This window comes from Ochotona princeps, chromosome 11 (genome assembly GCF_030435755.1).
Source record: "Ochotona princeps isolate mOchPri1 chromosome 11, mOchPri1.hap1, whole genome shotgun sequence".
In the NCBI taxonomy this organism is placed as follows: Eukaryota; Metazoa; Chordata; class Mammalia; order Lagomorpha; family Ochotonidae; genus Ochotona; species Ochotona princeps.
The window spans coordinates 51,691,512-51,763,600 of NC_080842.1; the positions used below are offsets into that span (position 1 = coordinate 51,691,512).

Sequence of the window (72,089 nt, forward strand, 5' to 3'; positions counted from 1 at the left end):
GTCATGGTGAGTGTCCTACACCAATCAGCACCTTGCACTCCCTGCTGCTGGAGGCGCATCCAGTAGGATCCAAATGATGGGAAAGGAAGGTTCTTGAACTTCGGCTTTAGTGAAGAATGCTCTTCAAAGATGAGTGCACATTAAAGCAGTAATTTTGCTGTAATCACGGCAAAGGCAGCCCGTGAGCTGCTCACAGTTCTGCTTGCCTGTCAATGCCTGGGCCTCGAGTGGGGCAGTGCAGCCCGCCCCTTGCAAACTGCTTAAAAGCCCCGGCTGAGGAGGGACTTGTTCTATTGGTCTCTTACACTTTGCTCTGCATTCTTGCTTACCTTGGGTGGACTATGCAGATGCAAGGACAGAATGCAGTGATCTCTCTTACTCTTTTCCTTTCTGACACAGTCCCCCTGAATATGGCCTTTACGTATCTACATTGCCCCCCTTCTGAGTAAACTTTACCACTTTGTTTAAAAAAATATGAATGTTTGAGAGAATCAGTGTGAGTTAACACTAGCTTTATGACAATGTGGTAAGTTTCACCCTACCTGTGCATTGTCAGCTATGATTCTGTTATCTGAGTTAGTTTGAGTAAAATTTTGTCCTACTTCAGACTTCTACCAGCCTAAGAACTTTGTTAATTACTTCTTTAATAAACTCCAACAATGCATCACGCACTATTCTCAGTGCTTCAATAAACCAGGGTTACTACAAAATGTTCTGGGGAATGAAGTTAAAAGTTAAGTTTGAGCCCTGCACAGTAGCCTAGCGGCTAAAGTCCTTGCCTTGCACAAGCCAGGATCCCATAGGGATCGCATGGCAGCCCCACTTCCCATCCAGTTCCACAGCCTGGGAAAGCAGTGGAGGACGGCCCATACCCTTGGGACCCTGCACCCCCGTGGTAGACCCACAAGAGGCTCCTGATTCCTGGCTCCTGACTTCAGATTGGCACAGCTCCAGCAGTTGCAGTCATTTGGGGAGTGAAATCAGCAGATGGAAGATCTTCCTCCTCCTTTCTGTATATCTAACTTTTCAATAAAAATAAATCAATGTTTTTAAAAAGTGTATTTCAGTGAAATCCATGCAGATGCAATATCTTCAACATGTCCATGAAAACTGCAGCTTGCACAAAACACTGCATAGATATCAAAAATAATTTTCACAAAATAATCTTAACCTTCCCCAGAGTTAAGTAAGAGACTATTAGCAACGTACCTCGAGTTCCTCTAATTCCAGGAGATGTTTACAATGGGAGTGTGCAGTTTGACAAGCTTCAATTTCCAAAACAAGATTGCCTGCTAAATGTGTAAAGATAGAACCTGATGCTTACCCATAATCATACATTAGACTTAGAAAATTTTGCCCAAAAAAATCAGTTAAAGTGAGTGAAGCCTGTATTGGAGACTGCTATTTTTCTAATGTCTGGCATTTCCTTCAGATTCCCCTCATATTTCACTCTAGTTTTCCTCTGGAGTCATAAATATTTGCTGCCCAATGCCTACTAGGATCTTTTCTTTAACCAACATTTGCAACCTGAAACCAAGAAGTACAGTCAAGTTCATAATTCCACATTGCCCAACACTGGGGGATGGAGGTGTTTCCTTTTATAATCCCTGTATTACCCAGTAGTTTTTTTTTTAAAATAAAAAGATGTATTTATTTGAAACACAATGTAATACACAGACACACAGAGAGCGCAAGGGTGAGAGATGTGTGAATATTCCAGCTGCTGGTTCACTCCCCAAATAGCCAGGGATGGACTAGGTCAAAGCCAGGAGCCCAAAGCTGCATGTTAGATCTCCCACATGGATAGCAGAGGCAGAGAACTTGGCCATTTGGTGTTGCCTTCCTAGGAGCTACATGGGTGTAATGCATTCTGGGGTTCTACTGTACAATAGGGTAACTATTGATAGCACAATGTGTATTTACATGGAAAACACTAGAAAGTAGAATTTCTAGATTTTTTTTCCTATAAAGACATGTTAAATTCTTGAAAGCATAATTTACCCTGATTGTGCCTTATGCAATGTATGATTTTCATGCAGCTTATAGACTTGATGTACATACTGGTTTTTTTTTTTCAACACTAAAGTCTGATAGCTTTGATGCTCAATATAATATTTTCTTCCTTATGATTGGTAAATCACTTGTGTCTATCAGGATCAACATGGTACAACAGATGTACACATATCACACCTTTGTGGTAAATCTCCATGCTCCAACATCCACGTTGACAAAAATACCCCTTACTGCAACACCGAGTCCCAAAACAGAGAGGAAAGCAACATGGCGCACTCACCCAGCGTTCCTAAAGCTCCTGCTGAAAGTGACACCTGGATTCCATTAAGCTGGCTGAATTACATGAGCTCCCTAGCGCCACCAGAGCAGGTGTACATCATCTTTCCAGAAAGAAGAAAGGAAGGCAAATATTGCAAAATTGGTCATCGTATTGTAGTAGCTGTGGTAGAACATGTTTTATTCCTATAATAAAACCTCTGAAGCAAACTCCTTGGCAAAGGAAAGAATTTACTGAGTTCAAAATTCTGAAGGCCTGAGGTCCAGCAGGCTCATCCAGAAATGGCCTTCTTTTGGCAGAGTCCCGAGGAGGCCCGAACATGAGTGCAAGATAGATAAGAACCAGCCCCCTCCCGTGTGTAAGTGTGTATGTCTGCACATATGTGTATATATGTGTATGTGTGTATGTATGTGTATGTGTGTGCATGTATGTGTGTGTGGGTGCACACATGCCTCTGCAGTTTTTCTCCCTTTCCTTACACAGCGTGGGAGTCCCACCCTAATGAACTAATGACCCAACCCAACCCTAATCAAGTTCCCAAGATCCCCCCTCAGAATACCTTAGTTGGACTCGTTTTCAGCTCTCTTCACTCTACACTCTGGAAAACAAATTGCAACACACTAGACGCTATGCAAGCCACAGCGGTGCTATCCTTCTGTTTCTACTACTCCAGTTGGGTCAGTCATTCTAACTTTTTGTTCAGTCTGTTTTAGTGTTACCATAGTATTGCTGGGATATGTGCTTTGAGATGTGTTGTGAAAGGAGTGACAATGGCCAGCTGTGTTTAGAATCCATCTCACAGAATTTATTGTTGTAAGATCACAATTAAGATAATATTATGAAAAATATTATCTAATCATTTTCAAAATAATAATCCTAACTCACAAGTCTGTTGTGATATAGGTTAGCCACTGATTAACAAAGCACCAAGAACACTTCTGATCAGTACTACAAACATCAGAGCATGAGTCTTTGGAATTCATGCCGGTCAATAGCATTTATTGTAACATGAAGTGAGTAAAAACTACACTTGTTTCATAATATTACCAATAGTTCATACTTCACTTTTGTTTCTAGCAAGTTCATAGAAATTCCAAAAGCCAGTTCCCAGACTAGATACACTGTGTCACTGGTTAAGTTACTTTGGCTAATGAAAGAGAAAACGCAAGGCCCGTCATGTTCTTTAAAAGGCAGTGGTCTGTCTGTGGTGCTTCACTAGCTCCTTCCTATAAAATGAAATTAGACTTTTCAGACTGTTAGAGCATTAGTGAATTGCCAGATAATAAACTTTTATATTGATCGTATAGTGACTGTAGATCAAATTATTCCCTCTTTTTAAAAATAGTTTAACATTTTTTAAGTAGACAAAACGAGTTTTTCACTACATAAAAATTTGTTTGAATGTTTCTTTAATGTTTTCTGAGACACTGCTGCCCCCTGGTGGTGGCATCTTGGTAGTTGCTGTGACTCACGAAAGAAGACTTCTAGGGTTCCTGACAGTGGGAGCAAGGGTCTGGGTCACGTCCATTTTGGGGATTTTCAACCTTTGTAACAATGAGCAAAACTAAGTCTAAGTGCAGTTAAATATTCTAATATGCACTAAATAATTTTAACACATGCAATCATCATGGAATATAGTTACACTTTTTAGAATAAGAGAAAAGTGAAACCATAATTCTTGATGTGAAAGATGTGTGAACCATGTGCTTACAACACATGACTTAACCCTGTACAATAAGCAGCTTCTTGGGCGGCCAGGCCTTTCTGATGGTGACAAGTCCTTTTACTACAACTGGAAAATGAATCTCCAATGCTACCAGGAGGACTAGCTGAGCCACTTCTTCCGAGCTACCCTAAGTTTCCACCTCGAATCCTCAGCCCCACTCTACTTTGTCTTGTGAAGTGATGAGCTGTTCAAAAGATGACTCTACAGTAAGAGAAAAGCAGTGATCTCAGTCTAGCTCATGGCTGGCTCTGCTTCTTTTTACTTCTCTCTTATGCTACACTTCGCTTAATATTAACTGAAAAAAAAAAACAATGTAGAAGAAAAGAGTGCTTTGGACAGGAAGTGGCAAACAATAGACAATGGTTTTGTACTTCCATGAGTGTAAACATAATCTAAGGTATATGTGAGCATACGGCTTCTTCAGTTCTACTCCCAGGGAGTTCGCCTTATGGGATTGAATTTGGGTCTTGGCAACCTGAATTATAAAAATCCTTTCAGTTTTTTTCTGGCTCCCTTTGGGTATAAAAATTATCCTTAATCCTAGGTGCAAGTTAGCACCATCTGTGCAACTGTGTGATTCCCAGGACACGTTCCAGATTAAAAATGCAATTGAAATTTCTCAGAATAGTTGGAGGTGCCTTCTGCTGAGTGCACCACACAGCCAGCTTTGAGGATCCCTGGACAGAGGACGGGGGAACCATACCAGTGTCCTGTCATGTGGAGACCACAGGAAAGTCATCTGCAATTCCACACATGGGGGTTAACTGACTCAGTTCCATGAGAGCAGAGGGACTATGGGGGTCTCACTGAACCACTAGGGTCACTCCAGCACATGGAGAGGAAGGGGGAGCCCTAGATTTGGGAAGAGTACCAGAAATTCACAGATGCGTATAACTTAAACTTCTGTTGTCATATTTAAAAGCTTGCTGGAGGAAAAGAGGTAAGTAATAATAATAATAAATAATAAGCATTTACCAAAGCTTGTGAGACTGCTATAACTAAACTTGAGAATAAGGTACCATGGACAATTAGTCTAGTCTGCACATCCAGGAATCTGAAAAAAATATCACCCGAGATTGCACATGAGGAAGGTTTGGTGGGGGTGTGGGGGCAGGTGAGGAACTTTGACAATAGAATCATTTGCTGTACCCTGACTCAGTGCTGCTGAATTGTCAACGTGCAGTTTTCTGATTTGTAAAGTAAGGACAACAAAATAAAAATGCATACTGGGTGCCAGTCCGCGTTCCAGGAAGTAGAAACACAAGTCAGTGAACAAGAGACAAGACTCTTGGGAAACATGCATGATGCTGCGTACTTATTTGCAGAAATCAAATAAGCAAATTAAATAAGGAACTCACCAAGCATGTTTAATAATAATAAATCCAGACTGGCAGTGAGGAGTGGGAATTTCCAGGGAAAGAGACGTGGGAGACGAAATGAAGGGGGGATTCGGTGCCGTGGCTCCTGTCAGGACCCGGGGACAGCACAGGACGCTGTGCAGGGCAGCATCACAGAAGTGACACTTGCTTAGCAACATGGAAACCCCCCAGCTGCATTGGCCAGGAGTTTGACCTCATGCAACATTTCTTCCCTCTTCTAACTTCCAGGAGCTTGAGACAAGCTTTTCATTTGCTACCACAGCTCTGGACTCCTCGCTGAGACTTCTGGGAAAGGTCCTGCCAACACTCCTAGCGTGGGAAAGAGTGAAGGAGAACCTTCTTGGTTTGGCATGCCATTTTCTTTAGTGTCTTTCGCTCACTTTCTTTCCATCCAACTTTATACAACACTTAATACAGTGATTCAAAACATCTTCCCTGTTACCCCTCACCCTCAAATACAAAGTAGAAGGAATTTTGCATGTTATACTTGCTAGGGTGGAAGCTTTGTATCGTGCATTTACTTCTCGGAGATCATAAATCCTGAGTGTTCTAATGCATGAACCAATCCAGGTTAACAAAAAAATTCATTATTCTACTCAAAATGCCAATAATATCCTCTTGAGAAAAACTGAATCAAAGACATAGAGTGAGTGTTCGACGTAGTGGTTATGACAGTGTCCCACATTGGAGTTCTGAGTTCAACTTCTGGCTCTGGTTCCTGAATCCAGCTTCCTGCTGATGCAGACTGGATGGTGGTGATGATGCTGGACTAGTGGGATACCCCTCATCCATGTGGGAGACCTGGATTAAGTGCCCAGCTCCCAGCTTTGGCCCTGGCCAGGAAAAACTGTGAAGAATTTGGAGGGAGGGAAGAATGAGTGGGTGCTCACTTTCTCTGTCTTTCTCAATGTAATTAATTTTAGATTTGTATTTAGTTTTGTTTTAGAAGGTAGAGCAATAAATAGGGAGATGCAGAGGAAGAGATGGTGTGTGGGTTCTCTCCCTAAATGTCTGCGGCTGGGGCTGGGCAAAGCTGGGAGCCCACCAGCTAATCTTGGTCTCCTAAATGGGTGACAGAGACTCCAGTACTCTGGCCTTTGCCTGCCACTGCCCAGGTTTCACACTCAGCAAGAAGATGGAGCTGAAAGTGAAACCAAGTCATGAACTCAAGCACTCTGCTTCTTAATCACTGTGCCAAGCAGTCGGACAAATGCTTCGAGAAAGAAATGTTCATCAGAATTTAACCATTTTGGAAGCTGGATTTTGATGTTCTCTTAACCTAGCTAGCTCACTTGTTTCCATTGTATGCTAAAACACTAGAGTGTGGAACCTGACATTACTTGCGAGTTCATTTAATCGACATTTTAGTAATAAGCAGTTGCTGTAATCAAGAATGGAAGCTTCAGATACAGTATTGAATCATGATGACTGACTGAAGAGCATGTTTTGCTGACAAATAAAACAAGCTTAAGGTTTTGTTTATAAAATGATTACTAATCAGCACAATGATGATGGTAATGAGTCCTCATTAGTGAAATTGATGTCATTTGATACTACTGAAAATGGTAGCATATTCTTGTCCCTATGTATAAAATGGGCACCTCAATAATGATTATGCCAAAGGTTTAATTGTAGTTTCCCAAAATAGGGTACAGATACTACACAAGAGGGAATTTCAAAGCATTCATGGAAAATTCATACTATTAAACATCTGTGCGTGAATTTCAAACTTTGTATATCAAAATAAACTTGTGTTTTTTTTTTGTGGGTTAACTATTTTTCAAGACCTCTCTTAAGTACTCCCGTACAATCACATACTGGAATAATTCCCTCAGTTTCCTAGATGAGTAAAGATGAACTTTTTTCATTATATACTATTACATTTGTTTTACTCTGGCAATATTATGTGCATTGTTTAATTCTGGGGGGAAATGTGCCGCTGGATGTGAAGAGGGTTGTGTGTGTCTGTGAAAGGGTAGATGGGAATGTGTGTCCCAGGGACTGAGGTTAGAGTGGGGGAGAAGAGGAGTACTTGTGAGAGGTCACAGGTCACACGCAGGGGAGACTCAGAGTGGGAGCGCAAGATGGTCCTGGTCGCAGAACACACATCATGCAAGCCGGAAGGAGCGCTCACACCCAGGAATACCTTTTATTAGTTTCCATTTTCCATTGCCTCAATTGATTTCTCAATAGTACATCTACCAAACAGGCCTACATCAAACAATGTTACTTGGAAACTGCTCAGAGAATGTTGACAGAAGCAGTCTTAAAACCACCCATGGGCCTTTTCCTAGGGCAAATGGAATAGAAACAGCAGTTTTCATTCGGCCACCATATCAAACCACTGCTGTGGCTCAGTGAACACTTTATTTTCCCACTTGAATTTGAGCTGTTCTGCCAGATCACTCCTGCCCATCTTGCGAAGATGGCGGGCCAGCAGGCGAAGTTTGTCAGTGGATGTAGGCAGCGATTTTTTCCAAAAGCAAAGAAGCTCATGGATCTGTTCTGTGAGATCGCCAGGGTGCTTGAGCCTGATGAGCTGCACGGTGCTATGGCGCACAGGGAGGCAGGTGGGAAGAGCCTCAGCATTTTCTTCCGAAAGCTCCTCTGCCAGCCAGTGCAGCAAGTTATCCCAAAGCACTTCTGTGGGGCACATGCAGAACACGTGGTGTTAGGATGCTTCTTTGCGGAATGTGCTGCTCTAACCCACCACATCAGTTTACAGGACATCTACCTGCTCCAGATGGACAATTGAGACCTCTGGATCTCTGCCAGTGCTAAACTCATGTCCACCAAGGGGAACACCTCTTGCTCATATTTTCCCTTGCATATTCCAATCCTATTCTAACAGTTTCCCCAGTCTAACATGAACAAAGATTTCATATCTGTTTGTTACTCAACTACTCCTTCCATTACCTTTTCCCATAAATTGCATTCATAGTTCACAACACAAGCTACTTTGCTGTGAAATTTACTTTGGAAAAAGAGCCAAGGCATCTGTGGTCTTAATTGTTACTTTCAAACCAATACTCTCTTACCATTGTGCAATACATTCACTGGATAATTAGGCTACTGAGTGGTAAGTTGGACTCTGAGTTATCTCCTGCCATCAGCAGGCAACTATATCAGCACATGGTGCATTAATCCAATGACCTGTATCATGACTCCAAACTAACAACTGACTTTAATGGCCAACCCTGGTGTTTTAAAACCTGCCAGAATTACTCTGCTTCCTTGATTGCAACTTCTCAGTATTATTACTGAGTTTCAGTCCCTACACTTTCATGGCCACACTCCCTTTGATTCTGCTTAGGAAGCTATTTGTTTCCAAAAACAATGCAATTCCTTTGGAGACCCTACTTTGAATCACTCCCTGCACGGTTTCATACACCTCTGAACTAGGAATGCCCTTATAAATATCAATCATGTTCTTTCATCACCTTTATATATGTTGCTCCCTTTGCTTTCACTTTCAGTTTATCGCCCTGAATCCTGCTTCAATCACACTTCATTGAACCTGAATTTCCCAAACAGAAAAAAGTGCGTTGAGTGTGATCAACAAGCACTATGCAGCTTTACACAATTTCAGTACTTAGTAGTTTATGGATCCACCAAACATGTCCTTTACTAAAATTTTCCCATAATAACCCAAAACTTTTCTCCCATCCAACTGCCCCAATCTCACTCTCATTCTGTGTCATGCAACTGATTTCCATTTCTCCAAATTTACCCAAAACCATTTGACACAGGTTTCTATAATTTTAATTTCCAGATCATTTTCTTAACAATCTGACGCCTCCACATTGACTGGATTGCATGTCTTTTTCATCAAATACTTTCCCTTCCACCGGTCCTTTAACTTCTTCTGCCAGACAGAGTGCCCCATCTCATGCGTGCACACTCCTCTCTCCTTCCTTCTGCCACCACACCAAGCTCCCGAGGTCCTTCTTCTCTTTCTCGTATCGTACAAGCCTTTCATGTGTAGCATAAATGGGTGGCTTCAAATTCTTCATCCTCAACATACCACTTTTTGTTTTAGAGGTTCTATACACACTCTTAAAACTATGGTAAAGTTGTTGCTTCCAGTCTTCCGAGGGCCCTCATGATTACCAGTTACAAAAACTCGTCCTCAGCATCTCTCTAGCTTCCATGAAGCATTCCACTCCTGCATTTGGATTCCATACCCTCTCTTCTCTCTCTTGCCCGTTTGCTGAATTTCTTTCCCCGAATACTAACCAATCACTGCTTTTTCATTGACACATCTTGGTTTCTCTCCTGTGAATGTATTCAGCAACTTTCATTGATGTACTACTAATGGGCAAAATATCCCTGATCTACAATGTCTTCTTCTTGGACATCTTCCCCTATTTGAAGTGCTCACTCAGGTGAGCAATCTAAAACATAAGATATTATTCAAATTTCTTATGGACCATTATTTCTTATCCCTTGCTTTAAATTCTAACAGTTAACTACAAATACTCAGACATGTCCCCTACTGTAAGACTCAATGACTCTATTTTCTAGAGTATTATAGTAACCAGGATTCTAACTTGTATTCATGTCACAGGGTTTGACTATTTAGTCTTCCACACAACTTACATAACAAGGTTTTGCAAGTCTATTCTGATTATATAAGATCCCTGTCAATGAAAATCTCTTATAGGTTTCTCCTATTTTTCTAAACTTTTGATTTGGGCATTTAAAGCTTTTAATAGATTTACCCTATTCAAAACCTAAATTCTTCTATCATCAGTCTTCCTACAACAATTATGATGACATTAACTCTGTAGAAGGATTTCTATAAGTACCAATATGTCCCACTTGTGTGACAATCTAGGACAATCTAGCAAACATACGGAGGACCCTTAATATTATCGGATGATATACACTCAATATCTCATTCAAAATGTTTGGGAATAGATTTGTTTTGAATTTTGAAACTTTTTGGATTTTTGGAATATTTGTACAAAGTAATGAGCTATTGTGAGGACTGGGACCAAGGCTAACATGGCATTTGCATTTCATGTATAAAATAACCTGCAGATAGGTATATGCAGCATGCTTAGGAAGCCTGAATTTTGACTGTGACTGGATTTGAAATCAGGCATGGAGCTTTCCATGTGTGGAACTATGTTAGTCCTCAAAATATTTCAGATTTTGAATTTTGAGGCCAAAGATGCTCAGCCAGTGTGTGTACTCTCTGGTGATTAACAATGGCAGTGACCATGCCTTTCTTTTAACTTAAAACTTTAATATTATTCAACTTGATAACTTCCATATGTTTTTATTTTTCCAATGCCTAACTGTCATTTTCATAAATGTGTATGATATCTGAGAGTATGTATCATACTTGAATTTATTCTCAAGCTATTCCTTATATAGCTTAGTGAGTCTTATTTATTTCTGCCTAAATTCTCAGGGGTAAAGTGGTTGTAATTCTGCTCCATCAATTGTGGGCCTAATCCAGAAACCAAAACATACTCAATGATATTCTCTGAAGACCAACAATGATATCCTCTACTAATATCACAAAATGAGTTTGCTTAAAAGTTAAAGCAGAACAAGGGTGTGCAACAGCCACCTTCCATGAGATCTGCATTTTTATGCAAATAACTTCTGTATGACCACAAACTATTACAAGTTTCCTTTATAGTTCCAAATAAATTGACCTCAACTGCTGGGCTGAACTGAACATACTTAAGATACCTTGTCAGTCAACATTCCCTACAACTGCAGTTTTGTATTTACTAAGAATTTACATATTAACTGAGTAAAACAACACTTAATAAAATTCATGCTTCTTGAAGATTTCTTCAAGCTGACTTTAATTATTTTCATATTTGAGAATGATATTTTGGTTTACATGTTTATGACTTACCAGAGGAAAATATACAGGGTAAGCTGATAAACAATAACCAAGTTGAAAAATTACTTTTTCCATTCTTTTTAAAGAAAAGAGTCATACATACATAAAATATAAGAGGGAAAATCATTATGATAATGACAGTGCAAATATTCCTTACCTAGAGGATCTGTAGAAATTCGTTTGGTACTCTGTGGACGGTTGATAAACTTTTCATGCTAAGGGAAAAAGGGTCACAGGGTTAACAGAAGAAAGCATTCTCTGGCCAACAAGCTCCACAAAAAAAATCCATCTGTGCCTGTCTTTTACTTCAGAGGAGTACTGAATAAAGTTCCTTACAAAATTAGGATCTGGTAGTTGAGCATACATTCTCAACAACTGTTTCCCTAAAACAAGAAAAAGTACATTGATCCAAATAGTTCAACAAATCTAAGAATGCACATTTAAATATAATTATTACACTCACCTGAATGCAGAAACACACACGCTCAAATTAAAATGTAAAACTTTTGGAAGCAATAAATATAGATCAGGTTATCTCCATGACACAAATATGGTGAATTTGTAAAATATCTCATGGCCAGGCATAAACACAATGTTTCAACTCTCAGCAGTGGGCTCAACACCTAAAAGCTGCTGCTCCAACAATAGCTTTGTAAGTAATTAGTGGGCAACACTGTACAGTGTTGTAAACAGCAATCATTGAGCAGAGCACTCTAAAGTGAACATTTTATCAGGAATTACAAGCCTAATCATTGCTTTTCTTTTTTTAAAAAAAAAGATTTATTCATTTTATTACAGCCAGATATACACAGAGGAGGAGAGACAGAGAGAAAGATCTTCCGTCCGATGATTCACTCCCCAAGTGAGCCGCAATGGGCCGGTGTGCGCCGATCTGAAGCCGGGAACTGGGACCCTCTTCCAGGTCTCCCACGCGCGTGCAGGGTCCCAATGCATTGGGCCGTCCTCAACTGCTTTCCCAGGCCACAAGCAGGGAGCTGGATGGGAAGTGGAGCTGCCGGGATTAGAACCGGCGCCCATATGGGATCCCGGGGTGTTCAAGGCGAGGACTTTAGCTGCTAGGCCAAGCCGCTGGGCCCATAATCATTGCTTTTCTAAGCTGTTTGTAGAATAGTTTGTTCTCCATTAATATAGGGTGGTGGTAGAAACAATACACACATAATAAAACAGCTAGGTTTTGAGGAGACTGAGTTGTATATTAGTGTTTCTTGAGAGAATGAACTTGAGCGATACAATGATGATTAAAGTGCTGTATATTGCTGTGTAGCACACTGGTTCCCACTTAATACTCAAAGTTAGTTGAATCTGAATCACTCTAAAATGTGTTTGTTAAAACCTACATCACAAAATTTATACGCAAATATTTACAGCAACATTATTTATAATAGCCCAGCACTAGAAACAATGAAACTGTTTTTCAAGGAGTGAGTGATTAAACAAAATTTAGTACATGCAAACTATGGCATGTTACTCAACAATAAAGAAGGCATATGCAGCAACTTGCAAGGCCTTGGAGTACTGCCTCCAATAAAAATTAAGCCTCTTAAGTTACGGAACCTATGTCTTTTTAAACACAGTGTTGAAGTTGTGAAATTATAAAAATATAGAACAGATCAGCAGCAATTGCTAGCACGTAGGGATGGTAGGGATGTGACTGTAAAAGAAGCCCCAGGAAACAGAACTTTGTGGTAAAAGAATACTTCTGCATCTTGGTTACACAAATCCACGCACATGAAAAAAGAACAGAGCTATAAACACACATCATATCAGTGTAGACCTTGTGGTTTTCACATTGCTCTATAGTTATGCAAGAGATAATCACTGAGAAAAAAACTGTGTAAAGACTGCAGGAAACCTCTTCGTGCTATTTTTGCAACTTCCTGTGAATCTATAATTATTTCCATCTTTCAAAAAAAATCTCACTTGAGCGATACAGTGATGATTAAAGTGCTGTATATTGCTGTGTAGCACACTGGTTCCCACTTAATACTCAATGTTAGTTGAATCTGAATACCATAATTTGCAGGCATTCTTATCTTTAATAAATGTATAAATGCATACAAACCTTACATTAAGAACCTTAAGTGGGAAGAAATGCTAAGGTTAAATATGTGATATGATAGCACTATAAAGGACATGTACATGATATTTCTTGCATAACTATGTGTTAGAACCCTTAAAAGGACTGCTGAGAAGTCCCAGTTTAAATAGTGTGCAGATTCTGCCACTCTGGTTAAAAAGCCCACCTCTTGCATGGAGCCTGGGACAGGTGGTATGCACTGGATTATTTTTGTCCTTTCTTTATATGAGCAGGCTTTACCTCTCAGTCCTTCTTGGTTCCCAGATGTCCCAGGGTATCATGATTCGGTGAGAGTGATTCAGGTGTTCAGATATGTGCATTTTGTCACACGTAGGAAAATTCAGGCTACACAACACACAAGTGATAAGTGGTGGTAGCGTGGGAGCCTTGCAAATTTCCAGCCACGTGGTCTCCTACTGATCTGCAATGTTTCAATTCTATTTGTCCTTATTCCTTTTCCTTCCTGGTTTATTTGCACAATTTTATGAATTTTTCTTTGCAGTTTTTCCTGTATACTACCTTTTGAATGTCATAAGCGACCAGAGACATTCCCCAAGTACCCAAGTAAAATAGGGCATTCTAGCCTTGCCCTGGGCAGCCTCCTTTCCCACGGTTCCCAGTACTTCTGCAACAAGGTCAGCTCTAACTTTTGCCTGATCTTTTCTCTCCCCCTTTTTATTTTTTTAGCGTGCTATTCCATTTTGTCTGTTGTTTGCTAAAGGAGGCTGGTTATTTGTTGTTTGTCTTTAGATTAATAATGTATATCTTAATTTGCTAAGTACAATTTCTTAAATGCCATTTTCAACACTGTACAACTCAGAGACCATTGTGTAAATATAAATGTGACTTTCCAGCTCGCCTCACTTCCCTTCACACATCCCTGTCTTGAGGCTAAAGCAGGGCTTGTGGGGCACTTTTCCTTCAATTTGCCATTCAAGGACATCAGTGAAAAGGAGTAAATAATCCAGATAGACACAGATGTATCATATTTATCTTGCTAAGCACAGAATAGACCCAAGCTAGTTGCAAGTGGTTAACAGCATCAAAACCGAAGCCTCACTTAACTTCTTACTTTTTTTAATAATACATAGAAAATGCACATTATGAGAAATGATGCATCAATATAAAACATTTCTTCAAAAGCAACTTGTGCTTCAGATTTCATTTTCCCATAAGCCTCTTCAAGTCCTTTTGTAGGTACTTCCAGGCATTTGGGATTTCCTATTATCAGAGATGCTTAGCAACATTTCTGTGTACCCCTGTAGAATTCTTCCACCATTCCCTAAGGCAGATATTTCAAGTCTTGCCCAAACTTTGCAACACAACCCTGCCTGCCTGTCTCCCAGCAAGAGGTTTCATCATCTAGTCCTTTAGAAACTAAAGCAGGCCCAGCGCGGTAGCCTAGCAGGCTAAATCCTCACCTTGCATCTGCCGGGATCTCTTGTGGGCACCAGTTTTAGTTCCAGCCACTCCACTTCCCATCCAGTTCCCTGCTTGTGGCCTGAGAAAGCAGTAGAGGACAGCCCTAAAGCCTTGGGATCCTGCATCTGTGTGGGAAACCTGGAAGAGGCTCCTGGCTTCAGATGGGCTCAGCTCTGGCTATTGGGGCCACTTGGGGAGTGAACCAGCAGACAGAATATCATTCTCTCTGTCTTTCCTCTCTGTAAATTTGACTTTCCAATAAAAATAAATAAATCTTTTTAAAGAAGATTTTCGTTTATAAAAAGAAAACATGAATCTCAAAGCCCAGTGTTCATGAGAGTGAATTCTGAGAAAAAGGGGAAAACAAAGCTTACAAATGGACTTAATTGGTCTCTGATGAGGTCAAAGTTGTAGATGTGAGCTTGATGCTTCCAATGCTGAGACGTGACTACACAGAACCACTGTTATGTAGCACCTGCATGGCTTACCAACAACTAGCACACCTAAAAATACACCCTGGGAAATGTAAGGGAGAAATAGCCTTATTTAAAATGTGGTGATTTCCAGAACCCTGTCAGACAAATATCATTCTAATTGCTTCTTACATGAGGAGTAATGGTAGTATTAATGTTTCTATTGGATAATGCCATAAATTGCAGCACAGGCATCATGCAGTTGTCCCTGCTCTAGTGTCTATCTCCCCAGGCAGAAGCTCCAGCTTCTGGCAAAGTCCTGTCCAGGTATTTCTAGCAGCCCTGCATCTGTCACCATGCAGGCCTTCACCACAGGCTGCATTTTCACTCCCAAGATACCCCAGAGGCGCAGTTGTGTGACATCTGTGCTTACCACAGGATTCAGTAGAAACCTGCTTTCTAGTCACTGTTTGCTGGGTCCTGCCATGGTTACCAAAGTGCCCTGCTCGTTAATGGAGCACCCAGTTGCTCCTGATTCTCTCCCCAGGCAGTGCAACTCCTCTGTGGACACTCCTAAGTTCTGCTGGTATAGGAACCATGCGGTAAAATGTCACATGATGTTAGAACAACACTGACTGTGTTACAGAGCTCAGTGAAACAGATCTTCCACTTTTTAATTACACCTTTTCCCTAAGGCCCTAGGCAGGCATCAAAGAGGTTCAACTGGGAAACAATCACCAGCAGTTACAGTGCTCCCCTGTAGACACCTGCTAGCCTCCGATGGATGGAATTATAAATATGCAAAGTGCACTTCTATACTTCATATATCACATTTAATACTGCAATATATGTATACTAACATGTATATCTTACCATGCTTCTATATTTAGTAATATTTTAGTAAACTAATAAATATTTTTAGTAAACTAATAAATACAATGCAATAAACCCTAACAACACCATTAGAAAAGGAGGCAGTCAAGAACATTTGGTAAATCCTTCCCACAATTTCACAGATATTTTAAAGTGATAAATGAGAAAAATGAAATAAACTTTAACTTTCAATCATGAAGCAAAATTCTCTTTTAACTGAGAAGTTGGGTGGTTATCAAGTTCAAGGACACTCGCAATAATGCTACGTCATTTGGCAAATGCAGAAATAATGTATGTTGGAATTTATCCTCTCTAATTTCTACTGTCTGCCAGTTCTGGGGTATCCATAGTAGAACACGTTCTTGGGTAAAATAGCAATCAAAAGAATGTAGCATTTTTAATACCATTGAGTACAGACGCCACATGACATTGGTTAGCAACAGATCTGTAAAAACATTCAAAAAACATGTCACCGTTGTTATTCTTATGATTCAACCTCGGGGAATTGTGCATAGGAGATTTTACAGGTGATCATTATACTGTTTTGCGGCAATAATCTTCCTTCAAAGTATAACCTTACACTCTTTCCACCCCTGCAATTTTCCTGCAAAATTTTCAGGTTAATAGGTCATTTATGTTTTAATTAGAAGACAGATGAGTGAAAGTGATAAGATTAACAAGAGATTAAGAAAGCGTGCATAACTGACATTTTTCTAATATTAACATGAATTTTTATCAGATGTGTTGAGGGCATCATGTAAGTCAGATTTTGCTGCTTACACTCCTCTGCATTCATTTTGCATATCAGCCTCCTTAACTCATAGCAGCCATTTCTTGAATGTATTTATTGCATTATATTAGTAAATTATATTCTGAATTTTATAATGTAACACTCTTATGGAATTCTTAATTTTCATTATAAACAAGCTAGATAGAATGTTGATCAAAGAGGGAATCTGATATGAAGATTAATGGTAGCAGAACAATTTATACTATAGTTATAGGTTCAAGATAATAAAAAATTAAATATGATCTTACATTGGCATCAAGTGAGAATAAACGTGACTATATTATTTCATTCACAACTTATGACTGTGGTTTAAGATATCCTCATCATTTCACAGATGTAATTTCTTCAAGGCAAAAGGGTAGGTTATAGTCATAAAAACGAGGTCTGCCCAAAGCCTTAACTTAATAACTAATACTGCCTCTGGGTAATAATATCAGGTACTACTTTTTAATTACCATATACTAGGAATCATTCTAGAAACTTAAAGCATGTTATATAACTTTGGCAGAATAGCACTGGATAGTCTAGTGATTATATAGTATCATTATACTACAGATCTAGAAAGATAAAATAAGTTGATCAAATGCACACACACACTAACTGACAGATAAACATTTAAATTGACATCTGTAAGAGTCCAGGTAGCTTACTGACAACTCAAAGTTCAACGTATGTACAATGCAGTTTGAAATGCAGAACTTTTTAGCCAGTCATACTATACATTGTGCTACACATAAAATGTACAAAATCAGTAAAAATGGAGGCAAATATCTCAACTCCTAATACTGTTCAATGAATTTAGGTCCTTGAGCAAATTATTCCCTTTGTGCTTCATGTTGCTCATTTTTAAAATGAGTATAATAGTTATCATTTAGTTAATTTTGAAAGGATACATTGAATTAGGTCATGTAACTAGGAAAAGGGCATTGTACATAAAAAATGCTCAAAATGTTGCTAGGTACTGGTATATTTCAAGATGACTCAGTTTTGTTGCCCACATAAATGCACTTTAAAGAAACATTTACATTTTAACTATTAACTGGAATACAATTTCACTTGCACATATACAAGGAAACATTGATACAATTAAAGCAAATCAGTGGCACTAAATTCTCTTGTCAGCCAAGATCTCTGACTTAGACAGCTCTTTTCTGCTAGGAGGGAAGCTTGGGAAATGTTGGTGAGATGTGCAAACCTGTTAGCATCAACCTGAAATCTACTCAAAGGGTGAGAAAAAAAATAAGAAAAACCACCATTGTCTCACCACATGAACCTGTTTTTATTTAAGGCTGATGGGTGTCTTGCCTGTAAAAGAAAAGAAAGTATCTGCAATTCCAAACTCTGAGAAAAGCTCTAGACCCAAAGATTCCCGGTTTACTTGCTAGAAAGGATATCTTTCAGATAATCATATGTGGAAAATATTTTTGTCTTTCACAGTTATGGTAGCATCTTACGGGTGTCTAAGTAACAAGCTGTCAACCAAAGGCATTGGAGCTGCACTCAAAGACTAGCTTAGAGAAAGCTGGAGATGTTCTGTAAAGCAATGAACCTATCTTTGCTCTGAAAACAAAGCAAGGGCAGATCTCATTCTGTGAATACAACGGAGAAGCTTGTTGGATTGTTTAGAAGTAATGAACCATTCAAAACCAAGAAAACTGAGGGAATCATGTTTCTGGAGCAGCAGTTGAAAACTTCCAGAGAAAGAGAGAAAAGAGAGAGAGAGAGAAAGAGAGAGAGAGAGAAACCTTTGCCCAAAGCCACAGGGGCACTATGCCAAAGCTAGTCAACAAAACGTACAACTCCCACCCCAGTGGATGCTGAAAGGTCTACCTCTCAAAGTGGGAAAAGGAAATAAGTCATGGTAGACACAGTGGTGGGCATGGAATGAGCCAAGATCTGCCTTGTGAATGGGATAGGAAGACAGGATAAAACCTAGACAAGGAACATATGTACAGGTTGGGTCCTGATGTGGCCTCTGCTCCTTCAGAGCTGTATCATGGAACCAGTCATGGAAATTTTCTCAGTGAGCTTTCTGACTAGAAAACAGAGATGATAATCCCTACCTCTACAGGATGCTACAGAAGTGGAAGGAAATGATATAAACCAAGAATTCAGTCAGTATTGGCAGAGGCACACAGGCAAAGTGAACATATGGACCTTGTTGGGTCCCTGTTTTATGTTTAGCTGTTTGTTAATTCATTGAATAAATCAAGAAAAAACTTAGAACTTGAATAAGTAAAGATAGACCATAGGTTGTGTAATAGACAACATTAAATGTGAATGCTAATTTCATTGTGTATAATAGTGATACTGTGATGATTTTTTTTGTTAAGTCTTTACTTATTGGAAAGATGTTGTAAAGTATTTCAGAAAAAATATGTGATATATCCATTATTTTAGAAAATTATTTATAATACATGTGACTTGCTTCAAAGTACTCCAATACCTATATGTGATTAACAGAAGAAGCAGGTATGGCAATTTTTTGAGGAACTGGTGTGGATTCACTGCATATTTTGTGTATTTTGTGCGCATTTATCCTTCCCACAGCATACACAGAAAATGTTTTTAAAAATTAATTAAAGGATATCATAATCCTTTTATTATAAGCAAGGACACTCAAAAAAATTGCATGGTCCACACAGAACTTCCACAATGAAAGGGTCAGCATGAATATGGAGAGAAATGGGATACGAGTGGAACTGGAGAGAAACTGAACACAAAGCAAGAAGTGCTGAGCTAACGTGGTCTTCCTTGGAGATGAATACAGAAAATGCCTGGCTTGTAGTTAAAAGCAGACTCCCAATCAAGGAAGCAATGGACACAGGAGATTTATCTCTGTTGAATTCAGCTCTAGCTTTGTTCTCAACTCATGCACATTTTTTAGCAGTTAACTGCATATTTTTGGTCTTCATTTTTTCCCCTATGGCTTACTTCTTAGGAAGTCACTTTTTTCAGGTTTCGATCTTACATTTAAAGAGGAAAGAATTGCTTATATGCGTCAGTCTTTGATAAGCTCAGTCACAAAAGGAAACAGCTTTATGTCACTGATGATGGTCAAACCAACAAAATGCAAAGAGGGGTTGCTACACTGGGTTAAGCTACCATTTACAAAAACTGCCAGCATCCCATATCCCAGTACTGGTGGCTCTGTTTCTGCTGTAGCTCCCTGCTAATGCACCTAATGAAGCAGTGGCTCATGGTCCCACATACTTGGGCACCTGTCATCAATCAGCCTGGCCCAGTCTTGTTGATGAAGGCATTTGAACAGTAAAGGAGTAAATAGAAGATTCTCTGTTATGCTGCCTTTGGATCAATCAATCTTTTAAAGAGAGAAAGAGGGAAAAAGACTGCAAAAAAATTGAAATAAAAAGGATCACATTTGAGAAACTAACATGGAGTTCACTGGTCATGGTTTGGGCCTGGTCCAACTCTGGCTATCATGGGAATTGAGGGAATGAACCAGAGGATGAAAGATCTCTCTGTCTCTTTGTCTTTGTCTTTGTAGTAGTAGTGGTGGTGGTGGTGGTGAAACCTATATTTAAAGGCAGAAAAGATGAAGAAACATTCAGCGATGGCTATGGATGTAAAGTGAACGAGGATCTAGACAGTTCAGAAAATATAAATGAAACATATATGAAGGCAATAAAGAAAGGCCATCAGAAGCAACCTACAATAGAAGAATCAGACTTCTTTTTGAGATTTATTTATTTTTATCTGAAAGGCAGATTTACACAGAGGACAGGCAGACAGATCCACTGTCCACTGGTTCATTCCCCAAATGGCTACTAAAGCTGAAGTGGAGTGATCCAAAGTTAACAGCCAGGAGCCTTCTTGGGTCTGCCACATGCATGCACGGGTCCAAGGACTTGAGCCACCCTCCACTGCATTCTCAGGCCACGAGTCGGGAGCTGGAGCAGGAGTGGGGCTCCTGAAACATGAACTGATGCCCAAATCGAATACCAGTGAAACAGCTGGATGCCACAGTGACCTCATGTCACTGGCCAAAAAAGATTCAGATTTCTAATCCAAAGTCTCCAATATAACAATGGAAAAAACAGTGGATGCAAAATATGAGCATACACTGAGGACTGAACAACATTGTGTCACACAGAATGTGCAAATGTTCCATAATTGTTAACTTCTGTTATTACACTTAGATCTATGCTCAGCATTCCCAGTAAGTCTCGCAAAAGCAGTGGTCGTCTTTAATGCATCAAAGTAACAGTGTGGGAGGAGCTAATCAATTTTTAAATATAAAAGTAAATCAAAGAAATGTACATAGCAATGTTTGAACTTCCCTTCACTTTCATTTCTTCTCTTTATTGTCCCATTTTCAGATTAGGATCTCAACAACCCAAAACCTGTTAAGATACCTTTAAATGTCTAAGAACAATTCTTTCTAGAATAGTTTCACAGTTTTTTTTTTCTTTTCTTTTTTCCTAATTGTCTTGCTTCCTCTGTTTGGTTTATAGCTAGGAATAGCCTTTCCGACAGAGTGATATGAACGTTGCCAGGATAGGTCTGGACAGTCACAGACACCTCCCTCCCAGGCTTGCCACAGTGTGAGAAATCCCTGTGGTAGCAATTATTTTCAAGGCATGAAAAATTTGTGCTGAACCTAAGCTGGGAAAACAACAGATAAAACTTTTTGCAGTGGAGACCAAGACTCCACCCCCAATTGCTCAACCCACTTTCCCAGCATGCATTCATTTATTCATTAAATAGTTAAACAAAACATTGAATGTATCCTAGGAGAAGGGATTACAAGATTGAATAAGCTCTGTGCCCAGCCCTGAGGAACTCAGTCAAAAAGAGAAGACTATGTGTAATGGTTGGGAGTGCTGTAATTGCTGTGAAACAGGTTCAAGCAGCAGCTTGGCATTCTCTAGCTATTTCCTTATGGTGGAAATCCTATGCCTCAGTTTCTACAAATAGTTGCTTTTCCAGCAAATAAGTTTAGTATGTGTAAATGTTCTGTCATATTACTAGCAGTGCAGTGAGCTTTTAGTTTAGCAGGTAAGACACCCATATGACAAATTAGAATACCTGGGTTTGATCCCAGCCCTGATCCTTAATATCAGTTCCCTACTAATGCAAACTCTGGGACATGATGATGATGAGCCTGCAGTTCACAGAAAATCCTTGGATGGAGTTACCAACTTCAGGGAATAAGTTCCATAAACTTCTGGCTTATCCCAGGTCACCGCAGGTATCTAGGGAGTAAATTAGCAATGGGAATGCCTTCTCTGTCCTCTCTCAAAAAAATTTTTTTTAATTATTCAACTCTTAGTTATTATTTAATTTTATATAAGTGAAAATTACAATAGACTATAATATATTAGTACAAGTAAATTCTCTGAGTGCTCTGGCTGTTAAATAAGCAGTGCCTAACTGGCATGGAAAAGTTAAGAGCTTCTGGAAAGTGAGAGAGTAGAGCTAATATGAACTTGATGCTGTCACCTGGATGAGAAGAATCTCTCAGCCAGTAAAGGTCATTTTATAAGTGAGGCCCTCAGCAAATTGAAGTGAAAGATGGTAGTTGGGACAGGGCAACACGAAGAAGTTGCATAGGTATGCGACAAGCCTCACACACTTAATTTTGGATATTGGCAACAGATATGTAATTGCAAATGACAAGTTTTAGTTCAAGTGTGATGAAAACACTGTCTGTTGCATGGCAGGTGGTCTGGGATACAAAAATGGACAGGTAATACTTGTGGGGAAAAGTTGTAATCGTTGATTAGAGAGTGGTATCAGGGATGGTATAGATAGAATGAAGTGTAAGTAACAGTTCTAAAATAAAGTCAACAAAACACTCTGCTGTATATCTGTTCTGGGTGTCACTCCAGAAGGATCCCTCTGCCCAGCTTCCTGTGTCTCTCAACAATTCCCTCCTTCACAAGCTCTTACGTGTTCCCTCTATCACCATGTCCTTCTATCTCAACCCATCAACCCTCTCTCCAACCCACATTTCTTATCGTACCAACTGCCATGATCTTACATTGGGTTAGTGCCCTCTCCCCCACGGGCTATTTCACCTCCTTCTAAGTTATCCCAGAGGCTATCATAGTGCTTTCCCTAATACGTTACATCATGTCAGTCTCCTGCTTAAATATTTGCAAAAGCTTACTGTTACTTTTAGGGTATGTGGTAAACTGAATTATAAATGAACTAGATACCTTCTTCTTCAACTTCTTATGGTCATTTCAACTCCAAGAATATCAGCAGATGAGAGGTATGTTTGATCATATGATAAAGGGCTGTCTAGTGTGAATCGCTAGCTGGTATGTGATTTCGATTTTATGAAGCCACCCATATCCTTTTAATAAATTTTAACAGAAGGCCCATCTTAGAATTTTAATATCTGGTTGACCTAAGAAACACATTCAAACTCCTCCATAATTTTGCCTAACTTATTTTGAATCTGGCTTTCTGAAATCTTCACTCAACCCTCATTGGTGAATTTATTTCCTTTCTAGACACACATCTTGTTCTTTGCTGCTTCAGAGTTTTGGCTCATATATTCCCTCCTGTGGGAATCCATGACCTCTTTATTCCTCTCCAGACTCTTAAAATTCTGAGCATCCCCTTTGCTCTTGTGAAGTGTCCCCATATGACCTCACTCAGGAGAAATCCTTCCCTTCTCTGAAACGTGCCAGCACTCACCATCTTAGCCACTCATTTACCATTAGTCATTAGTTCTTAGTTTTTGATACTGCTGTGTTGCTGTATTCAACTACTGTTTATCACTTGCATTGTTCTATGGCTATCAAAGTGTTTATACTTTATTCCCTGATCTGGACTACATGCTTAAAAGTCAGGGTTTTGGCCTTTAGTTTCAGCATCATCATCATCATTATTTAGGTCCTACACCATATCTCAGACACATAAATGTTAGGCACTTAATTGGTTTTTGTTAATTGACATGCTGATTGAAGCATCTACAGAAAGAAAAACAAAGCAACTGAAGTTCATGAGAAATAAAACTGCTTGAATTAATGAGTCTCGTGCTGTACTTTTTAAAGGTCCTAGTCCTAGCACAATAAATGCAAACACATTTATTATTCTAAGTCATTAAATTATTAAATGTTCTCGGCTAGACATGAATATGTGTATGCTTTGCTTGTAAAATTAATGATTGAAAGTCAGAGGAGACTATAGTGTTCCATGCCACTTTTCGTGACACAGCTCTTGCACAGACAAGCAAGAAGATGAAAGAGGGATGGAGAAGGGGAAAGGGAGAAGAAGGGGGTGGAGGCAAGGAGGAGACGCAGAAGAAGGAGAAGGGGAGAGAAACAAAAGCAAAGGGAAGGTTATGTTAAGCAGAGGGGGACCTGGATAGAGTAGAGGCTAGAATCATCTCTGATTAAACCAGCAGATGAAACACTTTCTGAAAAAAGAACATAGGATCCTGTTGCAAACTAAACAACTTTTCCTCATTTTGTTCATTGCTTCACAAAATAACAGCAACCAAAAACACAATTTTAATTTCTCTTGCATGATTTTTAACAAATTAAAATAGATGATCCTTTTTCTTTCTTAATAATTAGCAACAGACTGCCAAACTTTTATTTTTTAATTCAATGTAATTTTATAAAATCAATGTGATCCACAAAACTAAGTAGAATTGGAATGTCTGTGCATGTCATCTTTTAAAATATTCTCACATAAGCAATGTTGCTTCAGTATTTTATAGTGCCAGGGGATAAAATTATTCAAGCAGCATAGGAAGATGGTAATGGAAACCCAAGGTCATGAGAAAGTGATGATTGAGACCTGAGTGTCACACTAGCACCTGCACACTTCCTCCCTTTGACATAGCAGGTTATTGAATGCGGTGAAAATAAATGCCAAGCAGTACCATTATTTACTAGAAATCACATGTCATGAGCTCAGCTTTTTTTTTCTTTTTTTCAGAAAAAAAAAAAAAAGGAAGTTCAAGCTAAGTAAAACTTGTGTCAGCAGATGGTTTACATAAATATGTGGGTTAGGTATTACAGGGAAACTCCAGCCTCCCGCAGACTACAGCTGGCAGATCAGAAGTGCTTCTTCAAAGTGAAACCCTCCAGCAAGTGGGAAGAGTAAAAGAGCCACAGCCACGCTGGTGCGGAGAAGCAAATGCCCTGCAGTCACCTGCCTTACATGACATCAGAAGCACACGCACATACACAATGTTCTCCCCACTTCCTCCCACCCACAACATCTGTAAGAAACGTTTTGAAGCTTGTTTTGTTAAGCAAGTTATAAACTCTACACCATGTGAATTAAATTAACTTGAATTATTTGTAGGAAAAGAAAAGTCTAAAAACAACTTAGAAAAGGTTTGGGGCCATGACTGTCCTTTTCAGCCACAGAATTTCACCTGTCCTGCTGATGTTGGCCACTTTCAGGAGATTGTATCGAATATATTGCCTCACCAAGACCTTCTCTATCTCCCCAACTTCATCATTCCTCCATGGCTTTTACAGGTCTGCTGGACATGCTGGCTCTCCTTCAAGTCCTCGCAGGACGCTCCTGCCCATCATGGGGCCTTGATACCCCTCATCCTTCTTTCCATCAGTCGTTCATGCCGATGGTTTCTAGTTGCTAATTATTCCTTATTACAGGCATCACCTCTACACTGAAGTCTTCCTTGCCCACTCTACCTCCAGGCACACATCACCAATACTGCTTATCTTCCAGTGTCATTTTAGAAGTTTTTTCTTCCTTGGTACTCCTCACATCACTCCTCACACTTTTTTTATGTTTAAGGTGCAAGATCTGTTTAGGAACCCACTCATCCCCCCAACAATATTTTTTTTCTGGAAATCTACCACGCCCCAGGAAATACTCCAGGAAGTTGTGATTTTGTACAAAAAGGAACAAAGTTCCCTGCTGTCACAAAGATAATCTAGCTGTGAAGGATGAGATATTCCTAAGGTAAACACAATCAATGAGGGCATGATCGTGGATGGTGACAATGCTTTGGAAGAAAGGAAAAAATTAGGTCAAGTTATGGAGGGACTTGTAAAAGTGTCAGAATGTGGGGGTAAGAGTGGAGTTAATAAAAGTAAGTAGAATCAGGGCAGGTCGTAGAGAGAAGATGAGGTTTGGACAAAGAGGTGGAGGGAGTTAGCAGTGTTTGGCCAGCAGGTAAGAGGGCGAAGAGCCTGCTAGGCACCGGGAATAAATTATGCAGATAGCTAAGGCAGAAGCATACAGGCAAGATTCCAGGAACAGCAAGATGGTCATTGTGGTTGGAACTGAGTCAGAGAAGGAGAAAAAGTCCTCGCGTTCGTCCAGTTAAGCTCCAATGGCGCATTCTACCTGAGTTAAACTAGGAACCCCTGTAGGGTTTGGAGCAGAGGCTCGAGATGATGAAAAGGGTAGCCACGTCTGAGCTGTAAATACACCAGAGAGGCAAGGGAAAAATAAGAGCATATACACAGAACACCACTCTCTGTAGGACCTTTGAGATACAGGTCATGTCAGCTGAGTAAATTAATATACAAATGAGCGATAGATGGAGGCTGCAGAACAATACAGACAGTCTTACAAGCGTGAAGTAAAAGATGACGTATACCTTCCCGTCTTCATGACTCAGACACAGTATAATGATGTGCGTGTGGATGTTCGTGAGTTTCAGAAATTATGTACATACATACCAATATTTATTGCTTGTCTTGTACATGTAAAGCACTTTGTGATACCTAAATGTTTTTCTTTTTTTTCAGTTAACCTGTAATCCATACATATTTAAAGCATGTCTCATGATGTTTCCAGATGTTGTATAATGTTCAACTCAGTGTTACTATATCTGTGTCCTCAAACATTAATCTTTTTTTTTGTGGTGAAAACATTCAAATCACTTGTGCTAGATTTTTGGAGATACACACTACATTATCATCTTTATTCACCCAGCTATGCAATGGGACATCAGACCTAGTTCTCCTAACTGTAATTTAGATCCGTTGATCAATCTTTGCCCTTTCTGCCTGCTTGCCCACGTTCCCTAACCTCTGCTAACCATTACTTAAACCATTTTTAACTTTGAAAAAAAAAAGGCTTCTACCAGATTCCTGCCACATGCATCAATGCATGCACAATCTTGTGTTCATGAACAGTAGCCTAGTAAGGCAACTTCCATTTCACAATTAGCATATTCCAATACTGCTTAGCTGAAGTGGGATTTCTCAACTCTGAATTTTTTAGAATAAGTCTGTACTAACAAAAATAAAGGTCATAGTTTCAATTCCTATTTCTGTGGGCTACTCTTAAAAGGGGAAACAGATTCTTTCCCAATCCTGATGAATGTATTTATGAGGATTTGGGGCATGACAGAGAGCTGACAAAATGCAGCTGGAGAGCCCTGTTGGAGAGACCTGTGCAAAGTGAAAAGAGAGAAGAGCAAACCACAGTAGGCTGAGTTATGAAACAGAGTAGGTAGATATTAAACTATTTTTAATCAGGCTGATCAGTTTCACTATTGTCAATTTAAAGCATAGTCAGTTTTGGGACCTGGGCTGCGGTGTAGCAATCTAAGCCTCCACCTGCAGTTCTGCCACTGCATATGTTCACAGGTTCAACTCCTGAATGCATGTGGAACACAATCCCTTTTCTTCAGGCCAGACTGGCCCTGGCCATTGCGACCATCTGGGGAGTGAACAACTAATGGAAGCCCTCTCTCCTTCTCTCATTCTTTCTTTCTTTCTGTGTAATTCTAAAATAAGTATACCTTTTAAAAAAGCTGGGCACTTTTAATGTGTGCAGAAGATCTTATGTTGTCATTCACATGTATTTATCAAGCACATCTAACCGATAGTCTTGGCAATTCAAAATTGAGCAGGATGGTGCAGGAGCCTGCACATCGTATTCATTTTCCACTGGGTGAGCTCACCTTCAAGGAGAGAAAGCTTAGTTTGGTATGTGATGAAAGAAAAAGTTTACCCTTTTAATATAAAAAACATAGACAGAATATCTATGGTAATATAATCTCATTGGGAAAGATGATGAGGGAAAATTAGCAGCAGTGAAAACATAGAGAAGTGGCTGTCTCTTGGGAAGGAAATCAGCAAATTACTATAGCACTATGCTATACAGAGAAATCAAAGAAGGCTTCCAGGGAAAGGTCCCAAAAGCAGAGATACAAGGCATGACCAACTGGAATTACCTAGGCAAGCAGATTCAGAAAGTGGTGGACATTATGCAGAGAAAAAACGAGAAATTTCTATACAATCAATCAGACAGACTTTTATCGAGGAAAATCTATGTAACTTTTTAAAACTGTCTAACTTGATTATTTCAGCTAATTAATTCACAAAGCTGGATAGGCCATAGAGAAAACATGGGTAGTTGAAAACTGAAGGTGTCTCACATTTTTTTTTAAACTACAAGTCTGTTCTCTCTTACATCAGAGTCTTTCTTTCTATTGCCTGTCATTGTCTCAATAGGATCCTGAGCATGTCTGGCCAGAGAATTCCAGCAGCACCTGACTTGTTTCCATTTAGTCATCCCATAGTAGCAGAAACACAGAGCTCTCTGGCAGTGAGGTATCTGGCTGAGCCCCGTAGAGAGCACATTGACATTTAATTCTTTCTCTCCAAATCTGCAAATTGATTGAAATCAACTCCTTAGCCTGTCAGCCAAGAGTTCGCACTATCATCTCTAAACCACAGATGCAAAAGAGTTCAAGTGCAGCTTTAAGACAATAGATCGTAAACTTCAAAATGTAAGAACAGCTGAGGCCTCCCTAGGTACAAATATTTAGAGCTAACTACTGTTCTCATCCTCGAAGATAATGTTTGAACAGGAGAAAAAATCGCCTGCATTCATTGTATTTGCCTTCTCAAGTAACAAAGCTATATAGAAAGCAAATGTTACATCGAGTCATCTCAATTAAATCTTAAAAGGGCAATAGACTAACAAGCTACGCTAAACAAGGATATGGTGACATAGCACTTAGACTGAGACTTGAATGGTAAAGAAGTGCCTGTGTCAGAGCTTTCAAATTCTAGCTGTTTTGAAATAACAAATGTTTTGAGGTGATGAATATGCATTTTACTCTAATTTGATCATTAAAAGTTGTATGCTACATATATCATCCTGTACTTGTAAGTATGTTAAATTATTTATTAATTAAAATTAAATAAATGAATGAACTATAAAAACCCAAAAAGGAAGGAAGGAAGGAAGAAAAGAAAGAAGGAAGGAAGTAGGAAAGGAAAGAAGGAAGGGAAAAGCAATGTGACTTTTGGAGACCAGAATACTCCAAGGTCTTCTATCACTGTGTTGCAAAGGGTCTAAGTTGAAAATAAGAATATACGGAAGCAAGTCTGTTAATGAGTATATACATATATATCTATACGGTTATGAAAATATCATAATTTTAAGAATTGGTGTTTAATGTGTTCCATTATACACATTTCTCCCAGATACAGTAGAATCAACCCAAAATCAAATAAAAGTTAAAAGTTACACATTTTTGAGACCTCTGTTGCTCTGCATGAAAAGCTGGTTTCAACTTGATTGGCCAGGACCCATTGTCATGTCCTTTGGGGATGATTTCTAACATTATTTCTACAGCACAGATTACAACACGTTCAGTATTCCTTACACAAAATGCTTGGAACAAATAGTGTTTCAGATTGAGGGATTTTTTTCCCCATTTAAAAAAAATATTTGTACATACATAATGCAATATTTTGAGGATGGCAACCAAGTCTAAACGTGAAATTCAGTGACATTTCACAAATATCTTACAACTTACCTGAAGACAATTATATATATTATAAATTATTGCACTGTGTTTTGACTGCAACATGTTACATGAGGTTAGATGTGAAAATCTCCACTTATAGTGTCAAGTCAAAATCAAATGGTTTCCAGTTTTGGAACATTTTGGATTGTATATTTTTTAAAAATGAATGCTCAACCTGTATATATGGAATATTGGATGAACCTTAATTAAGAATCTTAACCTTATTGACTAAAGAGAAAACAGCACAGTGGTTGTTGGATGTTTGGGAAGCAGACATCCTGAGTCTGCATCCCAGACCCCAGGTTCACCACTTAATTTAGCTAAGAAAACCTGGGCCAATTCTAGATTTTATGTGCCTCAGTTTTCTAACAAATGGGAGCAGTTGTGATGAAATTGCTAGTAGAATTTTTGTAAAGACTTTAATGATACATCGCAGGTCATAAGTCTGTGAAATATCTTTGAAATACTAGAAATGATCACCACGGCTACTATTGGAATTATAAATTCCTGCTAAATTATGACTACCACATCACTCAAACGCCCAAGAAGAATCCATTTCCCTATTGTGATTTTTGTTTTTCATCTTCAATGGACAACTTTGAGCTAAAACAGGTGAAATGCTACGATAACTGCAATTCCTACTGGTTTCATTTTCCAGAAAAGTGATTTCCACCCTCCGAGCAACTATTAACACATGGTTTATAGCAATAATCTAATGAGTCACTACTTTAAAAGATGGTTTAGTACACAATTCTTCAGCATACTACTGGATTATAATTTTATTTAGAGAAGTCCTAATCCATTGGAAAACAAGTTTGAGACACATACATATGGCCACATGAAAATGTTAAACAGGAAAATTATTTTAATAATATGTTTAGCATAATATAAAAGAAATACTGTAAGCTTATCATGAAATCAATATTTTAAAATTTACCAAGAAGATAATGGACTTTTTCTTAGCAAGTCTTTATACTCTGGGATTTGTTTTACACTTACAGCATATTTTAATTCAAATTAGTCATTTTTTCCTGCTTAATGGTCATATGTGGATTGCACCTAGCATCCAGCACAACTCAAATTCTGACCGCATGTTTTTCTCTATAGATCCATATTGATCACAATGCTTACCATAGTAGATTTTTCATTTCAGAAAGTTCAATTAACATTTGCTATACCAGTTTTAACTCATTGGTTTATTTAAAATTGATACAAAATCTAACTCTATGGAAAAGTATTTCCACTATTTATAACACAAGACCAGAAATCATGGAAAAATAAAATTTTAGCTTTCTGTAAAGATTAATAATTTTGATAAGAAAGACTGATAATTTTGTTCTTGGGTTTGATAAAATGAAATTTTCAGTAATATTCCTCATTTAAAATATAGTTTAGATGTATAAAGTCATGGAATTCTGAAAGAAGTTAAATATACAATACTAAAATGTATTTATGTTTTGATTTCACTTTTTTCAGGAAAATAAAGACAATTTCTGATGTGAATTTTAGTTAGGAGAGATTAACTCATTATACAGGCATGCAGAATTTGCTAAGTCTCAGTGAGAACATGTTGATATCATTTTTCATCACACAATAGGATCTTTGCTTAAAATAAAATACTCTGAAATGTATTAAATGATTATATATGTAAAACATATATATATTATTATACTGTTTAATAAATGTTGTCATTTTATATTTTCTCTTATTACATGTCCAAATGTCTGCATAACTGACTACAGGAAATATAAAGAACTAATGAAATATGACGATAAGTAGAATTGAAAAAACTCACCTTCGGCAATCTCAAAGGTAATTTGCAAATTGGCAACTGGACATGATTTTCATTAAGAATGCAAGATGAATCCAAGTCATGTGCTAGATTTTCTTTCGGTACTTTAAAAACGACAAGGGTGCCTTTGTAATGTGGGCAGCTATAGTTTCCAAATTCATCCACCTCTTTGATTTGGAGTTCCAGCCTGAGTTTTCTTTGAAAGTGGAAAGTGAGCCTATAGTCTTTTCCATAGTCCTTTCCATTGCCTAAAACACACAATAAAATCCATCTGTGACCAATTCGATCACTATGTTATACTTGTTTTTCAAATCCAAATAATTTCACTCTTTAAATGATACAACTAAAGATTTTGTTGTATCACTATCTCTTGTTAAAACATAACAAAGCAGCAATTAGCTGAAAAAAGATTTCTGATCTGTTGTAGGGCAGCAAGGCAATCTCCAAGTATTTCTGGATCTCATACTTTGATTTTTCTTTCTCTATTCTATCTTGCTATAACCAGAAACAACTGAAAAGATGCAACACTTTCAGTATTTAGGAAATTGTTTTTTCCTCCAAACATTATATCTTCCTTTGTCCGTAATTATTGATATGCTTTTGTACATCCACATAACCTTATAATAGACATCGTGGAATTGCACCCTTCTATGACATGTGGCTACTTGTGTTTAAGTAAAAATTAAAAGTAAATAAAATTAAAAATTAAAAATCAGCTTTTTAAGTGCTGAATGGAAATGGGCATTTGTTCTAGGAGTTGACACCAGTTAAAGGGCGGACATTGTGTTGCAGTGTGTGAAGATGCCTCATGTAATGCCAGATTCCAACGTGGGCACAAGTTCAAGTCCACCAGCCGCTCCCCTTCTGATCCAAATCCTAGACAACGTTTGGGAAAGAAGCAGAGGATGGCCCAAACGGTTGGGCCCTTGCCACCACCTAGGTGACCTGGGTGCAACTCCTGACGCATGGAGTTGGCCTGACCATTGAGATCTAGGCAGTTACTCAGCAGATGGAGGATCTCTTTCTCTGTCACCCTCTCTCTTTCTGTGTGTCTGTGTAACTCTTTATTAATATAATTCAATACATTCTTTGAAATCTTTAAATAAACCCCCCATGAGAGTTTCTGAATAGGAATTCTGGCTGTAGCACCTAATTCCATCTTCCTCCTGATGCACACCCCAGGAGTCAGTAATGGTTTTCTAATCATTGAGTTGCTGCCAGCCACACAGGAGAGCTGGATTGAATTTCCAGCTCCCAGTTTTGGGTTGGCACAAACAAGGCCATTGTGAGCATCTGGGGAATGAACCAGTGAAGGAGAGCTCTTTTTCTCTGTCCTCTCCACTATCTCAAAATAATTGATTAATTGTTTCAGAGGCTCAATTGTAAATAAATAATTCTTTATAATAGTGATAATAAGGCTGTATAGCCACGTATACCCATTGACGACCTTAGCTAGTGGCACAGTTATAAAGTATTTCCACTACAGCAGAAATGGAGACTTTCGTTCTAGAATCTGCAACTGAAATAGTTATTGAGGTACTTCTGATGAAATTTCTGACAAACATCAACAGATTTTTCCGGATTGATATGTAAATATCTTCTCAAATCTTCACAGAAAATACTGTAATATTTGTCCAGTTATTCTTTCACATCTCTGAACTGCAAGGGGTTTTCACTTCTTTATCTTTTAAAAACATTATTTATTTACTTTCATTGGAAAGGCAATGAGAGAAAGAGAGAGAGAGAGAGAGCAAAAGAAGATCTTCCTTCTGCTACTTCACTCCCCAAATGGCCTCAAGAGCTGCAGCAGAGGGGATTTAAAGCCAGGAACCAGGAGCTTGCCATGAGCATATTATCCTTTTCATTAATGATATAAAAAATACAAATGTAGGAGTATTTGCTTTTGCTTACAAAAGTTAGATGAGATTAGAACACTATCAATATGGGGAAACAGAAGAATCCTGTTAGAACCTTTGGCCAGGTGCATTTCATTATTTTAGAACATTCACCACCTATACCTCTAAGTCACTACCATCTCCTGCTTGGCTTACTGCAACAGTTTATTAAATTTTCTTCTTTCTTCTACCCTTACCTTATGTAGTCAACCTCAACACAGTTTCAGTCTAACTCAGATCATCTCACTCTGCTGAGAACCTTCCATGATTTCCCATTCACTTAGCATAAGACAAAGTCCTCTATGCTGGCTTCTCGCTCCTATGATCCCATTGTTCCTGCCCCCTGCTGTTCTTGAAACACACAACGCACACTTCCACCTTAGCTCATTTTCACTTATAATCCATATGCCTTGCGAAGCTCTCCTGAGACGTGGTTTTGATTTCTTTTCTCACCTTGCTAAAATGTTTGAATGTCACCTCAAGAAACCTTGCCAAAGACTACTTAAAAGTCTAACTCTGTCAACTTTCTGAGGTTCATTTTACCTTTTCCTTATATCTCCTTCTATCATGGATTTTCAGCCCATGGTAAGATACACGTTTTCTTTACTTATTTCTTATTGTTTGTTTCTGCCTCTTAACTATAGTATGCATAGAGGCAGGACATATTGGTTGAATTATTAAAACAGTGATTATTCCCTGGGCCAAGAGCACTCAGGGTATCTTGGAAACATTTCACAGGGTATCACTAGATGCCATAGTGCTGCTTTGGTGTCCCCATATAGATTTTTGTGAAAACGCTTCCAACAGTTTTCTAGATTCACTTGTGCTGGGGGGTTGGATGTCATGCAGTAGGCGGTGTAAATGTTTAACTGCCAGCTTCCACCTTGGGAATTAAAACACTACGTGCATGCTGTAGCTTGTGTCCAGAAGGCCAAACCCTGATGCAAACACTAATGGAAGTACCTATTATCTTCTTTCCTCTTTGAAATAGAAATAAAATCCATCATTCATAAAATTCCCTCAATAGTGTCATCTATATTTCATCCAAATGAGTAGAACATGTTTGGCACATCCAATTTAGTAACCAGTGTCCCGAGTAAGTTTAGATACACTTAGTAGCAGACTGTCTAATTTTTGCCCATGCTGTTGTCTTCATTTCTTCCTACACTCACTGAGCCTCTTCTAGCTGTCAGGCATTGTCCCTGGTGCTAGGGATTGTATGATGCCACCAACAAGGTAGTCCTTTCTCTTCTGGGACTGTAGTCAGAGAAATTGGCATTGATCAAACAACTGGATGCATAAATAGAAAAATGAGGCATGGGGCAAAGGCCACAAGAGAAAGAAATCAGGAAATTCTGCAAAGGTACAAAAAGGATGTGAGGAGATAAAATAACTTAGGGACCGCTTCAATCTAGAAGCACAGGGGAGACTTCCCTGAGCAGGATCCCTGAGATGAGACCGAAGGTAACAGCAGGAGGCAAGCAGGGGCAGCTGTGAAGAAGGGAGAAGGGAAGCAACTAGCAGAATGGGGCTCAAAGCTTTACTGTAGGTCGTAATTACTCATGAGACTCTACATCACAACAAGCGTCATTAGAACAAAGCAGAGATCTGCGCCACCTGTCTCATGTACACTGAGGGGAGATGAACCCCTATGGATCTCTAATGGAGGAGGTGTATACCTGCTGGCTTGTTTCAGGCTCTGTTACTGAGTCTGTGTTTCGGAATCCAGTCAGGCATTGGTACACTCAGCTCTGCTGTCTGGGAAAACAGTAGCTCACTCCTGTTTATAGCAGTAGGTAAACACAGCTGTTATTCCAAGTGTTACAGGAAGATCATTTACATCATTAGTTTGGGTGGGGGCACTTCTGGTTTTTTACTGTCTCTCATCAGAGAGATTTCCCCAGGGTGTACAACGTGCTTTCTGCTCCGGAAGCCGAGTAACAAGAGATTTCTTCCACCCTTCCTCCCTCTCCCTTCCCTTCTCCTGCTCTTGTTTCCTCGTCTCTAAGTCTTGTCAGCTTGCTCAGATGGCTGAGACCCTGCACGTAAGAGTGTAAATGACAGTTCCAATTGAGAAGCTTTGAACCTCACTTATTCCTGACATACTGGAAAAGGACAGAATTAGCTCCAAGCCTCATTATGTTTTTTTCCTTTTTTTGTGAAGCAACAAATAGCCAATGGACCTTGGAGTCATTTTCTGAATCAGACAGAAGTAGATATTACTTAGTTCAATGGGGCATAGAATCATTCATAAATACCTTGAAAATATTCCCCCAAGTTAAATGTACTGTAAAACTCCTGGGACAAAATTCTTTTACCTCTCCTCTCCTCTCTTCCCTCTCTTTCTCTCTTGCTCTCTCCTTCTCTCCACACCTACATTTGCATGCACACTGTTAGACTTTTCTCCAACTCAGGAAAAGGAATTCGGGGTTCATTAATGAAAAAGAAACCATCATAAAGGAATCTCCTCTGAATCCATTTTGCCCTCCTCTCCCATTCAAGTGTTTTCCCTCAACATTCATCATTTTCTTACCCCTTTCATATTCTATTGCATTATCTCTTCTGCCTCATCTATTCCTTCTATCTCCCACAACTCCCACCAACTTCCGGAGTTTTATTCAGCATGTTGTCACATATTCATTATTCACAACATGGTCATCATAGACCTTTGAGATACCAAGTAATCCACCAGGTTCATAGGATGTAAAACAAGAAAGATAAGGTGATGACACTCATGACATTCGAATGGAGAGCATAAAAGGAGCATATGAACAAAAATTAAAATGATATAAAATAATTTAAAATTGTGAGAAATTGCACAATGGAAAGAAAAACTGCACTAAAAGGACATGCAGATGACAGATGACCATGTATGAGATCTACATAAGAGTTCTTCCTTTGCTTTGTGCCAAGAATCTTTTCAGATTTTGGTGAAATAAATCCATTCTTTCTGACAGCAGTCTTTTAAATATTTAAAGTAAGTACAGGGAACTACCAACAAGACAGTTGGTAGTGTAGAAACACAGTTCTATTTGCACATCTCTAGGGTGCTGGAGTTCCACAGACCTCTGGTCAGTCTCTTTGTAGTGCATCTTACAGCTTTAGGATATTATTTGGATAAAATAGGGGGTAATGATAAGGTTTGAATGCAAAGAATAATGTATTATGGCTTATGTTTTTACCACATCACTCTATTCCCCTGTGGAAATACATTTCACGTGGCTGCCAGTGGAAGCAGTAGAGCACCGAGGAGGTGGCTGCACTGCTGTATAGACATGGAATGATGAGCTGGGCAAGTAACTATGGAGATGATTTCCTCAATCGTAGAATCTGTCTATAAAAGAACTTCCATCTCCTGAGTGGCAAGCAAGAGCCTGGAAAGATGGGAGGAATTTGCATTTTTGCTTGCCTACTTCCTAATAACACAAATCCTTAACCAGTAACACAAGTTGAGCAAACTCCTTCTGAAATATCCCATAGAAGACTTCAAAGGATTTCTTTATACTCACTCGAGGCAAATATATTTCCAGCAAACTTTAACAGAAGTTGTTCTCCTTCTCTTACTTGGAACTGACGAGATGGTTCTGGCGGACTCCGGAACCCTTCCAGGCGCAGGTTTTTAAGTGCTTGGTTTAAGTCTTTAGAGGGCACCACCAAGATGGCCACTTTGCGTGGATTGTCCCTCTGGTGAGACAGCACTACACAGGCTGTGGTGGTGAGTATGGCTTCTTCTAAAGATTTCACAAAGGAGACTAGATGGCCATTGTCCACAATGGAAGAGGAGTAGAGCACTATAAACCTACACAGAAGGTAGGAAGTAAGAACTGAAGGGAACATACAGCCACCAACACACAACTGGTAGCTGATCACTCCCCCCCAACAAAGACACATTCTCCCATAAACTTCCTTTAATTTCAAGAATTCTGATAAACAACTGTTTAGATTCATGAAATATTTTGATGAAAATCAGCAGTGAAAATCAGCTTAGAGCAAATGAAATCATAAAACATTAAAAAAACAAAAAATAATATTAGCTCTAAGCATAGAAATACATTAAGTATTTTTAAAAAGTTTATGAAAATGCATACTATGGGGTCTGGCATTGCTGCATATTGGGTAAAGCCACTGCCTGCAGTGCTGGTATTCCTGTGGGCTCTAGGTCACATTCTAGCTGCTCAACTTCAAATCTAGCTTCCAGCTAATGTGCCTGGGAAGCAAAAGAGGATGGTCCAAATCCTTAAGCTCTTGTATCCACATGGCAGACTTACAAGAAGTTCACTCTTGCCATTGAAGCCGTCTTTAGCTTAAACCGGCAGATAAGTTACATGATTTCTTTCTCTCTCTCTCTCTCTCTCTCCCTCTCTCTCTCTCTCTCTCTGTGTGTGTGTGTGTGTCTCTTTATAACTCAGCTTTTTAAATAAATAAATACATCTTAAAGGTATGTTATGAAAACACTACGCGTGTGTTTCTTTTTTGCATTAAAATAAACTTAGGCTTTCAATTACACTTCTTCCATGAACTTTGTCAAGTACATATGTATGTTAAGTTACATTTTTAACAAAGATAAATACTTGAAAGTACAGCAGATAAAGATGATCTATTTACTCCCAGTAGAGTGAAGAATATACACCATAATTAAGTGAAGGTTAAAATATTAATCTTTTGTTAAAATTATTCTGATAGATTTTTTTGTTGAATTGGGCACATTTCCCCAATTTCTATGTCAAAATACTCGCCCTCAGTATCTCCCAATGTAACCTTATGTGTAGATATAGTTTGTATAGAGGAAATCAAGCGAGGTATTCAAAATGAGACCTAATCCAATGAAGGCTGGTATAAGGAAAAGGGGATTATTTCCACACAGAGGCTGTCATATGAGCATAGAGATAGCCGTGTACAGGCAAGCAGTGACCTGGATCAGATATCTGGACACACAGTCCTTGAAAGAACAAACTCTGCCCACATCATGATATAGGACTTCCAGCCTCCGTAACGGCAAGGCATACACTCCGGTGTTTAAGCCAAGCAATTTGTCATAGATTATCATAGTAGCCCTGGGAACAAACACAGATATCTTCCCCTGGGCTGGGCCACCCATCATCCAATCTTCTTCAGAGAGTAGTCTCGCAGAAGTCTTTGCTGAGGATTTTCTCGCTATAGAAAATATGAACTCACCACTAACTCTTCTTTGAGCTATCAGTCTGGGAGAAGGTCTCAACTGAAACCCCGGTTTTTACTATTCTCCCCTGCTCCAACTGCTTCCTTCCTTCTGTGGCAGGATTCATCAGGGAGCCTTCTCTCAAGAAAGCTTTTACTATCTTATCTCAGGCTCCATTTCTAAGGAACTTGATCCGAGACAATTGCAGATGTACGATCTTCCATTACTGAATAAAGGTGATCTTTACATATATGATTGCCATCTTATTATAACTACCTACTCCTAATAAATCTTAAAATTATCTAAAAAAATCTCAGATTGAGTTGTCTATAAAACATGGAAATAAAAAGTAGAATAAGAGCACTGAGATAAATTCAGGCTATAAATACATAGTTATGAGATGAGCATAGCATGAACAGTTAATTACTGTCTCCTTGGGATTTCAGAAATGAAGATGCTATTTTAAAAATATTTAGGTGAAGAAACTTGTAAAAATTCTAAATTGTAGTTTTGAAAAATCATTGTTCAACTGACATGCTTGAAATTACATATACCATATTCATAGCACTTTTGGTTTCCATATTAAACACACCCTGAAGGATAGTTCATACTCCTATCTGAAGAGTAAAAATTTAATCTTGTAGTTCCATTTATGGAAATACCAATTATTGACATCAGAGAGCATATTCATTTTGTTTCTTTACTATTGAATTACCTTTCTAAATGTTCATTTAGTTCAAATGATATCAAACCACTCTGCATGGATCTCACCACAACATCATCAAGCCCAAACCAACCACTGTCTCGGCTTCTGAATCCTAGCAATTTCAAAGATTCACAGCCATTTTTCCCAAGTTTCCTTAAAGAAGCATTTCTTGTCCTACACAGAGGTAAGAAAAGAAAAATTGGGAAAAATTACTTAGCAAACATACATTTAATGTATTCATTCTTTCATTAAGTAAGTAATCCAATAACAATTCCTTGAGTTAATAAAATGCTTCATTAATTATACGTACTTCAGCATTATGAAAGTAAGAACATATAGGTCTTGCCCTGAAAAACAGATAGATTCATAGCATTATCTGGTTACATTACAAAGTGACTTATACAGTAATTAAAGGAATATGTAGAGTGCAAAAGAAGCAATAACAATGTGCTCATGAAGGGCATGAAAACTAGGACAGGGACTGGGGTGGCTAGACAGAGGCAGCCAACAACATCCGTGTGGGTTGGATAGTTGAGCTGGTTAGATGGAACTAAGCTTTAAAACCCATTGACATGTACAGTTGCCGAATGGGATGTGGAACAGACTGGACTGGTCTGTTGCACATACTGGCAAACCAGGGCAGGGGGTAAGCCTGGTGGGGGTTATTGTGGGTTGCTCCGATTAGGCTTCAGCCCACACTGGTCTGTGTGAGGGCCAAGTATGTGCTGGGCAGAACCAGGCTGCACTGCAGCACCCATTGGTTCCAGTGGAAGAACAGGCTGAAAACGGAACCAATCCAGCAGTTGCAACCACCAGCTGATCAGGGCAATGGACTGTGCCTGGCCCTGTACTTTCTAGTACATACAGGAATCTGGTCTGGGATCACCTCAGACAAAGTTTCTTTGGGGATCCCTCCAATCAAACTGCTGGACTCAGAACCCTAACCATGAAAAGACAGAGGACAGAACAAGTAAACCACCTCAGCTATATGTTGGCAGCGAAAAACTGGGCTAATGGAGACTCCAAGATGGACTATGTCAATCAGTGGATTCTTCAACGACTTCATCATGCTTGGAGTGGCGAGATTGGCAGCAATTCATAACTGTTGAACTATCAAAACCACTTGAGAAAGATCCTAGGAGCATGCCCCACATCAGGGACCTGGGGTGGGTGGGAAACTAAGTGGGGCTTCTCCCTTAACATCCCCTTTTACATCAGATATATGAAGGAAACAATACAGAACTAATTGTGTTACCCATCTTCCTGTAGGGTTTGAAGCTTTTTACCCTAATTATGTAAAGATTTAAAAAAAAAGTAAAAAAAAAAAAAACCCAATGTGCTCATGGGAACTTGAAAAGTGAAAATGTAACTATTTGAGAAAATTTGGGGATAATAAATGTATCTACTACTTTTAAAACACTTACAGTTGTAGTTAAGATAATTGGTTAAAAGACAATGACCTTTAGTGTGCACTTCTGTTACTTAAATTCTAAAAACAGCAAAATTGAGTCTAGATGGGGATTCATGTTACACAGTACATACAACTAGATCTTTCATGTCTTATGGGTGAGAAATTCATGTGTAATAAAGACAATTGAACAAGAAAGTTGACTGGTTGTCTGCTGTGGACATTGGAATGAGAATAGTAATATCACTTATCAAGTACAACTGTAAGTGCTTTACAAGCAGTAGGTACACTTTAGATCAAAAGCTTCAAGAGTATGTTGATCTATATTTGAAGGAATAGTTTAATAAAGAAAAGCCCTGAATCAGATGGCCTCACTGCAGAATTCTACCAAATATTTCAAGAACTTACCTCAATTCTCCAAAAGCTTTTTCGAACAATAGAAAAGGGGAAATCCTTCCAAATTCGTTCTATGAAGCCAATATCATCTTAACACCAAAGCCAGATATACACAACAGAAAAAGAGAACTACAAATTGATATTCCTGATGAACATAGAAGCAAAATCCCCACCAAAATACTAGCCAACAGGAACCAATAGTATATCAGGCAGATCATGCACCCAGACAAGGTGGGATTTATCCCTGGTATGTAGGGATGGTCTAACATTCACAAATCAATAAATGTGATACACCACATTAAAACAATATGATAATCTCAATAGATGCAGAGAAGACATTTGAAATCATAAAACTATTCAAGGAAAATATAGGAAGCACTTGAAGATATAAGAATAGGGGAATTCTTCTTGAAAAAGACACCAAAGCACAGGTAGTCAAAGCCAAAATAAACAAATGGGACTACATCAAACTTAAAAGCTTCTGTACAGCAAAGGAAACGCTCAACACAGTGAAGACGCCACCAACAAAATGGGAGAAAACCTTTGCACACTACACAACCGATAGGAAACTAATATCCAGGATTTACAAAGAGCTTTAGAAACTCAGTAGCAGCAAAACAAATAATCCTGTAAAGCAATGGTGAAGGAAATGAGCAGACATTTTTCAGAAGAACAAATTCAAGTGGTTAATAGACATGTGAAAAGATGCTCAAGCCCGCTAAGAATAAGGGAAATTCAAATGAAAACCACATTGAGGTTCCACCTAACTCCAGTGAGATTGGCCTACATTCAGAACACTAGTAACAATACCTGCTGGCGTGGATGTGGGGGGAAAGGTACCCTCCTTCACTGCTGGTGGGAGTGCAGGCTAGTACAACCACTGTGGAAGTCAGTAAGGAGAGTGCTAAGAGAACTGAAAATAAACTTGTCATGTGACCCAGCTATCCTTCTTCTGGGAATATATCCAAAGGAAATGATATTTGCATATGAGAGATCTGTAAATCCTATATTCACCACAGCACAATCTACAACAGAAAAGACATAGAAATAGCCCAGAAGCCCATCAAAAAAGGAGTGGATAAAGAAACTGTGGTATATTGACTATGGAATATTACTCAATCATTAAAAAGAATGGAATTCTACCATTTGTAATCAAATGGTCCCAACTAGACAGCATTATCCTCAGTGAAATAAGTCAATCCCAAAGGGACAAATATATGTTCTTTCTGATATAAGGCAACCTTCATGAACAGTACAGGACCAAATGCCCTTTCAATACTCTTTTGCCACAACTCTGATTTTTGATATTTTTGCTTTTATTTTCAGTTCTTCAAAATAGGTTCTTATCTATTATTAAATTCTTCAGTGACTCATAGGTCATAGAGTAGTATTGTTTCCTTCAGGAAGGTTTTTTGGTTTTCTTTTTAATTTCTTCATAGATGCATTGATGAATTAGTAGCATCTTATTTAACTTTATGGTATTGTAAAATTTCTTAACTTTATTCCTGTCATTGATTTTATTGTATGGTTAATTCATAGAGACTAGAATCGTGTGTGGGTCATGCCAGGTTGGGCTCAATACCAGCCAGTCCTTGTACACTCCAGGCTACATTTTGTGAATTGTGACAATATCCTGTTAATGCTTTCCCAGAGAAATGGCCATAGAACGACAACAATAAAAAAAGAAAGAAAAGAAGAAAAAAATTACTGAAAGTAGTTCAATATTTTGTTTCCATAAGTAGACAGAATATGATAAACATGATAGGGGACTTTGAAAAATAGTTGTTGTTTTACTTCAAATGAAAGGTTGAGTTATATCTGATTTGGTATTCCAATACATATGACTTTATATTCTTCATTACAATCATACAATAAAATCTTCCAGTATATTATCTCCTATTTAACCCAGTAAGAATTGTCTTCATTGATTCATTGTACATATTTCGTTCTACTCAATGAGTTCAGCCTATATTGACCATACAGTGCTATTACATTAAGGAGGATATGGATAAGGTATTTCATTACCTATAAAATTGCTTTTTCTTAAGTTGTTTCTGTAGAGTGCCATGTATATAGTAATCTACAAATACATTTTTAAAAACTCAAAATGAATCTCCTGAGCATCCTTCCTTGTTAACACAAAACAACTAGATCCTGATAAACACGCTTTCTGACACTTTGGGGGTGGGTGGGAATGGGGGGAGTCAGGGAGTGGCAGGCGGGACTCTTGCATAAGTAAAAAACACCTTAAAGGAATTCACCACATTCCCTTCCAAGAAATGTACAAAGTCAGTGTTGCATCTGAAAGTCAACAAGCCAATGATGAGGGGATTAATGCCTTTTCAGTAACTTAGACTCAAGAGTATGCAATTAAGTAATAACCAAGTGAGAACATGAAGCTGCATCCCTTAGCATCAGGGCAATACGAAAAAGGTGAACGGAGACCTGCATCACGACATTCAAACAAATTAAAGCAGCTCCAGGTAGGCAGCAGCTGTTTCTCAACAAAGGCAAAAACAAATGCTTTTGAAGAAAGGCAGGTCCATTTTGCATTTGCAGAAATCCCATAGGTATATCCTCCCAAATCAGTAAGTACCGTGACTGGCAGTAAACTGGAGCAAGAGGCAACAAATACAAACACTCCAAAGATACTGCAGCCAGTTCGTACAGGATGACAGCAACTATATATGAAAAGTTTAATGAAATAAAAGATATTATTCCAAAAATAAGCTGGAAGCAGTAGGCTATTGAGAATGATTTTTTAACCCACTAGCCATGACACCTGCCCCAAGAATGATTAAGGAAACTGAAATCTGAGCTATGTAGAACATCATAAATATAAAAGTAAGACACAATAACTCAAATGGTAAATTAAGACATATATGTTTAAATCATAAAATATTTTTGGCATTTTGAGGTAGAATGTGAAGAAATTTCCTGGCAAATTTCTGTTTAATGAATTTCTATTTAATATTTTTCTTCTTTCATTGTTGTTGAAAAAAAATACTCTCTGGCTCGTAATTAAATGACTCACATCTTTTCTCCAGAAGTGACTCAGACATGAAAGGATGACATGCAATATAGAAGATTTAATAATTACTCAGGCTATGCTACGGCCTTGTGTAATTTTTATATATTTTTAAAATTTTTATGAAGCATGAATTATTTCATTATGTTTCCCTATCCATTAAAATTTAAACTGTATTTTACTCATTAATGGAATAATATTCAGTAAACAGTTTGACATGGTTCTCATTTGCCTATTTTCTGCTCCATTAGGCAGAGAAAATATATCCTCCATGTACAATAACCATAGAGAATATTATATTATTTGGGCACTGTCAATAAATATAAGTGAGTTAATAATAAAGATTACATTTCTACAAGCACAAAACAAGTTTTCTCACCAAGGTACAGATCACCATCTAATACTGTGGAGTGTCCCGCCTGGGCTAACTAAATTTTCTATATTTTGAATAGACTATATCACGATAATGATAAAAAACCTGCCTGTATCTCTATGAGAATTTCATTGTTAAAAATATAACATGCTGTCTTCAATTTCTTTCTGTATATTGCTGCTTTGTTTCGACGGGATGTCAAAATACGCCACAGAAACAAAGGAATACTGACCTAATTATACAAAAAATTGTATCTGTGTATTACAGAGATAGATTCACATTTACACGTGCATATATGAATCAGAAAATAAGAGGCAGAACATTTTTATCCACTATGTTTCAAGCTAATGGAGCTGCTTCATTTTGCCATTTAAAGTATATGCTATTCACAGGCTATTTTTAAGAATTCTTTGCTATCCACCTTGTACACAGTAGAAATACTTGGGACATTTTGGCTGTAAATCGCTAGTCAGAATCTATTTTTAGAGTTGCTTAACATCATATCCCTTTTTAAAATATTATGCATTGGAATCTTAAAGGGTATTTTGAGACAATAAAAGTCTTAGTCTATATTTACAATTAGAAACGCTAGAATATTTCTGGTTATAAGTCTGAATTCACTATGTTATTATACATATAAGATGTATGTTTAAAGATATATATGCAATTTTGCTAAAATGTATTTGAAAGCCCAAACATATGCCAGTGGGTCATATTGCTATTTCTATGTTTTCTCACTTTTCCAATGACAGTAAAAGCTTGATTTGTTCCTCCATCCACGATCCAACACTGTACTAATGCCAGCTTTGTAAACTGTAAACATGGCAGGAAAGAGCAAATAATCCACTTTTTTTTTTTTTCACTTTCTTTTTTTTTTTTATTAATTTTTTTCCTTTTTATTGTATTGTTGTTGACAATCTTTACATAGTTAATTACAGTTAAAGGAAAAAAAAAAGGTTTAGGGGGATAGGAAAGTGGGTAATGCTATTATGTCCATATTGTTTCCATCACGTATCTGAGGTAAAGGGGGATATTGAGGGAGAAGCCCCACCCGGTTTCCAGCCCACCCTAAGTCCCGGATGTGGGGCATGCTCTGAGATATGTGCTCGAGTGGTGTTAATAGTTCTGCAGTTATGAATCGCTGCCAGTTTCGCTCGATGAGGTCGTCCACTTTTAAGTTTCTAATCTTCCAGCCTCACACCTCAGAAGCAACGGCCAGATGCAGCCATAATTATGAACAGAGATACGTGAGCCCACACCGAGATCATACCACTTGATAGCAATAGATATATTTATAAAATTATTGGTATTATTAAAGTAAGACTTCTCACTGATAAAAAGAGATGAGATGATAGACATACTGAAGGCGGCAAACAATAGCCTCATAATTTATTGTTGTTATAATTTTAATTGAATAACCAAAGCTCTTTCTTTGTTGTCTGAATTTTCAAAGAAAAAAAAAATCCCTTCAGAACCAATAAATGGGAAACTTCCCATCTATCTTTTTCTATTGGGAAAAAAAGTTTAATATTAAACAAAAGGATACAACCTAGGATCAAAATCGTTATCATAGCGGGCATTTTGCTTGTTCTGATTTTGATTTTGACTGATAACATGAATTCATGACTTACTGGTGCAGGTTTGATTACATTATAAAAACTGAGAGAAGGAATCCTTCCTATGGCAAGTATAACTCAAATATAATTTGTTTTGTATAAGGCCAGGTTAATATTTTCCATACATTAATGGAGCATTTTCAAATATAGAAATTAAAATACTATGTTATATTTTTGTAATGAATTGTAGCAGCAATTGTTGGAAAGAACAAATCAATTGTAATTTTTTCATATCTATCATATGGTACAATACAATTTTGGGCCTATTGTGGCTGAAATTATTACCTTTTGTGCATCCACAATAATTTACTTACCATTAAATTACTTCTTACTACTTCGTTGTTGAAGTTTGTATGTAAGACATTTGGTTACAACTGTTAAAAATCTAAGTCTGTTTACCGTTACATCTATTAGCAACATTAGGATCTTACCGGTTGAAACACAAAGGGATTATCCTGTTTGTTGAAGCACTAGATCCTCCTTTATGCTCTACCTCAGATGAAAGAGTCTTTTTGTCAGGATGTGGAGAACAGGGTAAGAATACAGTGACTGGCTTCTGAAAACGATGAGTGCATGGGTGCTGAATATGAATCAGAGGGCTGGTGGCCAGTACTGAGTGGGACGTATCATGCTGTGTTCTTAAATATGCCAGCAGAGAAGGGTCGACTGGTTGAACCTAAACAACGAAAAATATGTACATGTTGATATTCTATTAGCAAAACATGCAAAGTATCAGGATATTTCAAAGCCAATTTTCTGAAAATATTATAGAAGATCAGCTCATTTATTCTTTATACGTATTGACTATCATCAGGACTTCAATAGATTTATGGCATAGGAGCCCATTTCTTCCAGTCTCTCTGAAATCTGAGGTTTTTTTTCCTATCTTACAAAAAAAACAGAAACAATAAGTTGTAGACAACAAAACGACCTGGAAAACAAACAGATATTTTATATACTTTCTAATTAGAGCTATCAAGCATGCTTTAGAAAATAGGAAAATAATAGTATATTTATTTCCTCTATGAATGACTAATACAAAAATGGGCTAGCAAAATTTGAAATGTTATTTATGAAATTTGCAATAACATACACACAATGTTTCCTCCTAGTCTTTCTCACCACTAATGCCATCAATTGGATGTGCTGTTTGGAGAGAAGAGTTGAGGGAACAGCTAAGATTACAAAAGGAATTCTTCCCCCTCTTGCCTCTCCAAAATTATTTTACTTGAAAAAGTTAGAGAAAGATAGAGAGACAGAGATAGTTAGAGCATCCATCCACTGGTTTATTCTTCAAATGATTACAATTGTTGGAGCTGAGTTGACCTGAAGTTTAGAGTCTGGAGCCTCTTCTCGGTCTCCCATACGGACGCCAAAGGATTCCAAAGACTTAGGCCATCCCGTACTGCTTTTCCAGGTTATCATCAGAGAGCTGGATTGGCAGTGGAACAGCAGGGACTTGAATCAGCACCCATATAGGTTGCTGGTACTGCAGGTGCAAGATAGCATGCTATGCTTCACCACTGACTCCAAGACAGGGAATCTTGTTCATGAAAATAGATCTTCTCAATTATATACCTGATTATTTGTATGTATTAAACTTTAATTCAAAAAAATTAAGCTTTATAATAAAAAGTAGCCAAATATTCACAACAATCTTTCTTTTACTTGTTTATCCTTTTTTTATATCCTTTTAGGCAGAAATCTTTAAGCTACATGAATATCTGCAAATCTCTCATCATTTCTTTTATAGATACTGACCACATTTTGTTACTAATAAATGTTATAAACAACACAAATCACTACTTGAGAAAGACTTTATTTTTTGAAATGTTTTTAATTCTTTGAAAATCAGAATTACAGAAAGAGTGAGAGATCCTCCATCTACTGGTTTAACCTGCAGATGGTTGCAAAGGCCAGAGTGAGCCAGGCTAGATCCAGAAGCCACCTGCTTCAGCAAGTGCTCCCAAAACAGTGTCAGTAGCCCAAATATTTGGGCCATCTTCTACTGCTTTTCCCAGGCTGATGGCATGTAGCTGGGTCAGAGGTAGAACTGCCAGCACTCAAACTGGCACATATTTAAAATGCCTGAGTCACAGGCAAGTGACTTTGCTAAGATTGCTACAACACTAGCACCAGGAAAGACTTTGAACTTGGGTACCAATTTATTTGGGAATGAAATGAAAACAATGACTTTATCACTGATAGCACTACATTTTAGTTTATTAAAAGTACAAAGGAATCAGCATGTTGTGATTTTAAATATTTGTACCCTCTTCACTTTGGAGGGCCATGCCTACTGACCCACTGAATTAATGAGAAGGAACTCAACATTTTTAATATTTACCTTTAATTGTGCAAGCACAGTTGAGCTGAAAACTCCAGGAGGGTAGTTTAAGGATATTCGAGAATCCAGGCTGGACTTAAGAGTGAAGCCTTTCTTTGTGACTGTAAAAGATTCTTTCTTTAAGCAAGAAACCACTGAAAAGATTCCCAATTTGTAAACTTTCACAGCAGCACAGGTGCCCTGTAAGGACGGAAGGATATGAAGACAAGCAACAGCACTCTGCTGTGAAGTAATACAAGCTGCACTTGTTCTGAACTGTGGCAAAGAAAATCTAGATGTTGTTCATATAATCGCACACAACTTGAACTAATGATTCAATCATCCTAACATGGACAATCCTTTAAAGAATGACATGGAAGCAGCTAAGTATGAATTTCTCACATTGGGACTAGATAATACATAAAGTATATATTTTAAAACTTAAATCTCCTTCCCCTCCAAAAAAGTATAGTAGAAAACTATATTTAGTGTTTTCACAAGTATTGTTTCTGAGATCCAAACCTTCCTTAGCTACAATGGAGTTTAAATATTGACCTTTATGTAAAACATTAAACATTGTGTTGGCAAATTCCAAGAAATAGAATTTAATTATTTGAGCAGTTTACTAAAATGTTGTAATATTTGTACTTGTGGTAAATTCTTCCTTCATAATCTTTAAGGTGTGAAAATAAAGTCATTTTCTTTTTTTCTCTTGTCAGTGCAATGAATACAGACGACTGCAAAGAAACACATTCACATTTCTTTTTTATTCCATATTGAAATTTGTAATGAAACCAACAAGTCTATATTCAAGCTTTTTAAAGCCATACAAAAGCAAACATATGTAATCAGCAAGCTTAAAATAAGGAGGCTGATTTAGAAGTAATTTGGTCTATTCATGCTTTCCCAGACACAAGCTGGACTCCACCCCAGCATGAGTAGATAATCATACAGGTACACAATTTCAGAGACAATCACAGTGGAAAATAAACCATCACTTGAAATCTGAGTAAGGAAGGGATGCCATAACACCACTATACAAATGTATCAATGGGAAAATTCTTCTGCTTTGGTAATATACTTTCTGAAATTTTCATTTAATGAAAAGTATGTATAGTAGGAGAACTCTAATCAAAGTTGACTGTACTAATATACGCTTTTTAGACTATATATGAAACATTAGTTGAATAAATTGTATCAAGACATTAGAAATGGCTTAGAGTTAATATTCATCATATAACTTTATAAATCAGAAAAGATCAAAATGAGAAAAGGAAAAGATGTATTATAAGGATTTTATTGTATGAGTCATGTTTTACCATATATTCCTTGCCTGTTCATCAAATAAGGACAATCTAGGTAAACATGAAAAAGATAAGTACTTTATTTTTTGGAAATAACTTTAGTGGCCCACAAAAGAATCTGAAATGTTAACTCTAAAGCGTGCATTTAACAACTGGGCTTATTTTCAGGATACAGCAGCATATGTGTTTATTCCCACAGAAAATGATAATTTTCTACCATGAGAAATGATAACTTACTAATAATCATGTGTTACTTTCATCTTCTTAAGTGTGTAATCAATTTAATTCTTTTTTAAAATATTTATTTATTTTTATTGCAAAGTCAGATACACGAAGATGAGGCGAGACAGAAAGGAAGATCTTTCATCTGTTGATTTACTCCCCAAGCTGCTGCAACGGCTGGACATGAGCCAATCTGAAGCTGGGAGCATGAAACCTCTTCTGAGTCTCCCACACAGGTGCAGGGTCCCAAGGCTTTGGATCATCCTTTACTGCTTTCCAGGGCCACAAGCAGGGAGCTGAAGAGGAATCAAACTACGAATTTGGATGTAACCAAAGATTGACCTACTGGCATAATGGTTCACTAGCTAATCCTTCCCTGCATTTACAGGGATCTCAAATGGATGCCAGTTCATTTCCTAGGTGGTCCACTTCCCATCTAGCTCCCTGCTTGTGCTGGTAAAGCAGTGGAGGATGGTCCAAGTCTGGGATCCTTCACCCACATTGGAATACCTGGAAGAAGCTCCTGGCTCCTCGCTTTAGATTGGCTCAGCTCTGGCCATTGCAGTCATTTCAGCAACCAGCAGATGGATGATCGTTCTGTCTCTGCTTCTCTCTGTAAATGTGCCTTTCTAATTAAAATTTTTAAATAAGAATAAAAAGGTTGACCCACCTTATAACTTCCTCTTATCCCTTCCAGTGAATTTGGAGTTAGGTAACTTGATTGAAGGTTTATATCTGACACTTTTACCATTATGTCTCTGTAATTCCCCCTGTAACGTGCAGTAAATGGAATTGCAATGCATATTGGAAATGGAATTTTCATTTCTTTGTCTGTACACTCAACAGTGATGACATTGCTAACCAACTCTTCATTATCACCCACTACTAAAGAACTCATTTTATTCATTATTCGGCATGCCAGATATTGTAGAACATCTGATGGTGCTGTAATGTAACAAGACACTTGTGCATCAATCTCATCAGTTAGCACATCACGATACCTGAAGGAAAAAGGAGAATATCATTTTCACAGTCATTTGGTTTGTGTACTCCATAGATAAATGCAAAAAGTCACAGACCCTTGAAATATACTGTCTTGATTCAAGCCTGATGTCTCTCATTTATTGACCCTGTGACCCTGAACAATATACTCATTTTCTTTGTGCCTTAGTTTCTTAAACTGAAAATGTGATAATAGCTACCTCCTAGGAAAGTAGGGGCAAATAAAATGTGCTATTATATATTAAATAATTATAGAGGATTATATCTGGTAAATAGGTGACACACTGTATGGTAGCTAGAGTTATTACGGTTACTATTGTTGTTGTCATTATTATTTAAGCCATTTGCTTTTCAGCTTTGTTCACTCTACAATAAGAATCTGAAGGTTGCTTAACTCTCTTTACAAACAAGCACTCATAGCTTACCAGTTCCCTATTTGTGACAAAGAGCAATCATACAGGAGGGATTGGGGTTGTTTAATTTCTGTGTCATATAAGGCTGTTGATGAAATTTTTAGAACAGCTAAGAAAGGTACACATCATGGCAAAATTATGATTGATCTTTGTAATTGAGAACAGATCATTTGCAATATTCAAAGAAGTAATCTGGAAGCTTATTTGACATTCATTTTAATTTTGCTTTTTAGCTGTCACTTTGTTGAACACTTTAGAATTATATATACTTGAATTCAAACTTCAGAGTAGTTACTATTTATTTGAACTTAGATATTAACAAGTACTGCTAAAATAACTAATTTTTTAGTGCTCTCTATGGACCAGGGTTAAGCTATGTAAATTTCCTTTAATCATCACAATTATCATGTCAAGCAGGTGCCATTGTTTTTACCATATGTCAAATAACAAAACTAAGAGCCCAAAATGTGACTAGCTAAAAGACCTTCAGGGGATAAGTTTTAGAAGCAACAATTAATACCATCTACTTTGACACGAAAACCCAATGAAATTGTTAAATATGTCTTGACAATAGAATGCTGGACTTTATACCATTGTCTATACCTACAGTGTAAGGATACACTTAAGTGGCAGAATGATGGACTTGTAACTGTTGTTAAAGTACTTACTATTGTTACAACATAGGGGAAAACAGTGGGAGGCAGAGAATCCCTGAGCCTAGGGAACTGTTTTATGAAAAAATTTTTTAAAAAGAAAGAAACCCCAAACTCCCAAGCATAAGCTGCTTGTAACACTGGCATTCGGTAGCAGAATACCCACTTGAATCCCAGCTGCTCTGTTTCTGATTAACTTTCCTGCTGATGTCCCTAGAAGGCAGTAGAAGATGGCAAGTGTGGGAGACCAGAGAAGGCTTCTGGCTCTTGGTTTCAGCTTGGCCTAGACCTGGCTGTTGCGACCGCTTGGGAAGTAAACCAGCAGATATAAGCTTTCTCTCTCTCTCTCTCTCTCTCTCTCTCTCTCTCTCTTTTTCTCTCTCATGCTGCCTTTCACAGAAACAGAATCCTCAAAAACACTTATATTTTCTGAACATAATAAATACTGGCTAGTTTCTCCAGTACAAATTGAAAATAGTTTCTATGTCTTACTACTCTGAAGGTTGGATGAAATAAAAAATACTTAAATTTCCTACCATAAAATGGTTAGCATGACTGCTCAATAAAAGATCTCTACATCAAAACATCAACATGTATTTCTCATATCTTTGCTACTTCTCTTTTCATAAAAGTGAAATATTTAAAATCTGTATATAGTAAATGCTCAGTTCTGGAATAACCACATTTTATCCATTTTTCATTTGCTAGTGGATATGTTTTTAGATTCACTGTAATGTAGAAGTATTTAAAATACGTTAAAAATTTAGGAAGGGTCATTTATTTGTAATTATGAACTTCAAAAGTTGAAAAGAATAGAAAATCAACCACTACATTATTCTTGAATATTCTCTGTTGATAATAACAGTAATTAAACAAGTGAGAAACATTGCTTAATGGAAGAGAGTGGCTCATCATTGCCTAACTTCAGGAATGATTCTGCCCTGTGCTCTGGAAACCATCTCAATAAGGTCTTATTGCAACAGCTAAATGAGAACAAACAGCAAGGAGACCTTTAAGCAGTTCCATTCTCCCGAGTTCTCATCAAACAGACACAGTCCAGATGATGAAATAATTGCAGTGGTTTATGCTGGTCTTGCTTTCCCTTCATGTGCACATTAGGCTTCTTCCAGAAGCTCATCTTTGTGAGAACAACAGGTTCTGAGCAAGGTTTTATTTATGCCTGTATTTTATGTAACGTGATGGCATCCTATCCTGAGGGGATACAATGAGTAGTCATCTTCTCAAACATGCAGACCAAGCACCATTGGTCTGAATGCCACAAAGAGAAAATCACTAAGCAGGGAACACCTAAAGGAGGTGTTAGGGGGAGTGGTTCAGGCAATGACACATACCCTGATACTTTGAGTCATATCTGCATGCCAGAATGTGAAGTGTTAATGTTTTTTTCTCAACTGAAATGGATAACAACATGTTGCCTACTTTTATAATTCTTCCCTTTTTATTTTTGCTGAGGCAGGAATTCTTATATACTAAAGAGATCTATCAGGTATTGAACATACTCTGTAGAATTCATCAGTTTATCTGACCTGTGGGGACATCACAGCTTACCTAGCCTGAACTCCTCATTTTATAGATGAGCTCAAGGTGAGAAAAATGACTTGATGAACACAATAAATTCTGGTATACGACATCTGGAGGAGCAGCAACATGTTCTGGCCAAGAAAGGGGTGAACAAAAGATGCTAGATGGTGGGAGGTTAGGAAACGAGGACTGCTGGTAGTGAAATAAACATAAGATCCTTCAACTGAGTGTGAAGACGTGCAAAGAGGCAGGAAGCTAGGCCTTACCATGACTCTATTTATTCAACTGATTTTTACCAAATAAATCATGGAAGAATCGTGTCATTTCTACTAGCAAGAAGATAAGGTGAAGAAATAAAACAAGTTGCGTTGTGTCATAACACTATCACACAACAAAAACAGCAAAAAAAAAAAACTGTGTGATTCTTTCAATGATTTTTTTGCATATTCCATTGTCTTTTAAATATGTTTAAGTGGAAAACCATAATATATGAGTATCATTTTCTCTGGTCAACTAAGGATCTATTGAATCTTTATCAATCAATCTGATTGATAAAGTGAGTCAGATTTTCTCATATATTTGAAGTCACGGATTCTTAGAGAATCTCATTGAAGGGTTTGAATTATTCTTGATCTTTCTGGGCTGCATAACTGTGAGAAATAAATTTCTGATGTTTAAAAGCTACTGGCATTATTTTGTTCTATCAGCCTGAACAGAATAAGATGTGTACTAACTGTAGAAACACACTTATAAGTAGGCACAATAAGCACTTCTCACATTGCATTTACTTACTCCTTTTCCATTGTGTAATTCTTTGGCCTTAGACTCTCTGAATCATTTGGAAAACTCTTCACAGAATCACTGGAGATATCGCATGTTGTTGAGGATGTGGTAATCTCTTCTCTTGGACACTCTGAAGTCTCATGAATTTCTCTTTCTTTTGCCCGCATTACGTCATAAATCTCTTCCCTGTTGCCATTTATGTCCTCAATAGTCATATGTTCTGTTCGCTTGTCCTCCTCATTTTCTGCATTATCTGGGAACATTTTGTTCTCAGACTCTTGCTCCATTACATTTCCATTCAATGACGCATTGTTTTCTTTTTCTACTAATTCTAAACTTATATGTGCTTTATTTTTTCTTAACTGGACCTGGTTTGTGTAATGGCTTTCCTCTCCATTTGTAGGAGAAACAGTGGCTGTTTCTATGGCATTTAGTTCCCCTCTTACAGCAATGTCTGTTGCTTTGGTATCTTGAATGGTGGACATTGTTTGCTCTTGAGTACATTCATCATGCTTGCTGCATAAATTACACATCTCTTTCTCTTCTTTCTTTAGAAGTACAGCAGTGCTCCCCAAATGTTCCTTTATTTTCATCAGGCAGTCTATGAAAGTAATCATTTCTACACACACACATACAGATGCACACACACAAGGAATAAATACAAAACTAAATCAAATTATGTTTCTGAAGTGGCACAAAATGAAATATAGTGAGATGATCTTAGAAAACAACAAAGACATTTATTGGCATTTAAGCCAACATCCTGAAAGAGCTGTCATTTAAACAACTCATTCTTTTGACACTTTTAAGATTTGGAAAATAAGTACTTTTTAATATAGTAGCTGTGAGTAAATTTACTCCTTCTGATTCATAAAAAAAATGCTGTGAATATTTGAAGACAGTTGTCATGAGTTCTCCCCAACAAGAAGCAAAAGCAACAAAATCCTCAATCACATCTTGAGAATGGTTCCTCTGCCTCATGTTATAGAATAGCTAATCACTTATTCATTTAAAGTGTTAAAGCTAATGCCACCTGTGAACCTCCAGATGAGGTCTAGGTAGCAGAAACAACAGCTAGCTCTTTCTGCTCATGTAAAATATTTTGTTTTTAAGAGATAGTTGGCTACTGCAAGAACTGGATTAGATTTGCACCAGTCCTCCTTCTGAATTCATAGTCATTAGAAAACATGTAATTACTCTTTCAAAGAATGTCTCTAATGATGCCAATTCTCTGATTAAAATCTGTAGTAGCTTGTGAAGAACTATGAATCAAACCAAGCTCTTCATTCAAATATAACCCTTAATCCAGTTTTGCTCTGATTGAATCCTTAACTCTATTCCCATTTTTACCAATAAATTATTTGTTCGTCTTTCCTCACAAGTCCACCACCTGATGACTTCATGTAGGCTCAACACGTTTCCTGTGTTTAGGACTCACTTGGGAACTAGGGAATTTTTTTAAGACCCATGGCTCAGAGTGTTTAGAATCATCATCAAATCATACTTGCACTAGTCTAGACTTGTCTTCAGTCTCCAGCTGGGACAACTTGTATCATGTTCTGCCCGAGAACGTCCTGTTTTGAACTCCTGTGTTCATACCTGAGTCCTTGTTTATCCTGAACTGGTACTTTTTCTACGTCACTTGGGACCATGGTCAAACCTATTCAGAGCTTGGAGGTTAGCCTAGGTGCTCCACTGATAACATCTGGGTCTGGTTATTTTGGACAGATTTCCCTGCTGTCTATTATTTGTCCTCTAGACCGAATTTCTTAGTATGATTCATGATAGAATTTGTCCACTTGTCTTGATGCTATTATTTAGAGTTGAAATTCATGATGTCAGTTATATTCTTGTCTAGAGGAATTCATGCTTAAAATTATATTTATTTGTTACCATGCTCTTCCTGTCTTAGTGTACTTTTTAGCACCCACAAAGAGGCATGTGGTATACCCCATTCCTATCCAAGGACACTCCAGCCTTGTCAGCATTTTTATCCTTAATAGATAGTTCCAACTTCAAGCAACTCCAGAAATATAAGATTTTATTCTAATATAGGAAAACACTTTATCTGCTTCAAACCAGTCCTAGTTTCCTATTTCTGAGTCTCAGACTTTACTATAATAATACTTCGTAACTCTCTACTTCGTGTTACATGAAGCCAATCCATTGTTTGAGCTTAACTATCACATTCGTCCTAGCAAACCCTCAATCTCTCACCCTAACAATGGCATCTCTCTGCCTTTGAAGTCCAAAAGCACTTGAGTCATGAGTCTGATAGTAATAGCTTCCATGTTCCATGCTTTATAGGTCATTTGTGTTATCTTATTTCCCCATTATACTATTAGTTCCTTGTGACCAGAAACCCTACCCTAACCTTTTTCCATGCTTACAGACTCTCTCAGCTATCATTCCAATCAATATTTCTGAAAGAAATATTAAGACAAAAAAAAACTTGCCTTGTCTGTAGGAACACTGGTCCTCCTTGTCATGCAGCAAGCACAGCTGTTCACAAGTAGAGTGCAGGGTCCCTGCAGTGTGCTCCAACAGCTGGTGAAGAGCCCCACTGAGCTCCTGCCCCAGGAAAACCACTGCGGCCATCCAAGTGGCCCCAGCAGCCTTCTCACCAAGGCCATCACCCAGAACGGCCTGCTTCAGCATCCAGTGTTGCCTCCAAATCTGCTTCAAGATTTGACCAAGTTTACTTGAACCCATGTCTTCTGTCTCCATCCTAGGCTCTGAAAGTGATATGTTTGTTTTATGCCTGCAAAGCCTGGAGGTCTAGAAATTCAAATTTGGTGATGGTTCTTTCCCCTAATATCTAGGAGATGATCCAAGTTAGCCAGCCAAGAACCTTCCTGTGACATAGTGGTTTATTCAGCTTGTTGTTGACTAGTGAAAAGTTACTAGGTGACCAAAGAAGGGGCATTCCCGCACCCTGAGTGTTACTGTGTACAGAATAGATTAATCACAGGGATAGCACTAGTTCACACAATACCATTCTCCATGGAAATTTTAAAAGTGTAATATACTATAGAAGGCCCATATATTTCTTAATTTGGGGTTAGTAAAATATATAGTCCATGTTAAATGAAAAGCATACTAATCAAAAGTAAATTGCTGTAACAGTATCACCAATAAGATTCCCATACACATACTTAAAATATTTATGAGTGAAATATCACAATATCTGGTTTATTTTAAAATAATCTTAGCATATAAGAGTAAGATACAGCTTGGGTATAAAAATGATTGTTAAAGTTGGAAACAGTTCCACCTGCACCTTTAGAATTCACTCTAGTTAGTATGTATTCATAATTTTTGTTTTTAGTGAAGAGTTTTTAAAAAAAGATATTCCTAAGGCCAGTGTTGTAGCATACATAGCAAGCAAAGCCATGGCTTATGGAGACAAAAACCTATGTGGATAATGGTTTCAGTCCCAGTTACTCTATTTCCAATTGAACTCCCTGCCACTGCTCCTGGAAAAGCAGCAGAGGGTGGCCCAAATGCTTAGACACCTGTACCCACGTGCAAGATATGGAAAAGCTCCTGACTTCTGGCTTCAGCCTGGCCATAGGGGCCATTTCAATTAGGGAATAAGAGGACAGAAGATCTCTCTCTCTACCTGTGTTTCTTCCTCTTTCCCTGTAACTTTGACTTTAAAATAAACATAAAATCTTTTTTTCAAATCTTTTTAAAAAGACTTCTGGGCTCAGGCCTTGCATGATGGCGTAGCAGCTAAAGTCCTTACCTTGAACACACCCAGGATCCCATATGGGTGCAGGTTCTAATCCCAGCAGCTCCACTTCTCATCCAGCTCCCTGTTTCTGGCCTAGGAAAACAGTCATGGATGACCCAAAGCCTTGTGACCCTGCACCCACGTGGGAAACCTGGAGGAAGTTCCTGGCTCTTGGTTTCGGATCAGTGAAGCACCGACCATTGTGGTCACTTGGGGAGTGAATCATCAAACAGAAGATCTTCTCTGTCTCATCTCCTCTCTGTATATCTGACTTTGCAATAAAAATAAATAAATCTTTATTAAAAAAAAAAAAGACTTGGGCTCAATCAGAGCCTAGTACCTGTGGCTAGGTAAGTGTAACTAGTACCTTCTTACATGCTAAGACTACAGTGAGACTGAGCTAGGGAGCTAGCCTCCCCTTACTCTCTATTCCTTTCTAATTGAACAAAATGTACCCTCTGTTAAAGAAAGCAACCAGTAGAGTGGCTTTTTCTAAACTATCCAGGAGTCTTTGCCATGTACAATTAAAATGCAGACAGTGCAGGCTGTCACCCTGACTGCCACTGAGTTGGCATACTACACACAGGGGCGTGGCAAAACAGAGTCCAACACACAGGACACTGGAATTGTGTAGGGGACATAAAAAACTTGGCTTCTTTCTTCTCCTATCCAATCCCCACTCTGAGAAGGGGAAACAGGCGATGGTGAGAGGGCAGAGCATTCCAGAGAGGATCTGGTTTCCTCAAAGTTACTGGCAGGAAATGCAAGCCTTCCAGAGCAGGCTGGAATGCCTCTCTCCTACTGCAGCACATGATCTCCTGTTAAGCACTGGAGTTCTTACTGTACCTGGAAGGTGAGATGAGAAAAACAAGCCCAGTGAATACAGATGAAGGAATGAATGCCATCTGCCCAAAGACTGCCCCTGTGGCTCTGGTCCAAATCCAAAGGGAAAGAGGGCAGCGGAATAAGGCCTGCTAGCTCAAGAGTGGGGTATGGTCTCCTGTACTAAAAATTATTTTTCAGTGAACATTTGTTCAATCACATGAAATATGAGTCCATATTACATTATGAATCACAACTCTAAAAATATAACAGGCTCTTAACACTGAAGTCTTTTTGGTCTCCATGTTACTTTTTTTTCTGTAGCACCTGAAACATATGTATAATGTACAATAAGAATATGCACATGGCTTTATCTGTTGAATCTCAAATACTTCTTATAACACTACCACAGGCCAGGAATTATCTGAATGTGAGGGTGGGGGGTTTTAGGGCTTCAAAGTGAGACACATACATGAACAGACTGTTAAAATACCGGACTCTCTCGAGCGTTAGAGCAGAAACATGAGCAAAAGACAACATGAACATTTTGAGAATTGATAAATTCTCATTAGTGTCTTGGGAGGTATATGAATTTTGGAGCTAAGGTATGGGGATACTTCGCACAGAGTAAAGAAAATGGAGAAGAAATACTAAAGCAGCAGAATTAATAAAATGAACAGAATGAAGCTCTTAAGTCACACAGTGGGATCAAAAAAACAGAATAGCTTAGTCAGGGAAAATGGGCAGAGTAAAAGAGTCAACAATTGTGTGAAGTAATGTTGGTTTACAGATGAAAGGGAAAAATTAAATATCACACTCCAACTAAATCTGTGCTTCGGGAATACAGATGGTTGAGACATAAGCGGTGGAAGGTTTCTGGATCTATATTAAAAGTAAAAGTGGGGATTTTTTTAAAATCTATATTAAAAAGCAAAAAAAGGGAGTTTGTCTTGGGAACAGATTTTGACCAGTGCAAGCACAACTTACCAAGCCATCAAACAGAGGAAGATAGAAAGCATTGAAAACAGATGTCCTCATGTACTTAATTACATTTATTGATCTTATTGGGTACTGCTTTTAGTACTTGGCACCTGGCACAACGATTTGATTGGCTATTCCTCTCTCGTCAAGTGCCAAGATCCCATATGGGTGCTGGTTTGTGTCCTGGTTGCTCAGCTTGCTGTCCAGTTCCTTGTTTATGACCTGGGAAAGCAGAGGAAGATGACACAAAGCCTTGAGACCCCACACCTGTGTGGGAGACCTGGCAGAGGCTCCTGGCTCCTGGCTTTGGATGAATTCAGCTTGGGTCATTGATTCCATTTGGGGAGTGAACCAGTGGGTGGAAATCTTTTTCTCTGTCTCTCTTCTTGTCTGTTGATCTGCTTTTCCAATAAAAATATATAAATCTTAAAATAAATGAAATACATTTGGTAGTAGAATATGAGTAAGGATTATTAATTGAGGTGATTGCATAGATGAGAGGCCCAGTAAGTTACAGTGTAGTAGTGTGCTTTCTGCATATGTGAGAGTTCATTAATGCATTTGTCGAGTTTGAGATGGCTCAGGATAATTATTTAAAACATGCTTGAAGCTTAGAAAAAAAAGCCAGAATCATGCCATCATATTTGAATATCATCAGTAAACTTGAATTAATTTATGGAAATGAAAGAGAGCAAACTTAAATATTGAATAAAACTGATAATGCAATGCTTTATTAATGGACCTATCTGGACTTATTTCTTCCTAGATACATGGGAAAATCCTTTGTAGTAGAGAAAACAAAATTCTTCTGAGACTCACTGGAACTCGCTATCATGCCTAAACTTGTTTTCTGTCTGGCTTAAAAACATGCAACATTTGCAAACTGGGACCTACCACAGGCCACACTGCACTTACTTGTTAAAACAAGCAGCTGCATGTTCCTACATTGTTTTCAATTAATTGATGTCACTAACCACAAAAAGAACTAACATTTGCCATCAAGACACTCAGTTGTTTTTTTGTTTTTTTTTTTTTTTTGCAAAAATTCAGCTGGATGGTTTTAACAATTGATTAAGATCTCTGTTGTGTCTTCTGGATGTAATGACTTTTTAAAATTTCTTACTACAAATGTTATACATGTCCACAGGCATTAAAATGAATGACTATGTAGTCTTGAATTCATACAAAATAGCATGTGGTTGAAAAGCAATAACTATGATATTAAAAGAGTGTCTTATTTACTACCTAAAAATTAAAACCCTGTAATAGAATAGACAGCCTACTAAACAGGTGGAGAGAATAATAAAGTTTCAATGTGTAATAAAATGTGCTATTGCTCTTGGAGTCTATGGGTCTAATAGTAAGTAAGTCAGATGTAAGTGAAAGAGTTATGTATGTGTGAGTACTACGAGTCAGTGTTTTTACTTCCATTATCTTATTTTGTTATTTTCTTTGAGTTTCTTTAATTGCTGACATCAAAGATTTTTGTGCACACAGCCCAGAATAATTTTGCTTCATTTGAAAATTCTTATTGAATCTTTGTTTATCTTTTATCTGTGTAAGACAACCCACACAACTGGATTTTGAGAAAAAAAAAAGAAAGGAATTGCTTGATATTGTTGTTTGGTTTTCCTACTGACTACTGCATCAGCAAAATAAAAATTCTATGTGTTTTCAATATGCTCATCAATTTAAAATAAGTTCTACAAAATTGCATCATTGAAATTAATAATAAATGAAAGTATAAAAAGGAAGTATTTCTAAAGAGTAATTGGTAAGAATTAAAGCTAACTCTCTTGATTAAATAAGGTAGATGAGATATTTCTCTATGTTCTACCTCAGCTTCCTCTGAGATACCAATGAAAAGGATATAACACTGTAAAAATTCCCAAGGAAAAAGAATGAATGATAAGATGATGGACACAAGATGCCAGCAAACTCTGATAGCAGAGGGACACATGGCAAATGACTCAAACAAGCAGAGTTGAAAATTTTCACAAATAGTGGTATGTAGCTATGTCTCCAAACAAGAGAAGTGCCCAGCAATTATTATACAGGTACATCTGAAAATGAGAGCGAACTTGGGGCTGCAATCAGAAGTTATTACTGAAACTTTGTTTTGGGAATAGGTAGATTTCTGGATGCTCTCCTCTGCCCCAAACAAGAAACTCTCTCTCCCATCCAGTCAAAACTTGTTTTTTTCTCCAGAAAGAAAATGCAGCAGAAAGGCAAATGTCCTGAGTACAGTCAAGAAACAGAGGAACATGCCATGTTGACTATTTCTATGGGTTATAAGAAACTGAACAATTGTAAATGATGAGACTCTACTGGTCAGCTATAAGAACACAGGATGACAAATATAACCTCACAGGCAAAAGACTGATGATGTCCTCTCTGGAATAACTGAACACTCTAGGAGCAAAATACATTAAGAGTGAATCATTTAATGTCTCTCTGTACTCAATCTCCACCCTCAAGTCAGCCCTGCCCCTACCAGATTTTCTAAACAATGAATCTCCTCTTGAAAAGCCCCATCTACTTCTAGTGTATAAGGCTTTACAACAATCAGCCTAATGTCTGCCTCCCTTTTAGGAATACAATGATAATCAATGAGATCACCCATCTGAAACAAAATTCCTAGTATAAATCTAGAGACCAAGGCAAACAAACATAAATAAAGGACTTCATGGCAAAAAATAGTGTCAAACCAGAAAAAAAGTCTGTAATTAAAATCTCTAGAGTCTAGAATGAGAGAAGATAAAAAGATTTTCATTAAGAAAAAAAATAGCAACATTCAAACATGAAAGGGGCTACAGAAATAAAATACAACAGTAACAAGAACATTTGAAACTGAAACATGGGGAGAAAGAAGCAATTGAGAAAAATATCCCAGAGAATGATACAGAAAAGACAAAGAAACAATGGTTTCAAGATCCAAGCTTCTAGCACTTGAACCTTTAAGGAATACATGCAACTTATATTCAAATCATTATATGGACCAAAGGGTCCAAAATAATTCAACCAAAAAAATGTATAACATGTTATGTCATCCTCACAATGTGAAACCTCAAGAACATACATACCAACAGACTCCAAAGAGAAGAAAGATCATATTTATATCAGAAGGTATTTGATTTTGCATGAATAACCCTTAGACTAGACAATAACAGAGCTCCAATTTTAACATTGTGAGGAGAGTTCTTTCCAATTTGAAATGGCAAAAGTCATTTCACTGTGCAGGAAAATGCATATTTTTTACATACCAACAAACCTGTCTATTCATTTTTGGAAGCTGTTAAGGGATGTACTCTATTGAAAGTGACAGACTACATAAAATGAATAAAACATTGGTGAGTTAGAAAAGAAATACAAAATCAGCATAGGTGACACTCAAGTCAAATTCCTTCAAAAAAGTTCCATGGTGACAGCCTTTTCTATTAGAAAATTTTAGGGAAGAATTGCTAATAACTGAACACATTAAATAAAAGACAGTATGTATTTAAAGCATATTGTATAGCTCTACTGTGCATAATATATGTGGCCATAATAATAAAAATATTGATAACTACTTTAAAACAAAAAGTTTTAGAATTATCACGATGGATAAAAGGAAATTTCCAAAGTTTACAGAAAATGTAATTAAAAACTTGTGTGTATTTTTGTGCAAAACCTTTTGCATATTATTAAAAAACTGCACAAATTTTTTAAAAATTGAGCTATAATATACTTACTACTATAAATCCATTTTTCCATAACGTACATAATACCCTATTATGTGAAGAACATGCATATAATAGATTATTTATAACAAAACAAAAGACAAAGAAGTAAATGATTTAAAATATGTCAAGAGAAGCTAGTATTTAAGAGTCCGGAGACCAGCCTTGTGATATAGATGGCTCATACCACTGCACTGCATTTCACTGTACTGATTCAAGTCCTGGCCCCTCTCTTTCCAGTCTACCTCTCTGCTAATGCTCTTGGGAAGGTGTGGGCCATTATGGCAAGTGAGTCAACAGATAAATAATACTCTGTCTCTCTTTTTGATTTTTGAATAAAATCTTTTTTAAAAGACGTAATTTGCAGGCAAGGACCAGAATAAATGGTTAAAACTTGAATGTAATTGTCTCTGGAGAAAGATGTAAAAAAGAAAAAAGTAACTTCTAATTTATAGACGTGACTCTGATTCCACTAGTACCCTAAATGTAGCCACATGCAGACCGGGGGCTCATAGCTAAATGTGGTTTTCTCCTGTTGAACCTAACCATTTTCATAGAACATCACCATCACAATGAATAGAGAATAAGGACGACACCATAATTATGTCTAAACAGAGACATGAACTCTGTCAAACACAGAACAGCTAACGATTTCCTCTTCTAGCTTATATGTACTAGGCCTGTTACTTACCAATTGCACCTGTAAACTTGCTCCAGTCTGCCCTCCCAACAAATTTATTGAGATAACTAATTCCAAAATGGTTTCACTATTACATGACTTCTCATTCAGAGCCAAAAATCTACCCCAAAAATCACTCAACCAAATCCCAAATCCTATATAAGCTTTTTAAAAATCCTTTAAGCAGGGCACCCTGTTTTCCTATAATGTGAGTACTCTTACAGAAGTGGTTAATGAATGAGTACTACTTGTCAAATTACAAATGTGGGTGGTGGCCTTTAGCTGGAAGACACTGATAATGTTTTTGGGTATTTGAAATGAGAGGGGTACATGGTTCAAAGATTTTTGTTTTCCTTCAAATTTGTTGTCATGCTAGATACATGATACACATTTTGATAGAAGCTGAATTCCTTGTGAAGAAAGAACTAACGCCAAAAGCTGCACTTCTGATGCTTTGGCAATGATGTTAAAGTGGAAACAACATACTCCATATAGTGCTACTTCAGAACAGCTCTCACATACAGCAATGATTTTGTAAAGAGTGGTTTGTTCTTTGAAAATGCTTGGAATCCAATGGCAAGTTCTCGAGCAGAAACTTAAATGTTAAGAAGTTAAACATGCTGGGCAAGATCTTCAGACAGTCTCGGAGTAATTACACCCTGGTAATGGTCCAACAGCACTCTAGATGTAACAGAAGGTAAGCAAATGCATGATGGATAAGTTACGACAATCATGAAATGTGAAAAAAAAAAATCCACATTATTTTTAAGTAAGTTATCATACTTTTGTTCCACCTGAAAAAATGATTCTCAGAAACCTAATATCAAACATTTGATCAGGGTTCAACTTATAAATTGGTTCATTGAAGTCATAAATATCTCTGCATGTCTTTTTAAAAAATCAAGCTGTAAATAAAGTCTACACAGTCAGTTAAATTCCTATTAATGATTTTTATGAAAATCAAATCAAAGAGAATATGTATCTAAGGAATGACCATCCCAAAGCTAGTGTTGCTGCATGATAATTAAGCTACCATCTGTGATGAAAGCACCCTATATTGGTGCCAGCTAATGTCCTGGCTGCTCCACTTCTGATCCAGCAGGTTGCTAAATCCCTGAGAAAATCAGTGGAACATGGCCCAAGTGCTTGGGATCCTGTCATCCACAAGACAGACCTGGAAAAAGTTTTTGCCTCCTGCCTTTGGCCTGGCACATAGTACGTTGTAGCCATTTGGTGAAAGATCCAGTGGATATAAAATAAATCTCTCTCTCTCTCTTCCTCTCTTCCTGTGTAAGTTTGACTTTCGAATGAACAAATAAATCTTTTTTAAAATAAAATCTCTCAAAGACTTGGTAATGGAGGGATTTACTTACTGATTTGCAGCCTGTCATCGTTTTTTGTATTGATGAAGCATAGAAGTAAAAAGATTAGTTCAAACTATTTCACTAGATTTCAAAAAACCATGGACATGCTTGCAGAAATTTTTCTTCCTTTGTGTTTAAGTGATTTCTTGAATTGTTAATACTCAATTATAAATGTTATGGGCTTTGAGTTGGCATTGAAACTTCTTACTGGCAAGTTCTAATGTCACTCTGTCAAAGAAACAGTTTATTCAGGGTGTCAGAAACTGCAAGAATTGAAAAGTAATTACACGTGTTCAATTTGGTTAGCAGCTCTACAAACAACATTAATGCCTTTTGAAGTTAATATATCAGTGGTTTGGATTACAACCCTGCAATAGCTCTCTATTGAGTCATTGTAGTATTTACAAAGATATAACTTTTATGCATTCATGGGCCCATAACATATTACCAATGAAATAGATTTTGATGTGAAATGAAACTACACAGTTTTTTCTAAACCAAAATTTTCAGGGACAGATTTTCAAGTGGGAGTGTGCCAGAGATATCACTGTAATCTACTCCATGGCTTCCTACCATCTGAATGAATTATCACATCTTCCTCACTGCTTTACTTCTAGCAGAGAGTAATTAGAGATTTGCGGAACAGTTCATATAAAAAGAAAGAAGAAACCTACTGAAGAAAAGAGGATTTGTTTAAGAATAAAAAGATACATATTTCTCCAAGTTCTTCCACAGTTTCTCTCCTTTTCTGCTGATAACTCTAACAAAATTCACCAGTGGAATGATTGTGCTATTCTTAATCCAACAGACCTCCTTTTCTAGCTATACTCTCTGGTGTTTCAAAGGTGTCCTCCAGAAGATGATAATGCTATACTTACTCAATCTCCAAGTGCGTTGTTTCTCACAAAATGTATTATAAATGGAAAATATTAAATTCCCTACAACTGTAACTTTCTACTCTCATACATTTGTTAACTGCCATATCAATCTTACAGTATCAATTCCTTCTGAATGTTATTTATATATACTATCTATAGTACCTATGTTATGGATCACTGAAGAACAAGTTATCAGTTTTTCTTTTTAGCTCCACCCCAGTCCCTAGGCAGAGGGTATTATGATGCCTCAGTGGAACAGCCATGGCTGGCCCTAGACAAGCATATTTCCTGTGAAATTGAGCAGTGACTTCTCTTTTTGAGCTGTTTCCCAACCTTCATTCCCTTTCAGCACATTTTTCCACGTTGTTTTGTCCCTTGCTGACTTGGATCACTTTGTGAGTTGCCTCGGTAGCATTATTTGAATTTTTAAAGAGTGAATCTGTAATGGTAAAACCGGGAGCATCTGTCTGATGCTTTTCCAGGTACCTCTCAGCCTGTGTGTTTGCTCTGCACAGGAATTCAGTCCATAAGGAACATTTTTTTCTGTCTTTATTTTGAGCATTGCCAGAAATGTACTTCTTATTTCAGAATTAATCACAAAACTATATTGACCTTAAAAAAATATTGCAGTTCCTTGTGATGAAAATGAGAATGGGAATGGATCAGTTTCTGTTCTTATGAACAACTCATTCTTTGTTAGAACACAGATGTTCCAAGCATACTCTGCACTTTAAAGACGCTATTGCAATTACTGGTAGACCCAGATAACAGTGTCACTGTAATCCCTGATTCCCACATTGAATTAAATCTGATCTGGGTTATTTGGGTCACATCCTGAAGAAATGTCCTCTTTGTGTCATTTCTCTGTAAATAGTGGGTGTGGTTTCATTTCCCCTATTATATACATTTATTTTTAGAGCTCATTAAACAGGTTACACCATTTAAATAGGTCTAGTGAGTAGATGGGCCCTAAAACTGAGGTTAGAAATACTCTGTGGTATTATCTAACAACACAAGATGAGAGTTTTGAATTCTTAACTGCTACTTACAAAAGAACTCAGTCACCTGAAAATCAGGTCTTAAAAAGTCAGTTCCACCCTTTGGATAGGAGGACTTTATAATTCATTTTTATATTGCCATTTATTAAGAATATAGTTGTTCAAAAATAAAAGGAGATATCCTTAAAAGCAAACTCTCAATTAGACAGTGAATGTCATAAGAGCTATTTTGTCCAGGTGAGTGTAAATCTAGAAAACACCAGCTTAAATAGAATCGTCTGATTTTTGTCTTTGCCGCCTCTCTTCTCATAATGCTTGTTATGCAGACACATACTTGAAATCCCTTTTTAGGTCCAGCACGGTAGCCTACTGGCTAAAATCCTCGCCTTGCTTGCACCAGAATCCCATATGGGCACAAGTTCTAATCTCTGCAGCTCCGCTTCCCATCCAGCTCCCTGCTTGTGGCCCAGGAAAGCAGTTGAGGACGGTCCAAAACCTTGGGATCCTGCACCTGTGTGGGAGACCCACAGAGGCTCTGGGCTCCTGGCTTCAGATTGACTCAGCACCAGCTGTTGTGGCTGCTTGGGGAGTGAATCATTGGACAAAAAATCTTCCTCTCTGTCTCTCCTCCTCTCTGTATATCTCTGACTTTGTAACAAAAACAAATAAATCTTTTAAAAAACAAATCCCTTTTTGATATTAAAGCTGTCTGTATTTCTACAAATGTCTAAAATCATTCCTGGAAAATAAGCTAATTACTTTGGGATTAATGATGTGATTACATTTAGATAATGGTGTCATGAATTCATTTGATTATACAGAATAGCAGAGTCAGTCTTGCTTTGGATAGGAAAAGATTTCTCTCTGTGACATAAAGGAGTTAATTTATCAATTAATTTCTTATTTATATCCTAGGATGAACTGATATAACTGGGAAATAAATACTAGGAAGTTCAGGACTAAGTGAACTTCTCTTTTTCAAATATAGAAGAGAAATAATGCATTTATCAATGGGAAAAACTAACCCTTTGGATGATTTAAGAAACAATTTTCATTCATTAAATCTTTAGAATTTTAACTATGATGTAGCATGGGAAAACGGAGCAATTTCTAAAGAACTGACAGTTACTAATCCTATCAGTGGAGGGACAGAGGATCCTTTGGATCTTATCTAGCAGAATATGCTATACAGTTTTAGGATACTCATTTTTAACATTTTCAAAATATTCTCATCACAACAATTTGTACTTAAAAAGTATCAGCCTCTCAGCTATTTTAGGATACTTCACCGGCTCTTGTCACACCAATAAGCTGTTAAATACTTGGAAAATAATCTCAACATTCTTTGAGACCCAGAAAATGGAGCACTTCCAGGATGGATAGCAGAGGACATGCCAAAACTTCATACACACACACACACACACACACACATATACACACGCGTGAGGACAAATGCCTTTAAAATGTGTTCTGAAAGAAAGATTCTGTCTCATGGGAAGGTTGATTATGTACATGTAAATACGTTTAAGAATTGTTATGAGACATGAAACCCTATTCTTATCTAAGAGACAACAGTATGTTTGTGTGACCTTGAAGACTGACACGTTGAGCCATTACTCAATCCAGCAGCTGTGATAATGTCTTTTTGGATGATACAAAAACAATGAAGCAAAAGAAAAGCACGCAAGTGAATTACTGAGAGATTGCACATTGCTCTGTAGTAGCTTCAGTGTCATACTAAGTAAACTGCTCCAGAGTGAAAGTAGTATTAGCCAATTTACTGTCTAGCAGTAAGGTTTGGGGTTGTAAGAAGTTGAAATTGATGTACTGGTGGTGGTGGGGTGTCCAGCATTGTATTTTATCAGTTGAGGCCACCTACTGGGATGCAGGCCACCCATATGGGTGTTGGTTTCTATCAGGGCTCCTCCATTTCCAATCCAGCTCCCTGCTAAACCCCTGGGAAAAGCAACAGAAAATGGCCCAAGTTCTTAGGCCACTGCCACCAATGCCAGAGAGATCTGGAAAAAGTTCCTTGTTCCCAACTTTGGGAAGGACCAGCCCCCACCGCTGCAGTCACCTAGGGAATGAACCAGTGAACAAAAGATTTTTCTCTCTGTCTCTCTCTCTCTATCTCCTTATCTCCGCCTATCTATAACTCTGATTTTCAAATAAATAAATAAATCTTTCAAAAAATTGGGAAAAATATAATCACCATCATCTCCAAAGCATGAACAGAGCAACAAAGTCAGATTATAAGCTTGCTTTATTGGTTCCGTTCCAGAGAAGCAAAAAATGACAACATCTGCATATTATAGTAAGCTTGCAAGGGGGACATTTTCCACCAGTCAATCCATAATGTGAGTTTATTCTGTACTAAGCATTATTCTAATCCAATAGTTGACTTTAAATAATTAATTTTCTCCTTATGATTCTTAAAAATCGAATTACACTTCTCATAATGTTTAAGATGCTGTACCCACATCCCGTAGAGAAGTGTCTTGGGTTGAGTTCTAACTGCTCCTGATTCCAGCTTTCTGCTTAAACGTACCCTGAGAAGCAGCAGATGAGACAGTTCAAGCCATTGGGTCCCTCTACCTGTACGGGAACTCCAGATTGAGTTTCTGCATGCTGACTTTGGCATGGCCCAGTGCTTTGCAGGCATTTGAGAATACTCCAGCAGGTAGACTCCTTCTCTCACTCTTTCTTCTTCTCATTGCCTCTCTGCATTTCTCACATAAATAAATGATTTTTAAATATTTATTTATTTTTATTGGAAAGGCAGATCTACAGAGAGAAACAGAAACAGAAAGATCTTCCATCTGCTGGTTCACCTCTCAAGAGGTCGTAATGGCCAGAGATGAACCAATCTGAACTCAGGAGCCTGGCACTTCTTCCAAGTGTTCCATGTGGGTGCAGGGTCCCAAGGCTGTGGGCCATTCTCTGCTGCATTCTCAGGCCACAAGCAGGGAGCTGGAAAGAAGGTGGAGCAGCCAGGACACAAACCCGCACCCAAATGGGATGATGGCACTTGCAAGGCAAGTATTTAGCCACTGAGCCATTGTGCCGGGTTCACATAAATTATTATTTTTTTAAAGTTTGTAGCATTAATTAAAATTCTATTTGCTAAAGATCAAAGGAAATAAATTTTACATTCAAAGGCACAAATTAACCATGTGTTAAACTGGACTTTAAAAAGAATGCATGATAAATTAGTAAAGGTAAACTTAAGAGCAAAGGTAAAACTAAAACAAATAGCACAGACAAGTATGACATTAAATATCAAATATTAATAACTTGAGACATCATCAGATGCAACTTCACAGCTTTTGCAAATTCATAAGGTATGGAAGGGACAGCGGAACCACAGATGAGCCAAAAATGTAACAGTCAGGACATCTAACAGTAATATTATTCCCAGGGACGCAGACACAGCAGTATGAGTGCTGCCTCCTCTTTCATCAGCAATAGTTATACAAAGCACATCTTGTTTCCATAGAAACAAGAACTGTGAAGTAGTCACAACAGGAGAGAGCAATGGGGAAGGTAAAAAAAGGAAAGAGCAACGAGAGATGCAGTGAGGTAGACAGCTAGTTCACGGTCACAAGCTTGGAAGCCACTGTCCTGCCACCACCTAGGTGTTCCCACCCGCTCACCTGTGATGCTCACCTGAGAGGCAGCAGTATTGCCTTGTGTAGACACTCCCCTCACAAGCCCCCACAAAGGCTCCTGCTGAGGAGAGGCTCACTCTCTTAGTCACATGCTTTGGTTGCTCTAGCACTCCAGACTTTTGGCCTCCCAGTACCTGCTTGCTCTCTGGCTTCCCATGGACAGACTCCAAGCACAGGTATTCCCTGAGCATAGCCCCTGTAGGTTTGTGTTCCTCATCCTTTGTTCACTGCTTTGGTGAGACAGTGAAGATAGCAAAGCTAAGATGCTGTGTATTTCTAATGTGTGTGCTTTAGAGAGTTCCAGGAGAGGTGAGGCCTGTCAGTAATGGAATGTGGACAGAGAAGCCAGGGAAAGGTGAATGCAGCTTTGTAAACGTGCCCAGGTTATTGATTGCATGTCTCTTAGGATAACTTACATGGTTGGGGAAGCTGGGACATAGGTCTTCAGCTTAATGGATGGACTTCAGGGTAATGACTATTTGTTCCTCTTGTGGTTACAATTGACTGGATTGCCATATGGACTAGTGATTTGCTATTTCTAGTGGGCCGTTATCACCACGCTTGGTTAACGAAGACTCCTTAATAAACCTTAGACTTGTCTGGCACGATCTCCCTCATACTCCGCTACAGAGAGGGAGAAAGAGAGAGCACTAATTAATTCCGGGTTATAAGGTTATATACTAAATTTTTACTAATGGTGATATTAATCTGCTCAATATTGTAATTCTCAGACTGATAGACTTAATATAATTTGGTTTCCCCAGAGATTTCATAGATGTGAGTCTGAATTAAAATATAAGTTTTGTGACCAATGGAGAGTTGCATTACCAGATTGACTTTTAGGCCCTAGCATATTAATTTTGAGATTTAAAGTATTTGGGTGCTTTAGAAGTTTTCAGTTTTGTGCTGAGACTGATTTAATCAGTCACATAAACTAGAGACCTTCTGGAGAACATCAGTGCTAAGATAAGATACTGGTTATTGCATTTCATTAGCTTAGGCGTAAGGGAGTTCCCACTAATCCAGAGTTC

At 37.9% G+C, this 72,089-nt stretch overlaps 1 protein-coding gene across 2 annotated transcripts; it reads right to left on the reverse strand.

The window, feature by feature from the left end:
- Positions 1-7,168: 7,168 nt before the first annotated feature.
- DTHD1 (death domain containing 1) lies at positions 7,169-57,764 on the reverse strand. 2 transcript variants are annotated; one of them, XM_004579329.4, is made up of 10 exons: positions 56,670-57,764; positions 54,223-54,832; positions 50,491-50,821; positions 48,316-48,495; positions 46,400-46,644; positions 39,157-39,321; positions 36,793-37,082; positions 31,392-31,636; positions 11,419-11,476; positions 7,169-8,038 (listed from the first exon to the last, which is right to left on the reverse strand). In XM_004579329.4, the coding sequence occupies exons 1-10, from the start codon at positions 56,938-56,940 to the stop codon at positions 7,716-7,718; spliced, it is 2,718 nt and encodes a 905-aa protein (XP_004579386.4). In that variant the 5' UTR covers positions 56,941-57,764; the 3' UTR covers positions 7,169-7,715. The 2 variants fall into 2 exon arrangements, with proteins under 2 accessions (XP_004579386.4, XP_058526209.1); XM_058670226.1 differs by lacking the exon at positions 56,670-57,764 and having other exon boundaries at positions 54,223-55,166.
- Between the last annotated feature and the right edge of the window lie 14,325 nt (positions 57,765-72,089).

Excerpts from the sequence above, each read along its gene's own strand:
- DTHD1 (XM_004579329.4), bottom strand. The coding sequence starts at position 56,940 with ATGGAGACAGAAGACATGGGTTCAAGTAAACTTGGTCAAATCTTGAAG. Across the intron at positions 39,322-46,399 it reads ATCCCTTTGTGTTTCAACCG|GACAAGAAATGCTTCTTTAA; the intron begins GTAAGATCCTAA and ends ACCTCTGTGTAG. Across the intron at positions 31,637-36,792 it reads TGGAAATATATTTGCCTCGA|GCAATGGAAAGGACTATGGA; the intron begins GTGAGTATAAAG and ends TGTGTGTTTTAG.